The sequence below is a fragment of the Molothrus aeneus genome, chromosome 12, assembly GCF_037042795.1.
Source record: "Molothrus aeneus isolate 106 chromosome 12, BPBGC_Maene_1.0, whole genome shotgun sequence".
NCBI lineage: Eukaryota > Metazoa > Chordata > Aves > Passeriformes > Icteridae > Molothrus > Molothrus aeneus.
Window position 1 is genome coordinate 3,715,435 of NC_089657.1, and position 70,636 is coordinate 3,786,070.

The window sequence follows — 70,636 nt, forward strand, 5'->3', positions numbered from 1 at the left end:
GATAATAATCAATAAGACCCATTAGGGAGACAAGTACAGACATCACTAAACTTTGACCTCTGCTCTCCAGATCAGTCCCAAGATGCCTCTTCATATGCTGGTGACATCCAGATTGTGCTGTTGCAAAAGCCTCTTTGCTTGGGAAGGGATTACAGATTTAAATTGCACAGCCTTTGCTATCTGTAGAGTACAGCATGCAGGATGCTTAGCTAGAGCCTCTAGTTTTTGTTGGCTTTCTTTACTACTCAGCCGAGTTTTATATTTAACGCTGTTGCATGCAGAGTGTTTTATGCCTCTCTACCTTTCAGGCTGTTTTTCACTCCAGTCTGTCTGGCATTTTAAGGGTTTACAGACCCTGGAGATTCCTGGCACTGGCTGCTGCTTGCATATTGCTCCTCATCTTTCAGATCCTTTTTCTCCTACGTTGCTCTTCGGCAGGCTGTTTCTGATAGAAAGTTTTTGGCTTGCTGTTTGAAGTTCCTGATAGTCGGCATTTGATCACTTGCTAATTCAGTTCTACAGCTTTTTTCCAAAGAAACCATGCAAGACTATCTAAAAATAGATTTAAAAAAAAGAAAGAAAACTTTAAAAATACCCTTATTTTGCTGAATACAGGAAGTTTTAAGTTTTCTGGGAGGAAAAAAACCCACATACCAAATTTAGAAGCAAATCAGAGATCCCAGGATGTTTGAGAAACCCATTTCTAGGCACAAAAGCTGGATGAAGAGTTTTCTTCTCCCTGTTTGTCTTCCCTTCCCTTGAGAGACCATCTACTGAAATCTGTTGGCTGGGAACAAGCCAGATGAGATCCTTTGGTGTGGATGGGGGAGAAGGGAGAGACAGGACTCTGGTGACAGCATCAGGGTCTGACCTCAGCAGGGTCCCAGGGACTGGGAGCTGCTCCACTGGGTGATTCCTTATGCGAGTGATCAAGGTCCATCTTTGCATTGAGTGCCTCTGCTCCTCCCACTGCAAAGCTGTTTCTGTTCCGTGTTCCTCTGAAGGTTAGAAACAGATGTCTAGTTTCCATCCCACATGTCCAGCATGGATCTTCATTCTTGTGCTCTTCGTTCTTGTCTAAGAGCTCTTTCATTGCTGCAATGTGCTGCCTCCTTCCCCACTGTATTTTACAGTGGTCATACCTACTCCTTTGTTTCCCCAGGCTGAGAAAGTTGAGTTTGTAGAGACTCCTTTCATAAAAAAGGTTTTCCATTCCCCTGACCATCCTAGAAACTCTTCTCCATGCTTGTCTCTGCTTGAATGTATTTTTTCTTCAGCTGGAGAATTCCAACAAGATCTTGCCTGTGCACTGTTCAATGGTGTTAAATGCTTCCCTGTCTCTATTCATTGGTACTTCTGATGCCCCTGCTTGGCATTGTCTTTTCCAGGAGCTAAGTCACACCAGCGGCACTCAAACACCTGAGGCAGCTCTTCTCCCTCCTGCGTGCCAGACCAATGAGCTTGTGCTGCAGGTGAGAAAGGCTGATTACAAGCAGCCAGCAGTCAGTCAGTAACAGCGTATTTCACCCCATTTCCATTTTGCTCTCTCAAAGTTGCTCTCTTTTTCCAGTGTGACATTCTCATCTTCAGGTTATAAGCACAGTCCCTCCTTTTCCTAATGGAATCACTAAAGGAAATATCAAGTAGTGTTCAATCCACAGGCAGTTTAATGAGGACCTCTACCAATTATCTCTCCAGCTCCTTCTTGCTTCATCCCTTGCCCACTTTGCTATGCTTGTGCTCCCGGCACAAGTAAAAATATCCCATGTGACCTGGCATCCAACTCATTCCTGAAGTTGGAAAATGGAACATTCTGTTTATCATTTCCCCCCCCCCCCCCCCCAGTTATAAGTAAAGTCTCTGAGTGCCCCTGTATTAAGCCAAAATGATTGTTAATTCAGTAAGTTTTGCTGGAGCGTGCATAGATCTCTGTGTTGCACCAGGGCCATCCATCAGCCAGCTCTGTGTTTACACAATCCCTAGCACAACACTTTTCCCAAAAAGCTTATGAACTCAGCCTGGGCCATATATTCAAAGATGTTGTCAAGTGCTACGTGAGATTTCCAAGAGTAGTTTCCTCCTGACTTCTCTCTGGCATCAGCACCCAAACCCCGTAGCAGTTAATGCTGTGCTTTGAAAGCAAGAGAGGGTGCAGTATGTTGGCACCAGTGCCTCTGGGCAATGCTTGTTTTCTGGTTTGGTATTTTATTTTGTGGTAAAGACTTCCAGGCTCTGAGCACAGGCTCTTGCCTGCCTTGCCAAGGATGCTCTTATGCATGGCAAACATTATGCTGCTTTGTGTGAAGTCTGCCGGCCTTCACACAGCTTCTTTTTCTTCCACTCCTGGACAGTTTCTCCTCATGCTGGAAACCTGTGGAGGTTAAACATATTTAACCCTCTTCAGGAGGACACAGCAAAATGAATGCTGGTTGTCAGGGCGCTCTTGTGTAGCTGGTTCACCATTTCTACCCTCAATTGCTAATTTCCCTTTCTACCCACTTCTACTAAAAGGTGCTAATTGTGTGGTGATACACAACTTCCCTGCCCCAGAGAGCGGCAGCATCACTTCTGATCCTTCTAGGTCTGGCCAAACTAATAGAGAGATCTGTGTCCTGAGCCTGATTCCAACTCCTATATAACAAATTCCTTATTAAATCCACAGCAAAGTCATTTACTAGTGGTTAGACTTTGGGCTGTTCAGAGCAGGAGTCACTTCTGAGAGGTTACGTATGTCTGATGCAAAATTAAAAAAATGTGTATTTACCACAGTGACCAAGGGGGCAGAGAAGCTCAAGTTAATATTTATATTTGGCATTGAACCCTATGCAAAAATAGTGACTTTGGCTGGGTGCAGCATCCCTGTTTATTTTTAAATCCTTTTTATACCAATGGTCCAGGTGCAGGGAATTACCCCTGCGCTCTTGGCACCCCAGGTTTTGGAGGTCTCACTGTGCTGAAGAAGCTGCTAACAGGGTGTTTATCTCGGGAGTGCATCTCAGAGCATCTCTGGCCAGTTGCTCTGGGGAGGGGTATGGACTGCCACACTGTGGGTTTGGACTGTGGCCTCTTTTCAGGGCTGAAGCAGGAGTAGCTGGAATGCTGTTGGGGTGAGGGGGATGCTGAGCTGCAGAGGGGGAATGAAGCTCCATCTGTTTCATCCCAACATCTGTGTACAGATATGAAGGATGTACTGAAGTTTGCTCTGGACCTCCCAGCACAGGCTGTGGCTGCCAGGTCGGCCCAAGAGGTTTGTGGCCTGTGTGTGAACCTGCCCTCCCCACTGCCGTGTCTCTTGTGCCCTGGAAACACCTGCAGCCAGCATCTCTTTACAAGGATTTTGTCATTAAAAATCCACGTGGTGAGGGAAAGGGTGGGAAGAAGTGGATTAACAGGACCCTCTCGCAGATGAGAGCACTCTCAAACACACATTTGGCATCAATGAGAAAGTGGCATCTTCTGTAGGCAAGAGTGGGAATTCCTTCAGGCAGATTTAGGACCTGCTGAACATCACTGTGAAGTTCAAACCATTTAGCTGGAATGAGTTTGAAAACTTGTGCCATGTGGGAGCCTAGAAAATTCATTCCTTACAGTTCTGAAATCCAGACTACTGGAGTTAAGGAGAAATGTTAAATAACTTGCCCAAGGCTGCCTTGTGAGGACATGAGAGCCCAAACTCCATTAAAAAGCCTCAGATGCTCAGAAGGGTGCACTACCTGTGCCACCTCAGTGAATTTTGAGGCTGGCAGGATGACTCACTATGCTAATACCAGAGTGTAAAAGAAATACCCCCACCAAGGCACTTGGCCTTTAGTTTGACTGTATTTTCAGCCCTGACTTTTGGCAGTGGTTCCTGTCTTGATGTGTTGGTGTCTGGAGATGTCAGCAGGCAAGTGCTGCTTGCAGGACACAGCATCCCAAAAGCTCTGGCTGGATCAGCCCACCAGTGACCATGGCACTCCTCTGGAACCCTCCATGAAGGAAGAGACCCCAAACTGTGGCTTGAAGGGTGTTTAACAAACTGGGAATGATCACCTCCTGATGGATGTACGGGATTGAATGAAGTCATGCTGTGCTTGGCTTGCCAAGTTTTTAACACGTGACATTGGAAGGGTTATTTGTCAAGGAAGGAAGGTTTCCAGGGGAATTGATAACGAAGGACGTAGCAGGTTTTTGGAAAGAAAACAACTTTTGCTATGAAAACAGCAACCCTGAAACTTTTTTGAGGAGATAAACTGCTTTCTAAAAATGGGCCACAGCTCCCTGCTGCTTCCACACAAACTTACTTTATGCCTGTGGTGGCTGTCACTCTGCTTAACACAACACTATGGAGCTAAGGGAAACACCTGTGGCAGAAAATGGGAGCTGGACCGTGCCTAAGTCGAAATTTCAGCGCTTTCTGCCTTTCTGTGCTTCTCAGGTTCTCCACCGACCTTGTCCCCAAGAATGGTGCTGTTCTTGTCCCCACACTCTCCATTGTCACAAAGGTCTGGAAGTGATTGCACACCAGGTCTCTGCTTACCATACCCCACAAGCACTGCTGAGTTCCTGTTCCCACACAGATTCCCAAAGCAAACGTTACAGCTATAATCTAAAAGAGCAAAAATGTTTGGAAAACAGCAGATGCAATGGGAAAATGACACTTCCTACATGTGATAATTGTGCAACCTTAACTGTGCCCTTGGAGTATGTCTGCATCTTGCTGTATTGTTCAGGAACTTGTGTGGTGAAGAAAAGAGTCGGTGGAAGTCTGTCTGGAAATGAAAGTGGTTGGTGGAGGGTTAAATTACCTGGGTGGGCATGGGGGGGCTGGGTAGAGTAAATGGATTACAGGAAGCTCTTAAATATGGGAGGTGACTCTGCCAGCATGATTTGACTGTTAAAATGGGCATTGCTGGAGGCAAAACCCTCTGTGGCTTGTGAGTCCAGATTCCTAAAGCTTTAATGCACAGGACATGGTTATGTTGCCTCCTGCCATGTAGGTGCCTATCCTGTTTTAAGCCACTTACACTGGTTTGCTTTCAAGCAATAATTTTATTTTTCCCCCTTGTACTCAGCCATGGATTAACTCTATTCAGACTGTCTCCACGCTCTCCCTGCAGCCCCACTCACCACTCTCTCAGGTACAGCCCCGTGCTGCCCACATCCCTCCTGTCTGCCCTGCGCCTTGCCTGGGGATGAAATTTGCTGTTCACTGATGGGAGATGTTTGCCTGGCTTAGTCACCACTGAGAAGGTGGGAAAGCACAGTGAAAAGCACAGTGGAAGAGCACAGTGAAAGAACGCCTGCACTGCAAGCCGTGTGTGGCTGTACCAACTTTTTAGCCTTCACTCATCGCCCCTTGCGCCATCCTTGCTCAGCTGCTCACGGCCCCCATCCCCTCTGGCTGCCGCAGAGGAAGCAGCCCCATGCGAAAGGGGCTCAGCAAAGGCACTGACAGCTCATGCCTGGCATGTCACCATCCCAGCCCGCCCTGCCAGCGCTTCCACAGGCCCCGGGGGGCCTGGGGGATCTCAGGGCAGGACTGCTGCTTTTCGGGAAACGCCACTTTTTGAGAATGCCACTTTTTAGGAAGGACACGTTTTGCCACCTCAGGAGTTTTGCAGAAGCACAGCTCGTGCTTGGTGGAGTCGATAGATCACTGAGGGACTGATGGGAACATTTCTGGAAGCAGCACCACAGCAGCGCTGTCGAAACACCTTGGCCTCTGGGCGGGCCGCTGCCCTGACCCCGAGCCCGAAGCGAGCTCACGGAGGTGGCAGCCGAGGCATCCGTGAGGGCACCGGGAGCCCGTCCCCGAGGTCAGGGCACGCCGCAGGAGTTGTCTCCCTCTGCCCGGCCGCTCCGGCACTCCCAGCGCAGCCACCGGGCGGGCGAGCCGGCTCTGGCCGCCCTTCCCCTCACGGAGCGGGCCTGCCGACCCCCGTGCGCCGCCGTCCCGCCCGCGGCAGCCCCGCTCCCCAGGGGACAGGCGGGCGGCGAACCCTCGAACCCTCCGAGGGGGCAGGGACGGGAAGGGGCCACCCGCAGGCTGCGCGGAGCCCGAGCCCTCCCGGCGCGGAGGGGCCGCGGCGCGGGAGGGGCGGCCCGCAGGGGCTCCGTGCGGGCGGGGGTGGGACCCGGCGGGGCGGCGCAGGGGGCGCTCCCGGGGCGCTCCCGGCTCCCCCCTCGCTCCCTCCCCGGCAGGGCCGGCGGCGGGGCCGCCCCCATTGGCCGCGGCGCGGCAGCAGCTCCGCCCGCCGGAGCGGCGCGGCGCGGGGAGGGAGAGAGGGAGGAGGAGGAGGAGGGAGGGCGCCGGGCTGCGCTGCGCTGCTAGTCCGGAGCGGAGCCTGGCAGCGGCAGGATCGGCGGCGCGGGGTGCGCAGCAGCCGGAGCCTGCTGGACGGAGGCAGCCCCGTCCCCCCGCCCTCCCTCCCCTCGCCTCTTTCTTTGTGCGCAGGGCAGGGGCGGCCCCGATCCATGGTCATGGGCGACAAGAAGAGCCCGACCAGGTGAGCGGGGGCGCGGGGGCGCGGGGGGAGAGGCGTTAAGATGGAGGGAGCGCGGCGCGGCCGCCTCTGCCCCGGCCCCGGCCGAGGGGATGGCGGCGGGTAGGCCCTGGCTGGCAGCCGCCGGCGTGTGCTCGGCCCCGGCGGGGGGAGGCGGCGAGGGGCGCCTAAGATGGAGGGAGCGAACGGGGAGGGGGCGGCGAGCCCGCGCCGCCCCGCCAGGTACGCGGGGGGCCGGGGCGGAGGGGGGGCCGCGGGCGGGGAGAGAGTGAGGGAGGCTCCTAAGATGGAGGGAGCGTGGAAGGGCAGCAGGAGGAGGAGTGCCGGTGTCTCCCAGCCTGCCGCCGGTGCCAGGGCTGGTGCGGTGCGAGCGCAGCCATGGCGGCTCCGCTCGCTCGCACTCCCCGCTCCGCGCACTCGCCGCTCCCAGACAAAGGGAGGTTTAACAAGGTGGAGGAGGGAACGCGCCTCCCAGCCCGCAAACTCGCCCACCCACCCTCCCACCCTCCCGCCGCGGGCGGGGGGACGCGGGCGGCCCGGCCCGGCGGGTTCGGCCCGGCGGGGCCGGGGCGGAGCTCGGCGCCCCCCGCACCTCTCCGGGCCCGGCCCCGGTCGGGGTTTGTCGGCTGCTCCCGGCCCCGCGGGAGAGCGGCGGTGCGAGCAGGCGCTGGGTTTCGGGGCTCTGTAACATGGTTTCTCATGTGTGTGTTTTCTTTCTCTCCTCCTCCTCCTCCTCCTCCTCTCTCTCTCCTCCTCCTGCCGCCTCTCTCCTCCTCCCCAAACACACACGTACACACACACGCTTCCCCTCTCCCTCCCCCTCCTCAAGGCCGAAAAGGCAAGCCAAACCTGCAGCCGACGAAGGCTTTTGGGATTGTAGCGTGTGCACCTTCAGGAACAGCGCCGAAGCCTTCAAATGCAGCATCTGCGATGTCAGGAAAGGCACCTCCACAAGGTACGTCCGCACCTTTGAACGCGGCTCGTGCTCCGCGCTGGGCTGCGCCGACTTGTTGATTTTTTTTCTCTGTTGCCTGGATATCGGCTGGTTGCATCCCCTCTCTCCCCCGATGCGGTCCCTTCTGTCCCTGTTCAAAACCTTGCGGATTTTAAAAATTCTCTTTCAAGCGTTTAATTGGAGCTGGAAGACATGTTTCGTGGATGTGGCAGCAACCTGAATCTTTTTGTTCTGTGCTTTTTTTTTTTTGTTGTTGTTGTTGTTGTTGTTGTTGCTGGTGTACAGATATCCTTTTGGAGATGCATAGCCAGCCAGAAATGCTCTGACTCGGTTTGGCTTTTTGTGGTTTGGGTGGAGGTTTACCTGTGTCTCTAAAGGAGTGGAAATGATTTAGGATTAGGGAGCGAGAAAGGAAACGGCTGAAACTAAAGATGCCGTGAGAACTACTCTCTCCCTGAGATGTTGATCTCTCGGTGATTTGTCATCAGAAAGGAATCGGCTTTGTGCTTAGTGTGGGAATGGTGCGGGTTTTTGAAAGCTTTAGCTGTCAGGTCTCTCTGATTGCCTTGCTCTGAGAAACTGTGGAGGTCTTTGTGAGGTGGTGAGTCTGACATGCAGTAGTTAATTTAATCCCAAACTTGCTATTTCTCAGTTAGAGGGTTCGGAAAGTTTGTCCTGGCAGTATCAGTTGTCGCTAAAGCAGGCATGTGGTGCTGTGCTTTTCCTTTCTTTTTGTGATTTGTTCTACCATGTTGATTTCTGATTTTGTTCATGTTGTACCTTCCAAATTGGAGTTCCCATTGCAGCGCTCTGCCAAAGAAATAGTCTGTGAGGTTTCCATTGTGAGAGGCGTCGTTTTCCTTGAGTGTAGCTGTGTATTGAGGTGCTCTCATCAGCAGGCTGTTTGCATGACTTGGCTGTCTCGGCTTGATTGACAAAGGAGGTGAAAGCGTGTTGGATTGTTATTGTTCGCACTGTGCTTTAGACAATGTGAAGTGCCTACATTTTTAATGGGGAGCATGTTTTCGGGCCGTTGAAACTCTCTGAGTTACAGTAACAGAGCGCTGAAGTGCTTCACTCTGCGTTTTGTGATGCACATCAGCTACAAGTATCTGTGCTTTTTACAAAATGTACAGGGGTGTTGAACTTAAACCACTAAATAGCGTGGTTAGAGCGTTGAGTTAGGTGGAGCTTTGGGACAGCAGTGTTCTGTGCGCACCTGGAGCTGACTCTTGACTCGTTCAGTGTTATTTAGTCGTGCAGCTGAGCCTTCCCAGCACGTTTGATTCCTGTGGGTTTCTGCTCCTTGCCTTCCCGGCAGGCTCAGGTGGAACGTGTTGCTCCTGCACTTGCCTGGTCCTGAGCTGCTTCTCCGGAGTGTGGCCATGCAGTCCCCACACGCCCCCAGTGTCACACCAGTGCCTGGGTGTCGGTGGTAGCAGAGCCCTGATGAAATTTAGGAGCCCAGATGGGATCTATCCTGTATCAGACGCTGTTATTTTCATTGGCCACCATGCTGCTGTTCATTTGGAGAGCAGCAGCCTGCTCGCACAAGCCTTTGCATTTTTACTTTTTTAGGAGATAATTTTCAAACTGTTTGTTGCAGTAGTAGGATGGTTTGTCTTTTAAAGGGCCATTAAGAGCAATAGCAGTCGATGATTTCAGGTTAAGAGCTGTAGCCTTACTTGCAGATGTGATCCTCGGGTCTAGAACATTGTAATTCTGTTTAGCTTTTAATGGACCCTTATGAATGGCTTCTAATTTTAATTCATTTAATTCATCAGCTTTCTATTCATTTTTGCTGCTTTTAAAATGGCTTTTGTTTGTAGAATTTGAGAAAGTATTTAAAATATTCAATGGCCCATCATGTCTTCTTGCATATTTGTATAATTTATGAATAAATATAACAGAAAGCAGGAGTGATTGAGTGTTGTGAGCATTGTGTACTGGGAAGTTCTGGGAGGTCAGAGCTATTTGTGGTGTTACTTTGAATTTTATAGTATGTGACGTACGAGTCAGTGCTTGGAAATTATTCAGAATTTTTTAAATAAATGACTGATGTAAAGATACTTAATGAGTTATGATTGATAATTTATTACTTGAAATATAAGGTGTCTGATGAGCTTGACTTTTAAGTTGCAATTTGACAAGTTGATGACACTTTTCCACAGTTAAAACTGCCTTGCTTCATTGTGACTTCCTTCAGTAACACTTACGGAAATTTATCAAACTCACTTTAAAAAAAAACTCAACCAAGTAGTGAAAGACATGGTGAGGCAACTGTTTTTCATCAAATTATTGTGTGCAATCACAGCATGCCCAGGGATTTTTTTAAGATCTGGCATGACCTACTTCCCCCCTCCCTCTGCTGTGAAGCCAGTTATTTGTTGTGGAATTTACTTGGGCTGATAAATATTCTCTTATTTAAGAACTGGTGAGGCCCTGAGCTAATTCTCACCGTGTGTATATTTTTTCAGACTCAATATAATCTGTTGGTGTGTGGGAGGGGTGGCTGGCAGCAGATAGAAGTTTTATCTTCTCAGATCCAACTATCTCCTTTCCCTAGGATCTCGTAAAAGGAGCTTCCATCAACAGTGAGTTTTAGAGCTGACCTGCCAAGTCAAAATCGTTGTAGAGGCTAAACAGTTAAATTGCACTCGACTGTTTTTTCAAGGAGCTGTTTATAAATATTTCAGGTGCACTTTTAAATAAAAATTAGGTCAAATCCATCTCTGAAGAATTGTTGTGCAAAGATTATACTAAACCTGTAGCACTTGAATACTGTATTTGTTACAGTATGCCACTAACTTCCTTTTCTCACCTGGATTCTTGCTATTTTATGGTTAAACTTTTATTACTTTCTATTTAGGCAAGTATGATGAGGTTTTTTACTGTTTCCCTTCTGTGAGGATGATGGCAAAGACACCAGCTCTGTTCAGCACAGAGCTCAGCTGGGTGAGATGATGCTTGAGCTGGCTGCAGAGTGAGCAGTGGGGAGCTGTTTGCTGGAGCTTACAGTGCCTTATTCCTTTCCTGGAGATTTTTATTGGTGTCACAGCACAGGGAGCTGCTGCTGGTCACCACTTTCACTTGTGTCCTGTGGCTCTTTGTTGGTTTGCTCTGGTGTAGCAACACCAGCTCCTGCACTCCGGAGAAGACTGGAACTGCCAGGAAGTTTGCTCCACAGATGCAGGTTCCTTTCCAATATCTATTACTCCTTCAAACACAGAAGGAAAGTTTACTTTGGATTTCCTAAGAATGTGAGGGCAGGATTTGGCCTCGTATTTCCTGTGAGTTCCTATTTGGGGGTAGGTGATGGCTTCTGTTTCTATTTGTTTTTTTTAGTGGCATTCTTGCTCCTCTTCTCCTTTGGTTCTCTGATAGTTTACATATATTGTGTTCCTGTACACCTCTTGTAGCTTCCTCTCTCCTCCCAGGCAGGGCTGGAAGTGTTTCTACATGGGATTGTTTTCAGACTTCATTGTGAAGTGAATATTTGCTCCCCTCCTTATTTTAGGGGGAGATTTTAGGGAAACCGGTTTTTGAAACTTTCTTTTTGGATGAATAGGCAAGTGGCGTGATGTGGTGGAGCTTCTCTGATGTTAATTGTTCTCTAAATTTGGGATGAATGCTTTTCTTCTCCAAACTCCACATCCTCTTATCATGAATGTGCCTTGAGTACAGAGAAATGCACTTAAAGTCAGTGGAAAATGTGAAAGCAACAAATGGATGTCTGATATGCAAATTAACAGAACAATGGGAGCTTTTACTACAAAATTGAGTTGAAATGTGTGTGTCCTCTGCAAGTATAAATTGAGCAAGCATTTCTGTTTTATTTGTTGCTAATACCTGCATGCTGGAAGTGCAAGGTTTGGAGTTTGCATTTAGTGATGTGAATGTACACTTCATTGTGGAGTGCCCAAGGACTGATGACAGTAGTGCTTCACCTTCTTGCCATCCTTATTTTTGAGGGGTGGCTGAGCTAAAACTGTTTATATTTATAACTGGAATTCTCTTGTATGGAACAGATGTGTCAGATACTGACCTTTGTTTCCCTTTAGTTTTGCAGAAAATTTTCATGTTTGCAGGATCTGAACTACCTTGAAGGATGCAGACTACTGTCCATGCCTCCATGGAAAAGTATTCTCTTCTGCATCCAAGCTGGGCTGACCAGAATAGGCACCAGATAGTTCTGCTATTCCTGGAATGAGGAATCAGGCTTATGATCCTGACCTTCATACAAATAATGTGTGCCCTGCTTATTTGCCATGTGTTTGCAGGACTGTTCTGTAGACTCATGCAGTGATGTGTGGCTGTGGTGTAGGTTTGCAGCCAAGTGGTTTAATTTGGTTCTCTCAAGTTAGTTAGCTTTCACTTGCATAAAGGTGGGTTTTATTTAGCATCATAGCTGGCCTTAAGGTGGCCTAATTTCTATAAAAATGGAATGTGTAACTTGTCTAAAAAAAGCTGTTGTGGCAGCAGTGTTGGTGCTTTTACTCTGGAATATTTGTTTTACTATTTGGCTGTTTAAATCTATTGTTAAATCATCCCTGTTTTTCCTGTTGATGGCTGAATTTAAATGGCTGTTGGATTAGCAGGAGTGAGGCATTGGCTGTACCAGCCTGGAGTTGTGGCAGTGTTCCACTGGAGCAGCCACATCCTGGGGATGTGTCCCTTCAGGGACTGCTGTTGGGGTAGGGGAGGGTGAAGTGTAACTCTGCCTGGGTGCTGCTGAGAGCTGCAATGCACAGTACCTATTTGCAAAATGTTTGCCCACGTGCCAGGAATTCTCGAGATCCTTTTTGTGTCATCCCTTATTCACCAGCACTGCCTAAAAGTGAGTGGCTGTTACTTATTGGATTTGGGGAGTGCTGCTGCTAGGTCTGGCAAACCCACCAGGGCAGAGGAGCCAGGGGCAGGAGCAAACACCATCTGACAAGCAGACAATGCTGATGGTTCACAGCAAACCCTGAATTCTGGGGCTGTGGTTTGACAGCACACCAAGTTTGAATCTGTGACTTGTATTGCAGAACCACATGTGTCTCAGCCACATGGCTTGGAGTATTGACCCACTGTGAACTGACTTCTGGTGCAGATTCATGCCACACTTATTTTTTAAACTAGCTTGGAGTCAGTCTGTGAGTCTTCAACTGAGCAGATGAAGCTGTTCAGCTTCAGATCAGCTATTATCTGTCAGCCTGGTGCAAGCATAACCCTGGCATAAGATCTGTGTCTTGTACTTTGGCTGTTTGAAAGAAGTGAGAGTTGTGTCCTGATTTGCTCTTTGCGGCGTTTGGCTCTGATTAATGATCTCATTACCATCACCCCAGGATTTCTCTTAGATCTCAGCACCTCTGGGAAATCATTCTCAGCAGGGAGAGTCCTCAGTGTTGATGTGCAGCACCAAGGCAATACCCCTTTGCTATGGTTGTCAGATTTGGGTACCTGAGAAGCTGTGAGTGGCAAATTCAATAGGGAGTATGGCGGTTCCTGTGACTCACTTTGCTTCTACCACTTTTTTTCTGAATGTCCTACTAAGTAACAATAGCTATACCTGGTTGTTTTGCCTTCTTTTATTAGGATAAAAAGATCTTTTGGTTAAGATAAATAATAAAATCTTCAGCATGAAAAAGGGGTGTTGATAATATTTATGTAGAGTACGTTTAGGTTAATTGTGGGTGGTAGGGTTTAATCTCTGATTTCTTGTGGAGCCTCTCTGAAGATCTAATGGATAAACTGCGACACTGAGAGTGTTAATACATCACTGATAATATGCAGTGTGGATATTATTCATTTTTCCCTTCCTCCATAGGCTGCTTTTCTGGGAGATGGGAATCTAAATCAAAGTGTGTATGTGCGTGTAGGAGGAGAGGGCATGCAGCTCTCTTTTATTGCTGTGAACAGACGTGGAGTCCACTGGGATGCTGACCCCTGGCTCCCAACAGGTCCTTGTGGGGAACTGGTAGGCAGAGGAATGCAGAGCAACTTTCTCTGCATGCCTTTCTTAATTGCCCTGATTGTTTCATGTTGCCATCAGCTGCTGCTGCCTTTGCAGCGCTGGTGGGTGTGTTTGCACCCTGATGTGGGGTTTGTCTGCTAAGAGGAATTGGTTGAACTGGAAATAAGACAGTGTGCAGTGTTGCCCAGAGTGATAGTTGAGAGGAGGGAAGTGGTGGATGCAAAGTGTGGTTCCCTGTGGCCATCCTCTGCTCCTGTGGCATCCTGGCTGAGTGTCTTGTGCTCCTTCCTGGTGTTCCCCAGCAGCATGCAGCGCTCTGGGACTCTGTTTTGGCTGAATTTTTAGGGCCCTGAAGAAAATGCATGAGACCCAAGACCCTCATGAAGGGGTGAGAGGAGACAAGGAATGTGCTGTGGGCTGGATGGGTTGTTTTGGCTGGCTACACCTGGCTTTTGAGCTGTAACTTGGGCACCCCTGCCATAACTCCAGGCCAGTTCACTGCCGATCTTGAATCGGGTGCCACTTGCACTCCAGTTGCTTTGCATTATTGGTAGGCTTACTGTTCCTTGCTGTGGCACTGCTCCTTTTCTTCCTGTTCCACTGGTCTTGAACAGACAGGTCCTTCCAGGGTCCCTTGGTGAGGGACACAGAAGTTCACAGCACTTCTGGGGAGTCCTGCTGTCTGCAGGAATATGGCAGCAGAGTGAGACACACAGCTCCTGCATCAGGCAGAGCATGTACTCTGCTTGTCCTTTATTTCATGTGCATCTCTCCTTGTCTGGGGAATTCTTCTTTGGAGGAAACCCACTGACCTATTTTGTGGGATTTCAGGTGGTTCTGTAGGTTAGTGGGTTCCAGCCCTGCAATGTAGGTCACTGGCAAGGTGTGCTGGAGTTTTGTAATGCATAGCTCTGACCTGAAACAGGATTCATACAAACTCTCTCTGTGGCTGTGTCTTGCAGCTGTACTTTGTCTCTTTGCACTGGGCTATTTCTTCACAAGGTAAAATGAGAAAATTGGCCATTTCCAGAGGGAAGGTGTCTTACAGGAGGGTTTATGAGTGTTTATTTAAAGTTGTTTCAGACAGGTAAGGGCAAATTTCCCTTATTGCCACTTTACGTTAAGGGCACAGCAAAAAAAGGCAAGGAACACTGAGTAGCCTATCCATGCTACTCTAAGCAGATGTCCAGGATTACAGGATACACCAGAAATAATGTGGAAATGCCTCCATTACATTTATGTAAGTTCCTTTTACAGCTGACATATGCTAAATACATTGATTGTCTCTTTGTGCAGACAGATTTCCTTTACATCAAGCAGAGCTCCTTTTTGCACTTTTTTGTTGCATCTGGAGGTACAACCAGATCCTTAACATTGCTCTTCCCATAAACCAGCTATTAATTAGGAGCATGTTCTTTGTAGCAGAGTGCTAATTGGTACACCAGCAAAATCACTGCCTGTTAAACATGGGAAAGATAGTAATTCTGACTGGCTCAAAAATAAGTGAGAGAGAAAGCATCACTTCTCTTTGCTGGCCCACTGGATTTTGTTTGACTGTTCACTAACTCATTGTATTCCAAATTACGTGAATCTCAAGTTCTCCCAAAATTAATTGCTTAAAACTGGATGTTGCTTTGATAATATTTTATTCCTGAAGTTTTTTCTGTGTTTCTGAAAGTTCAAAGTACACCCACAGCCAATCTTCTGTTAAATAATAGTAAAAATTCACAAGGAAAAGGGCTTGTAGGGATCTAAAATATGGATCATGGAACCAGGAGACCTGATTTGAACTGTATGTGGTCTTTTATAAGGCACTGGTCTGGGATTGTGGAGCACACCCTTATGCCACAAGGATCAAGGTACTGAAAATTTGGAGAGGGACTTTTTGCAGGGGTGTGAAGGGACAGGACAAGGGGAATGGCTTCAAACTGGACAGAGGGCAGGGTTAGATTAGGTATTAGGAAGAAATTCTTCATAGTGAAGGTGGTGAGGTCCTGGCACAGGCTGCCCAGAGAAGCTGTGGCTGCCCCATCCCTGGAACTGTTCCAGACCAGGCTGGATGGGGCTTGGGGCACCCTGGGATAGTGGAAGTGTGGTTGGAACAAGGTGATCTTCAGAATCCCTTCAAACCCAGGCCCTTCTATAATTCTCTGTTCAGAAGTTCCAAAAACTTTAGTTTTAGGATCTTACCAGATTGGTCGTCTTTAAATAAAATGGAAGCAAAACAAGTCAGTTTTGGATTTTGTTTAGGGCTAAACAAGGAATAAATGTTTAGACATGTTTTCTCGAGCAGATTGTTTATGGGGATTTCAGAGTTATAATGAATTGTTTGTAACATGCAGAGGTGCTAAGTGAGACGAAATATCTTGCCTGAGATAAAGCTGTCTTCTTCAGATTTATAGTTTTGAGTAAACAGAAGTGAGACTGATCATAATCTAAAATGTTTTATCTGAACTAAATTATTTTTGTGCATGTGGAACTGTGTCTGGGTAATTCATGTGCAGCTTCACGTGGTCGATTTGGGGAGGTGGACAGGGGATGCAGAACTACTGGGATTTGGTGGCTTCGGTGGTGTAAGGTTGATCAGAAAACTGCCCCCAATGAGTAGAGAGTGTGGGTTACTCCCTGCACCCCAGTCTCATATGTGCAGTGTTTTATAAATTATAGAGGTATTTATTAATGGAATAGAATAATAGAATGGCTTGTTTGGGTTTTTTTGGGGGGGGGATTTGGATTTTTTTGTTATCTATGTAGTAAATAAATACATAGAAGGATTTATATTTTTTTTCATTTCTGTTTGCAGGTGGCAGTGGGGCTTGTATGATGGTAATGTGATTTCAGCCTGTGTAAGAGATGCTGGAATTCACCCTTTAGCAAGTCAGTGAGCTAAATATCCTCAGGATGCCATTTTTAATCTGTATGATTATATTCACTGTCTGTGTTATAATTTCATCAAGAAATTTATGTGTATGGGACGTGTTTCGTTCCCTTTGTTTAATTAAAAAGAAAAAAGATCTAGTTTAGCAGAAGAACATAAATCTTACTTGTCCTGGGTGGACAAAGCATGCTGATCTGTTCAGATTGCTGGAAATGTGTGTCTCTGCTGAAATATTTGGCTCTCATTATATATCTTGGAGCTCTTATTCTGAAAGTGCTTTCACTGTTTTTTTCGGAAGTGGCACAGAGCACTTTCTCTTCCTGAGATGAGATTTCAATAAGAGAGGCAATACATTGATGGATGATGGCCCTGTGATGGAGTCAATCAGCCAGTGCAGTCATTTGTCTCCTGGGGATACAGGGTAGAGCACATCATTAGCAGCAGAAGGGGAGGCTTTCCTCTGTAATGCTAATAGGGCCAGGGAGCTGGTTGGTGCCTGTTTGCTGCCATTGCTCCGTTATTACAGGTGCCTTGAGGAGAAATAAAACAATTTTCATTTGTTATCCATGGGTGTGGATCAATTTAACAGAAATATTTAATAAGCTTTAGGAAATGTTTGTGATTCAGCATAGTCTTAGCAATTTGTAAACCTTCATCATGTAAAAATGGTGACTTATTCTTTGGGAATTGTGTGTGTCTTATTGGTTTTACACACAAGTAGCTTGAGTGGTGGAGAAGAGACAGGCAGCTGGCTGATTTGAAGGGCAGTGGGTCTTAGTTGGAGGAGAGGTGTTGAAAGGGAAGCCCTTGGGTAGCAGAAGTTAGTGCAGCAGTCTGGTGGCGCTGGGTTTCTGTCAGAGCACGAGGCAGTGAGGGAGGGTGGCTTGTCCAGGGACAGCTGGGGCTGTGCTGGTGAGTGGCAGCAGCACGGGGCTCGGGGTAGCTTGGTGTGCTGGGCATCACCCAGCTTTGCCCAGGGAGGGTGAGTTCACCTGCACACTGCTCTTCCTCCATGGCTGCTGTGCTCCTTCCTGGGCTCCTGGGAGCCACAGCAGTGATCCCATCAGCAGCAAGCGTGGACTTCCCTCAAGGTGGGCAGGAGTGCTCCTGTTATGGGATACAGGGCTGCAAGCCTTGTGTAAGCAGAATGTGTGTCCAGAGATGGTCAGCTCCAGCAGGGCACACACAGAAGCTGGAAATGTTGGGAGGACAGGGTTGTTCTGAGTGGCTGGTGGGTGTTTCTGTACCCTCCAGCACTGTGAGCAGGGGCCTGGCAGCTTGGACATAGCTTTTTTTCCCCCAAAAAAATCTTAACTTACTGTGAATCTGGACATTTAGGTAACTCACCTGCATACATTTACCTGTCTGTAAAGTAAATGTACTATGAAGTCCACATACAGATTGTAGAAGGTAAAGTTCATTTTTGGGAAGCACTTTAGGTTCTGAAATGTCTTCTCAAAAACTGCATGTGAAGTCAGACTTAACAAACAGTGTTTATCTTCTTTTCTCTGAACTGTATAGATAATGGTTAAAAAAAGCAAGGGCAGCCAGAAAGCAAGTGAAGTTGAGCTGCTGGAATGGTGTGGTGGGCACTTTTTGTACACTTCTTTTCTCTCGTGTACAGTGATGTCTTTGCTCCTGGAGAGGAATGGCTCAGCTAAAGGCATGGGATGTCAGAGTTGTGCAGTTTTACATAGGGGTTAGCAGAGCATGCTTTGTCATGGGTGTGGGAATACAGGGCTCTGGCAGCAATTAAGAGTCATTAATTAAGAGTGCTTATTGCCGGATGTGAGTCAAGTTAGTTGTGAGTTGCTTAACTTCTGAGGTCAAGAAGATGTGATGCATCTGAGACATGCATCCATGGGGCTGCAGGGCTGTCCACAGGGATGGGCTGGAATAGCAGAGCTCAAACTGAAATGTTGAGCTTCATTAGATGATTTATTGACAGTGACAGTTTGGCAGCACCTCTGCCAGCTGGGAGCACACATTTGCATTCAGAACCTCTGAAGGGTTCCTTGAGGTTCCTGGCTTCCATCAGCTGGGAACCTATAAATGCACACCAGGAGTTTGCACTGCTGGGCTGAGACTCCTGAATCAGCATTCAAAAAAGCAACAGTGAAACTTTCTGGTGAGGAAAAACTGTTCTGTCTCTATGAAGGGGATGAATTTTTTTCCAATTACAAGTTAACAAATTGATAGAAAAATCAATGACAAGCAGAACATGGGCAGAATATCATGTGTGCTCTGTGCTGCATACCTGCTCTGTGAGTGCATGGGAGATCACACCTTCACGTTCAGCCTGTGTGCTTACAAAGATGTAAAACATGAGGACAATCTCACTTGTGCCTGAAAGAGGTATTTGTGCTGCCAGTGGCCCAGCATGTCAAGCAAGTAATGGGAAAAGATCTGTAATAATGTACCTGTTATAGTTCTCAGGGTTTCCCCTAATGTGCAGGGACAGTGAAGGATAGCACTGAGCAGTAGTTTGGTTTTATTTCCATCTCTCTAGTTTTTCCTGTCTTGCCATTTTTTTTGAGTTTTAAGCCAGACTAACTTTCCCACTGGCACTCTGAATACAAAACTCTGAAGCTGTACAGCTGTGTACTGCACTTACTTGTTTATAAAAGCTGTCACAAGCATGAGTGGTTTATTTTTTTTCCCCCACAAAGGTGTAGTGTGAGGAGCAGGTTTATTTAGTCACGGGTGTGGGAATACAGACATTGTGCTTGGAAATGAGTTTAATAACAATTGGTCGCTTCATTTCCGAGCGTGCTGGCATCTGCAAGTCTGCCTTGGTTCAACAGGTAGTTGATGCTTGGGGAGAATGTGACCTTTTGCTCCTTGCATTGATTTTTTTGAGTCATTTCCAGAGGCTGCAGAAGCACAGCACTTTGCTGTCAGCTGCAAGGGCTGGATCAGGCCTCTGGGATTGAGGCACTGAGAAGAAAGGGAATAAGTTGACATGAAACTTAACATGGTTGTCTTTTGTGATCTTGCTTTTTTTCTTTTTTCCCAAGACTGTTTGTTCAAGTAGATGTTTTTAATAGATAAAAAAGATTTGAGAAATGTGTTGAATAAAGCTCTAAACAAAGACTTCAGGAAACAGTGTTTTCTGTGTCCATGTAAGCAGAAAACTTCTCACACTATTCTTTGCTCTTGGTCTTCCTGGAGCCTCTAAAGTCTGAACAGACTGAGACTGCTACAATTCTGGATCTGGTTCTTTTCTGTTTGTTTTGGGTTTTTTTATTTTTGTTTGCTTGTTTAAAGAGAGCACCTCTGTGACCAAACATTTTCTTGTTTTCAAGCAGAATGTAACAAAATTCCCAGAAAAACCCAAGAGATTCACCAAATTTTGCAGAGCTACAATTTTCAATGAGCCTGATCTACGTGCTCACTTGTATCAAAAAGATTACATTCCCTCTCCCTGGAGTTGTAGCCATGTCTTTGCTTGTACAGCCAGCAGATTATTAGTAGGTAAGACAGGTTGATTATTGTGACTTGCTGCTTTCCCTGCTTGTTGCAGTTCAGGGTATTATTGTTAACAGCTTTTAAAGTCAAGTTCCTCCTGGAAGAATTGCTGGCTCCAGGCAGAAAAAGTTTTCCAACCAGTTCTGAACTACCGGGACAGTTGAATTTTTTGAAATGCTGTTAACTGCTGCAAGTACACCTTGAATCATGCATAGCCTGAAGAGCATCCTGGGGGTAGGGAGACATAAATAATTGTTTAATTGCTCTGCTGTGTAGCTTACATCATGTTGAGTATATAGAAAAAATGATTCTAAACAGTGGGTTTTGGTAAGAATTCTCTGAGTCTGAAGATGAGCATTTATCCCAGTGAAGTTTAATGTGGTGGTAAGCAAGACAGGCAAATGTGTCTTGACTTGAGTTTAAGTTTGTTAATAAAAATGTTGCCAATCTCTCAGCTTTCAGATGTTTGGTAATTATGCTAACTGGAGTCTTGAAGAGTTTTAAAAGGAAAACATCATTCTATTAGAAGCAAAAACTTTGTCATTAACATGTACAAATTGTTAATAACTATTTTCAAATTTCATTAGATTAATGAATAAACATGTCTTCTGTGGTTGTTAGCAGATACAGCAGAAATCAAATAATATACTAACATTGTTTTAATTAAGAATACATTGATAAGTCTAAAAATTCACTTTTGACATCCAGCTCTTAGGCTTGAAATGAATCAAACTTAGGCTTTTTTATACTCCAGGAAAATATGCTCTTTTCTCAAAGAATGCAGCAAAAGCAAGCTCATGAAAATCAGTATAACAGAGTACAGCCACTGCAAAATATCATTATAATAGTTAAGTAATTATCCCACTGCATGACTTAGCAGGAGGGATAAATAATGCATGTGGAATTGTGCTGGAGCTTGCAGGGAAGGTCCTGGCTGGCAGTGGGAACAGCACAGGCAGAGCCCATGTCCAAGGAGGGTGTCTGCTGGGTCCAGGAGCTGATGGCTGAAACCTTTCAATGCCTCTGAGGAAATGCAAACCAGATCCAATTTTCTCTTTTCCCTATAAATTTGAAAATGGCCATTGGGAAGAAATCCTTTGCTGTGTTAGCAGAGCTTGGCTCCTGCTGCTGCCCAGAGCTGTCCCGTGGACAGCGTGTCCCAGCCCCTGATGGAACTGTGGATCTGGTCAGCAGGAATATTGGCTCCTTTTGCAGCAGACAGATGAGGGGTTTGATTTGTCTTCCTTTCAGCTAGAACTGAATATTCTGAATGTGTCAGTTGCTGTCAAGAGGATTGTACTTTGGATTAGTGAGCTCCTGGAAGCAGTTTGAATCATTGCAGTTAAAAGCACGCCGAACAGCGGTGTAATTAATAGTTATATAATGTACCCAACAAGCTTAGGAAGCCAGGATGTAACTTGGAAAGAAACACAGCCCTGTGCAATCCCTGTATTGCCTGAGGACCACTGTGCATTTCAAGGGTGATGCTTTTTGTCCCAGGACCATTATGGTCAGGGCAGGTTTGTTGCTGATGTGTCAGTTCCCTCACCAGACTTACAGAGCTATCTTTCTGCACCTTTCTCTTCTCTTCCCTTTCTCTGATGCCCTTCTCATCAGGCCCTGGTCAACCCAAGAACATTGCTCATGTTAGGCTTGTTGGAACTATTCTTTGCTTCTGTGTCTGCAGAAATCTTTGGCTGCTGTGTAATTATGGATGCCACATGAAAAACTCCCCAGCTGCTGAGAATAATGCGCATTTCTGTTGTGGAGTTTTTGAATAGACATTTCAGGGCAATTATGCAATACCTCTCTGCTATGCAGTACCTGTCAGCCCTTAACCACTTGTGTTTTTAGGGGAGCTGAAATGGCTATCGAGCCTTCCAGAGTAATTTCTGCTTTGTGACAAGCTCAAACCTGTCAGGCAAAGCTGTGTATTTCAGCAAGGCAGCAGGTGAGTCTGTGCACTTCAGACCTCCTGTCTTGTAGGGATTGGATTGGAGGTGTAATGCTTTCAGGTTTTTTATATTAAAGTCTGTAAATAGCTTATGCACAGAGATGGTTATCAAAATTTTGAGGTGTTGCTCTAATTCTGGGTGAATTTGATAAAAAATTAATGTAATTTTCTTCCTGACTGCTGAACACTTCAGTTGTCTTAAACCTTTGCACTCCAACATCTAAAAATGTTTTTTTCTTAGCTGATGTGTAGGTGTGATGTTTGGAGACATGGTTTAGAGGTGGACCTGGCACTGCAGGGTTGGACTCTGTCTTAAAGGTCTATATCAACTTATGTGATTGTGTGAAAAAGAGAGAATTTTTCTGGTACAGAACTTAGTATTTCTGTTTCTAAAAAGGTACCTTACCAAATGTGATTGGTGATTGGTTGGTTGGTGATTATTTAGAAAGTAATTCTCATCTCTAAAAAAGAGCTACTACTTTATTTTAAAATGGAATGCTAATGTGCCTGCCCTCCTGGTTTCTATCTACATTGTTTCCCCAAGTCAGTTTGCTCAGTATTCACTGCCACTGACCTTGGATAATTAAGAAAAAAGCCTGCTGTTCTGAGATGATAAATGCAGCTTCTCTTTGGAATGAGGCTGATTAGCTCAGTTGTGAAAGTGTCATTTAATGTCTGTAGTTTCTGGTGGGATAGGTGCTGCCTCTGCTAGGCTTGATGTCCCTCTTCTGCTCCCTGATACCCAGCTGAAGCTGTTGCTGAAAACCCCCTGGGCTTCCAAGATCTGAAACTTGCAGGGGACCTCTGCAGTTTTCAATGAAAATGAATTTAAGGCTTCTTTTCCTTTCTGGATCACTGACACTTCCAGCATATTCCCAGTGCATCTCCAAGGCTGCAGCTGTGCCCTGGGTGGGGGTTTGGGATTCCTGCTTGGAGCAGCAGCTGGAGCAGGGCTTGGTGCACGAGGCTGTTCCTGTTCCACAGCACTGCCAGCCCTGTGCACTGGGGGCTGAGTGGAGAGAAAAGGCCAAGTCATAAAAACAACAAAGAAAAGTTAAGGAGAAGAAAAATTTTTTTCTGACCTGCGAAAATATTTGTCAAAATTTCTGTTGGACAAGTCCCTTGCTTTCTTATTTTCCTCTGTGCTGCTGCTTGGGCTTCATTATTTACTTTTGTTTTTGTTCTCTGAGTTACTTGGATTGTTTGTGACTTAAAATACCTGCTTGTTTACAGTGTGAAGGCTGTTTGTTTTTTAAACATCTTCATGTTGATCATTCAGTTGCATGGTATTTTAGTGGCTTTTTTCTTAGTCTAGGCTTTCCACATGAGACAGTCATTACTTTTTTTTTTTCTGGCAAAGTACTCCAGGCTGAAGATGGTTCACAAAGTTGTGTTTTATTGATCTTTTTTTGGTTTTGTTTTTCTTTAGCTGGTGTCAGCCTCTTCTTGAGAGACTATACTCTGGTGCTAAATTGTGTATTTTGTCAGGGTGTCTTTTGTTATTACACAGTGGGGGACTGTTCCTGATGGGATCTTTGGGTGCTGATGTGGTGGCAATAATTATCAGTAAGATTTTGAATGGCATGTGGACTCTTAGCTTTTGAAGCCAAATCTGCAGCCTTGAAAATCTTCAAGTGATCATAATCTTCCCCCCCTACAAAGGTAAAAATTTATTTAGGATATTGCATAAGACTTGTTATGCAAGCAGTCTCTTTTTAGCCTCTGTGTAAAGTGTATTATAGAAAAAGGTGTTATTTTTTTTTTTTCAAATTCAGGCAGCAAGTGGCACAAAAATCTCACAACTGAAATGTTTTAATGAAGAGAGGTTTTAATGAGGGTTGAGTTGTGTTTGGAACAGAGGTGATGCAGAACTGCACACAGCTCCAACAAATGCTCACACCTGTTCCCACAAAGAGATTCAATTCCCACCATGCATCCAGTTCCAAGGAACACTGATTGAGTGGACAGGCTGTAGATAAAATCACCAGAGGTCTGTTAATTGAAGTACATTTTTCCTGGAATGTTGCTAGTAAACAACTACTTAAATGAAATCTATCCATACCTTGCTTTACATCTCATTTAAGGATTTGCTGCTTACACTAAGTTCTAGGTCATTTTTCACATGTCTCTGCATGTCCTGAAGCAACTAATTTTGTAGACATCTCTCCCTTTCCTCTGCAGGTGTTGTTTTTGATTCTCCCTGAGAACCTGGTTTTAAATAGAATGAATTGGTACAGTGAGGTATTGCTGGGGTTGTAGGAGGCCACTGGACCCCTGGTCCCCTTTACACCTTTAACTCCACAGCATTAAAACACGGTGTGGCTGCTTCCCAACACCAAGGGCCTTATGGGTTTTACATTCAGGTTGTAGCTGTGTGCCTTGAATAAATCTGTTTAGTTGAGGAAGGGTTGTTTCATGTAATATGTCTGAGTGGAAGAGTTACTTGAACAAAAGAGACTTAAAATGAAGCTGTTAATTGTCACAGCCGGTGACTTTTTTTCTATGCATTGCTGCCAGCTGAGAGCACTTTAAACTCCCATCTGAGGTATGAGAAGGCCCATGCCTCTTATCTGCACCTCCCTGAGTAAGGAAAGCAGTTGTTCAATTATTCTCTATAATTAGTGTGCTTCAGTGGGTAGGCAGGTATTAGTTATTCACAGCCTCTTTCACTCCTGCTTTTCCAGGAGTGTTTGCCTTCCAGTCTTCTCCCTTCTCTGTCCTGAGGCATCTGGATGTCCCTTACCTGGGTAGTGGGTGGGCTGTTCCTAATAGCTGTGAAAAGGGGAAAGTTCAGATCACTACAAAAATCAGTCCAGCTGATATAAGAATGTCTTACCTAGGTTGAAAGACTTTGAGAGATGCTGTGGTTGCAATAATGAATGAAATATTTAGAAGAATTTTTCCAGTTCTCTGTGGGTCCCTTGAAAGGAGGCTCGTCCACTGCCTGTGTAAGGCAAAGAAGTTTGCTTGAACCTGGTGGAATTGGTGTCACTGAGCTTTAACTTCATTGTAGGATGTATTGTCTGAAACACCACCGAAGTGCATTTGTCTGTGAGCAGGGAAGCCAGATGCTTCCCAAGCCTTTGGTATCTGTACCAGCATCTCTGGGAAGTGCCTGCAGCCTCCAGGGAAGCAGCAAAGGATTCTGTTCCAATTCACACAGGTAGTTTTTTAACCACCGTGTGAGTGGCATTTAAGCTGCATCAAGCTTTGACTGTGTAACTTGTTGGCTTTCCCTCTTCACCTCCACCACCTTCTTTGAGCTTAATGTGACACTTGGGCTCAAACATAGGAATTCTTTTCAAGGGAGCTCTGAGGCGATTTGCTGCCTTTCCCTTTAGAGGAGACTTGAAGCTTTTTCCAGGTTCACAAGGACACTGGCTATCTGTGTTTAGAGCACATGGAGTGGCTGTCAGGATCAAGGGCTGCTTGTTGATTTTGGATGGAGCTTCCTGCCCGTGCTGCCCTGGCTGCCACCGGGAGAGGGAAGAAGCTGAATAAACAGGGAAACTGTGAAATAAACAGAAACAAAACCAAACCAAGCCCCTGCCTCGGGGCGTGGGCTCAAGTCAGTCAAGCAGACTTTCTTTTGTTAAAAGGAGGCACATAAAAGCTTTTCTGCTTTTGTTTTTGTGCCATAATGATAATTTCCATGTGTTTTTCTGTGATGTTTGATTGCTTTCAATTTCTTCTGAGGAAACTTAGTGGAAAAGCAAAAATTTGTGTTACTGCAGATGAAGGGGTTGATTCAACCTTTCCTGCCGCACATACCCCAGTGTTTTTAGTAGAAGTGATCAATTTCAAGCAGTCAGCTTAAGCTGCATGTTTTTCCAAGCTGCTACTCAGCTTTTAAAGATGTTATTAGACGTTTTAGATTCCAGGTCAGGCTGTAAATACTCATTCTGGGGCTTCAGTACTCAGAACCTTCCTCACTGTTTACCGTGAATGACAAAGCTGCCAATGCACTGGTGCCAACCCCTGTGGCTTTGTGGGTTCATCAAGGGGGAATAGGTGGGTTTGGGAAGCAGGAATGGCAGGAACAGGCAGGGCTGTCTCATGTAGGCAGTGCAGACAGATGGGGGAGGTTTGTTTGGTTTGAATCCTGGCACTTGCTGCTGCTCCAAGTGACTTCAGGCATTATGAAAAGAGATGGTGATGAAAAATATTTTCTTGTTTTTCCTCTAGATCGTTCATATGTGTGTAATTGCTGCTCACAAAGTTATGCTAATCCCAAAGCTTGTGCTCTTTTGCTCCCCAGTTTTGGTGCAGAGTGCGGGTAGGAGCTCCTTAGGAAGTGGTTGCTCAACTCTGTTTTCCGCAATGCGTTCGAGTAAAAACAAGGTTCTGTTTTTAGCTTGCTTTAACTTGGAAATTCTAATGATAAGCATTTAGCTGCACAAATCCAGTAAGAAACTAGAGGAAGAAGCAGCATAACATAGTAGAATCTCACTGAGTCATTTTTGCAAATCTCCAGAAGCGAGTAATTTCTCTAATCTGGTAGATGTGTATCACCAGTGGGGTGTAGTCCCAGAGCTCAAAAAACCTTCCCCTGTAGTTAAATGGAAATAAACCCTAACCAAGGGGTATCTTAATAAGTACACCTGAGATTGAAGTGCCTGGGTATTGTGATGCTGGGAGCTGGATGATTCACTTGAACCAGAACCCAACCCAATGTAGCTTAGGAGTGTCAATTATTTTAGATTAGCAAACACGGTAACAAAGTTGCTTTGTTAAGAAAACAAGCTTTTTGTTACCATGTTTGCTAGTCTAAAACAATTGGTATTTGTTTATTAGCACAAAAAAAAAAAATTGTAATATGTTGTCTAAAAATCCCTGTATTTAGTTACATAGTTGGTAGTTTTATCTTTCCCTGCTCATATAATTCACAAAATCTCTGTAACATGACATCAGATATAAAGTAGAAAGTGTTGGTGTGTCAGGGCAGTGTGTGTTGTCTGAGGAGATTGTAGAGGATGTGCCATGTGCTCTTCTTGAGCTTTCTGTTCTCTTTTGTTGTACAGAGGAAATGAAACTTCATCTGTGTTCTGAGTATTCTTTTCTTCAGTTTCCAAGTAAGATCTCTGACGGCTTCTGTATTTCATTCATCTACAAACCAGTTTCACTTTTCGTTACACTTCTTAGTTACACATGATGGTAAATTTGCATTTATTTGCTATTTGCACGTTGCATGGTATTTCCTGTTGTATATTCATCCTGTCAGAATTTACAGTGGGATTTACAGGGCTGATGCATTGTCTCACACCTAAAAATACCTCAGTATATCTTTTCTACAGAAAAATGCCCAAGCCTCATTTCTTTCTGTCCTGACTAATTGGCAGGCTTAGGGACAGTTTAACAACAAAACTTTAAACTTAATTAGTGGCAAGTGAATTGGTCACAAATAATTTTTGAGTCTGTGGCTTTGAATTTTCACTGTCATTATTTAGTTTAACAGAAGATAGGTCATATAAAAAGAAATTACTCAGATCTGTATTCTTGATGTGCAGATTTTGAGTCATTGCAAGACAACAGTCAAGCAAGGACAGATGTTTTGTACGAGAAAGCCTCGTGTTGACTCTCCAGCCTTTGGGTAAAGGTTTGTGCTGGATGCTGCTGCTCTTACCCCACAGAAATCAAACGGTGGCAAACACCCAGACACTCATTTCTGTACCTCTTTTCCCACCAGGGCTGGGAAGTGAAGTAGCTGGAAGTGTTGGGAGCCGTGGGGCCTGCTTCGCCCCGAGCCTGTGCAGATGCCAGAGTGCATTAGGCTGACAAACCCACACGTGTTGCGGGTCAGGCAGGCTGCCAAGAGCTCCGTGCTCGGCCGGCGGGGAGAGAAGCATTAGGAATCCCAATAATCCACACATCAGTCTCTGTGTGCTGCCTGGTCAGTGGAGACCGAGCGAGTGAGCTGTGGAGAGATTGTGGGTATTAAGTGGGATGGGTAATGAAAGGCTGTGCTGGCGCTGATGTGAGAGTCTTTAAATGGAAAATGACTTTAAATGATGGTGCCAGGGCAGTTGGAGTGATTTGCCGTTGGCGCAGGATCACAGTGTAACCGGTAGTTTTCAGTGAGACTTAACCACTTCTCCAGGGTGGAACACCAGAGTTGTTTGAAGAATTAAGAAGTGGGGGGAAAAGAGCTCTTCACTGAATTTGCCTGCTTTCCCTCCTTGGGACTTGTACCAGACTGACGGCGATTCAGGATTTTGGTTGGGTGTGTTCATGTGCGTACAGATAAACACAAGCTGTGTGACTGAATGCAAAACTGCAAAGTAGGAGTCATCAGGGTGAAAACAGTGGTAGGAAATAAAATCAGCACTTAGCCTCAAGATTATCTTATCTGAGAACTTTCTTGAAAAATTATGGTTTGTCTGGACAAGTAGTTATCATTGTTATCCACAGATCAGAAGTTGGCTTGCAGAGAGCTCGGAAATGTTTCTGTTGTTGTAATTAGTTATTCCTGGCTTTTTGTTGTGTAGGAGAGCACTCTCTACTAGTCTTATTTACAAAGGTAGTTGTACCTATGTCATGCTAGACACATACAGGTAACTCACACTGGTACTCCAAGTGGGAACCAAAGTTTACTAAGTAGCTTCTTCTAAGGTTTTCTAGCCTAGTGGGAGGAAGAGCTTTCAAACTGAGTATTGTAATATTGTTTCCTGGCAAATTTTGAAACCATCTGGGTCAATTCCTCACGCCCAGGAGTAATAATTGTGAAAGCAAAAGTTTCAGTGCTCTGGGGCTGTGCTGTTCCCACGGTGCCTGCACAGCAGCTATCGACGGCAGCCTGGTTTTCCCTGTGGCTTTCCCGGGCAGCGGCAGCGTGTGCAGGATTGCTGGAGCTGGACACCCCCAAATGTCACTGGTACATCTGTGTTCACTTATCACATTGTGTTCAGAGAACACAATGGAGAAAAAGAGCTCCTCTGAGCACATGGTGGCCTTTTGAAAACGCATGTCTGCCTGCCCTGTCCTTCAGAGCAGCTTTTATTTCTTGGCGTGTTTAGAAAAGCAAGCTGGGTTATTGAGCAGTGGGGTTTTCTCTAAACCACTGGCAATGACCTTTTGATTGCTGATGGTGCTGGGACAGAGGTGTGAAGGGGTAGGTGGGGTACCACTCACTGGGACCAGCTCCCTCCACCTTGGAGCAGCCCTGATGTCTCTCTCAAAGTGCACGGCTGCTGCAGGCTGGGGCTTTGTCATGAAGCTGCATTCCTGGCTGTTCAAGGGCTCTTGAAATGCTGCTTTCATATGAAAGGAAATCCTATCATTGGTGTTCTTTTAATAAAAAGGAGGTTTGGCTTGCTGGAAAAGCTCAAGTTTTGCTCATTTAGGTAAAGCCTGCAATGTCTGATGTAGCTGAGTTAAAATTACTGCCTTGCTCAATTGATGTGCTTTTTATTTTTTATGGCATCCCATGAGATTTAGGGCCTATTAAGTTTATTCAGAATCTGTGGTAGAAATGGTAGTTTGTCATTTTGCTTCTATCTGGACTTACTCTGGTTGGTAAATGATAGAGAAGTCTTCATTTTTAAGTGTACAGTATTCCAGTGTCATGCAAGTGTAGCAGAATTTTGCTCTGATAAACCAGCCCACGTATTTTGAGGGCACTTTGCAAAAGTTGCTTAGTAGAAATTCTTCCATTGATTTTAAGAAAAGCCTCTCTATCCACTGGTTGCGTATTCAAGTGATTTGCATTTTTCACACAGTAAATATTATGTGCATTTAAGCACTATTCTCCAAATCCCAGACTGGTGATAGGGGATCAGCTTGAGAATTTAACTGACATATCTTTTTTTTCAGTAGGGAGGATATTTTCTCTGCATCTCTCCTTTTTTGTTCCTTGTTTTCCAAGTTTGGTCTCTCTTCTGGTGTGATTTTGAAGTGTGAGACTTGAGTATCCCAAAACCTGGAGGCAGATGCTCACAGATGGGACATGTCAAGATGGATTATAGTGACAATTTCTATTATTGGTCAGGATTTCAGTGTCTGAAACAGAAAAACACACATTGGCTCCAGTGATAAGGTACTTTTGTAACACCAAGCCTGGTATTCCTAGTTTCTAGCTTTAGTGCTAAAAACTATTATTTTCCTCATATTTTTGTTATTTGAATTTATTATGCAATAACCATGAGCAGTTGCTTTGAGGAATCTACATGTTAAATTTTTATCAGATCAATTTATCTCCTCATGCTGCCCAAATGCACTTTGTTACTCACCAGGAAGTTTTGAGCCAGTGTGCTTTTCTCAGGATTGCATGTAACTTAATAAACAGTTAAATAAGAAGTATTTTAAGTAATTGTTTTTGTTGTAAATCCATGTATTTTATTATACACATCTTGGTTGCTGCCAGCTTTATGAAGTGTTTTCAAATTTTTGCTAGTGAGAGCAGCTTATTTTTGTCAAGCAAGTAAAATGGCCTTAGTTTTATCATCATTCTGGTGCTTGTAGGCAAGTAAATTTTGTGCTGAGATCAGTGATTTTTGCATAACAACTTTGTAAGTCCCTGTAAATCATGGAACATTTGGTATTTTGCAGTAAGGTATGGCCATAGATGAAAACACCAGAAGCAGCTGCATGATAAATTCTCCTCTTTGGGAGTGCGAAGCAGCGATTGGAATTTTCAGTGATGGATTAAACTGAAGCTCCAAGTGGATCTGGGATGGGTCAATAGCATGAGCAGGGCAGTTGCAATAAGTTTCCAGAAATTAAGCTTGTGCAGCACTTACAACATAGAACTAAAATTATTGGTGACCAAGGAAATGGGCATACCTAAGTGGAATGGTTTTGGAATCTCAAGGCCATCTTTTCAAGTTTGGGCTTGGGATGATCTTTACATTTCCAGCTGCATCTCATTTCAGTTGTGGTTTTTGTGTGTATTCACACAATTTTTCTGTTGCTGTAGAACTTCTTCCCTGTTAATGCAATAAATGGTTAGGAAGCAATGCTCTTTCTGGAGTGCATAGGCCTGGAGCAAACCACTGCTGGTGGTAGAGGGCAAGAAAGGGAGTTGTAAAATTGTTTTTATTCAGCTGGAATTTAGGGTGATATTGCAATTGGGAGTTGATGCCATTTTAATCTATTACATATGGTGAGTTTTGTTTTAAGCAGAAGAGATGTATTGTGCTGGGTTTTTTAATTTATGATTTTTTTTAATGGACCATTAAAAAATCTTAATAGAAACCTTTTTTTTAAAAAAAAGTAAAATAATGGAGCAAGGAATCATCTGAAAAAACTGTATTTCTGGCTATGTACTTTAGTCTTACAGAGTCAGAAAATCCTGGAATGGTTTGAGTGGGAAAGTACTTAAAGGTCATCTTGTTCCACCCCCCTGCCATGGGCAGGGACACCTTTCACTAGGCCAGGTTGCTTAAAGCCTCATCTAACTTGTTTTGAACACTCCCAGGGAGGGAATATTTTGTATATAGCCATGAATCAGAAGTAGTAATTTTATAGTATTTGTAAGCATAATGAAGTTGTGATCACTTGGACAGTTCTGCTTCCCTATCAAATGAGACAAAAATGGTCTTAAAACATGGTAAATTTGGTGTTTGGCCAATTCTTTACTAATTTTATACTCATTTAATTAAGGGTGTTGAACCCCTTATTTAAGGAAATGTTACTTTTTTAATGAAAGCAGAAAAAGCAATTTCACACATTTCCCCACTCTAGTCCTTAAAAGATGTTCCTATTGGAAGCTAATTCCAGCAGATGAGCACAGAACAATCCTTAGTTAGAGTACACAGCTCTTCAGCACTGTCCTGCTGGCTGTGGTGTGTGAATATATTTATTTATATTTGTTTATACACACCCAGAGCTCCTGCACTGCCCACTGACAGGGAGCTGTGGGGATGCAGCTCCAGGGATGAGCTGGGACAGGCTGGGGGCATCCAAGGAAGTGTTTTCCAGGGATTTGGATTGTCAGAGACAGCAGCTGTGGGATGAGCCTCTGCTGGGCAGCCTCGGGGCTTTCGCTGGCACTCATTAGTACAGATCAGATATGAAAAGATCTGCTTAGATGGGTGCCACAGGTGAGCAGGCAGGTGAGGCTGCCAGCACTGCCTGTGCTTCCAGGCAGGCTTTTCCTGTGAAAGGAGGAACAGCAGCCTTTCTTCCAGAACTTCAGCCTGACTTTTGTTTTGCCTCCTGCAGACACAGTAAGTTAAATTTCACGGTATTAGCGCTTAAGTAAACGTCAGGCTCTGTTCCAATAACTGATACTCAGCGTTGTTACTCATCATCACTGCTATTTTCAATCCTCACTCTGGTAGCAAAGAAGCATGAAGAACTTCTGTTTAACTCTTGCTCTTGGCTCTCTGTCCTCCAGAGTGTACAGAAGCTGCTGCTCGCTGATGTCTGGAAACTTGTTGGTATCAGGAACCCTCCACAGAGGATTTAACACCGGGTTAACCCTCCACAGGATAAAACCTGTGGTCCAAAGCACATGCACCATTCAGTGTTAGATATCTCTTTTGGAATGATTTTATAGAGTGTTGTGTGATAGGCATGGACAAGGTGCAGAGCCCATGGGATCTGGTAGAACAGCCCCAGGTTTGTGGTCACTCAGGTTCAGCCCTTTTTAACCAGAAAACCCACTCTGTGATTTATCAATTTCCCAGTGGGAAAAAACCCTCAAAACAAACCAAAAGAGAGGCCAAATGCTTGCAAAAATGCAAACAGTGATGCTTCTCTGCTGAAGATTATCCAACAAAATCCCAAATAGCCCCATTTTCTGGCTCAGGGCTCCTTTCTTGCTGGCTGCCCACCAGGTCCTAAGTCCAGCTGTGCAAGAAGCACCATATAAGATGTTTCTTAATTTGATAGGAGGTGAATGCTCCAGATTTACTTTCATGTATGCATTTCATTTGCAGTTTCTAGTTCTGTACTGTATTAGAATGGGTGTTTTGAGGACTACTGTGACTACTTTGTTTTCAGGGGCAAAACTCTGGTCAAACTGCTTCCAAAAACATCTTATGGCCCTGACTTCAGATTTTTGTAATGGCATTGTATGGAACGATGTATATTTAAAAAGAACTGGACAAGTTCTTTTATTACAAAACCTATTACACTGTGCTGTTGGGCAGTCATAGTGGAGTAGTTTATAGAGCAGTGCTGGGACTCTCTTAGAACTGTTTTTGCATGTTTTCACCAAAAAAAAAAAACAAACCCAGAAACATGAGCTGCAGAATATGTGCAGTGACAACTCTGGGAATAAACCTCTTTTATTTATACACTTTGATTTGTAAACATGTCCAAATATTTTTTAAAAAAGTAGTGCTGAGGCTCCTGTAACAAGCAAGAATGGAGGATTTTTTTACAGGCATCATTCAGAATCTCAATTCTCCTCTGGTGGCACTGACCAGACACTTCCCAGCAGCCAGGAATGCCTGTCCTGTTCTGCATATGCCAGTGACAGCTCTCATTTCATTTAATAACGTTCTCATTCTTATTTGATTCAAAAGAAAATTGGGAAAAACAGAAGAAAAGCAGGTTTTCATCCAAAAAGGCCAAGAACTGGCAGCTTTGTGTGAGCCCAGTAAATATTAACTACTGCAAATAATTTTAGTTTACTTCTTAAAGTAAACAAACATAAGTATGTGATGGTGTGGGGGTGGGGGAAGATTCTCAATCTGTGAGAAGTGACCTGAAATCTAAAAACTTCTGGTGGAGAAACAAAAAGTTTAAAACACTCTTCAGCTCAAGGTTTGTAGTCATGGCCAGGAATGGTTATCAGCAAAGCTGAGGCTTCTTTATCTCTGTTGCCTGTTCTTGACTCTTCCAAAGAGGTGGAACACGGGCTGGATGGTCAAGGAGAACTGAACAGCTGAACAGTTTTTGGAGGTTGCTTTCTTTGTGTGAACCTGTTCTTTTCTTTCAAGTTTTTTCTAAAACATTCAGACTTACTTAGACTCAGAGTCTTTCAAACTTGTTGCTGTGCTCAACACCTGGGGCCCACAAGTGGGTGTTCCTTAGATGGACTCCTGTATTTTTAAATGTCTGTCTTCTAAATAAAACCAGTGCTAGCACATCAGTGTTAAAGGAAAAATCTGTTCTTCCACCAAAATATTGCTCAGTCACATATTTCTTGCAGTTTGTCCTTCTAATCTTCTTTTACTGTTGTTATTGTTGCTTTGTTTCCTGGATCACATGGGGAACTGGAGATAAATGTATACAGCTTCCATACTGCTTTGCAGTTCTACTCTAAGGACAATGTGTCTGTTCATCCTTGTTCTTGTTGCTAAAAAGGACCCTGTGGTCATCACAAATGAGCTGGAAAATATTCATGTAAGAATGGGGGCTCACCCCATCATGTTTACAGCTTAATTTCTCCAAAGCTTTGGTTCTTCTGGATGTAAAATTCTTTTGAGGAGACGTTAATTTCGTTTGTGCTCGTGGGTTAGTTTCTAATCCTGCTTCATGCTCAGAAGGATGCTTGTTTTATAAGTGTTTTGGCACTAACTGTTTTATAAACGCTGTAAATACTTTTAGTCTTGTTTTCTTGTTTTTCTTTGAGCAAAGATATATTCATGTGTGACTGGGGTTATTAAAATAATCATGTACTTCTCACTGCACAGTGCATGAAACACATTTTCTGAAAGCACCGCGGAGCCGCGCAGAGGTCGGCTGGTATCACCGCGTGCATCAAAGGCAGAACAGCATGAAATTATCCAAATCCTCCCTACTTCACGTTTCATGAGGCTTTTGACTCTGAAATCCCACTCGATGCCACTTTCATTCTTCTGATAACATAGTTGTACGGAAGTCAGAGCAGTTGTAATTGGATCCATGTTCCTGGGGATTGCCGGGGTCCCTCCGGGTCTGTGGTGCTGCAGGGACAGAGCCCAGCCACTTCCCTATTCCCTGGTGCTTGCAGGAGACAGGTGCCTTCCCTTTTCTCAAGGCAGCAGGGCCAGAGAAATCCCAGACAGATACAGAACTTAGTCACATGAAAAATGAGGTGCAGTTTATCCTCCTGTATCCCTCTTGAAATCCAGAGTAACTCCCGGGTTGGATGTGTGGTGATTTGTGCTGCTGCACTCCTAAGCCTGCTTGCAGGGGTTGTGAGTGGAGCAGCAGAATTCCTTGGTGTCCATGCTCTTGGATTTGGTTCTGAGGCATGATTTTAAGGGAAATCTTTGAGATACAGAAGGAAATGCAATAGTGAAACACTACTTGCCAGAACCTTAAACTCACACTTTGCTTTTTAATTTTTACTTTATTAAAAGAGCACAGCAGTGTAGGTAGTGAGCCCTTCAAAAAAGTGCATTTATTCCACTTCCCATGAGTGAAACATCCCAGTGTCACTTCACATGGCAGTCTGAGAGTACAATATTTGCATATAGTGTGTGTATATATATGTGTGTATATTTGCATATAGTTTATATTTGCAGGCACAGTGTTTCTGTGAAATGTGTTACCAAAAGGTAGTAAAGATCATTTACGGGAGTTGATCATTTATGGTGAAGAGACCCAGGTGCCACAGCCATTCTTAGAGCAGACAAATATATTTCAGCTTTTTCATGCAGCAGTGTGTCCTTGCTGCAGAAGTCATGAGTTGTTGTGCAGATGTCTGCTCCTGGGATGTAAACTACCTTTCAGTTAATGTGAAACAATTTATTTGTCTGTACATAACTTTGAAAGCACAGTTTAATTTCATTTAATTTCTCTTAGTTTTAAAGGGGGAGAAGACAATCCTCTTCATGTTGTAAAAAGAAAAATGATGTGCATTTGTTTGTCACATCAGTGTTGGATCTTTACTCAGGTTGTCACCTAAATTAAGGGAAAATTACCCAAGCAAAGCATAACTTTACTATCATAAAGTTCAGGTAGGAGAGAGCACACCTATTTCAGATACTTGCATTGAAAATTCAAGAACTAAATTAACACTATTGCATCTCTTCAGATAATTTTTGGGAAGTTGAGGCTTTTTAGCTGTGAGTTGTGAGTGCTGTTGATACTTCAAACCTAGTAGGTTAAAACATAGTTGTTCCTTAAGCATGAGTGCTGGTTAGAAAGCCTGAAGAGGCTGAGTTTGGGTTTGGTTTTTGTCACTTAGATGTATTCTCTGTGTACCTGAATACTTGGATGTTGCAGAAAGTAAACCAATGAGAAGATTTTGGGATAAAAATGATTAATACTTGTTTCTGTAGCTGTTTATTCTTAAAAATAAAGTTTAGAAGTAGTTGCAACTTCCTGTTCAGATTGTTCTGCTTAAGTGATAACTACTTTAATATAATAGTGGTGTATCTGGGTTGAAGCATTCGCTTTGGAGGTGGCCAAATAAATCCTTTTTGGTAGGCAGGGAAACTTGGAGTAAGTTTGGATGTTGCAGCTGCTTTATTCAATTGTGGTTCCTAAGGTTATAGTTTGCTGTGGTTAAAAATGTGCTGCTTGACTTGCTTTGCTTGGCTTTTTAGTAAAGGGCTTTTAACCAGTGTGTCCTGGCTATAGTGGCAGTGTGGGCCTTACTTGAAGGATTTTATTACTCCTATTATTATTACTCTTACTCTGCCAGTTACTTAAATTACCTAGCTTTTACCCTCTTCCTAAACTTGCTGCTGGCATGGGTGAAACAGTCAGATTAGGAACTGGAAAGTTGCTGGGTTATTTGCATTATTAAAAAAAAAAAAAATCTGTTCTAGTAGTGCAGCAGACCTTGAAAGATGCTCAGTGTTGACCAAAGTCTCAGCAGCTTTGTGCTCCCTCCCTCATGGCAGGAGCAAACCCATGGGCAGGGCTGGTTCTCCTTCCCACAGGTCCCTGGCTGCTTCCTGCTCTCTTCCCTTCCACCTTTGGCTTTGCCCTCACCAGCAAACCATCCTGGTGGGTAAGAGGGAATATGCAAACAGGGATTTTGGAGAAGCTGTGCTGGTTAGGTCAGTGACTGGCCAGAAAATGATCAAACTTAATAAGTGCAGTGTGCTGTCACAGGTACAGATAAGGAGCAGAAGAGCATGGGGCAGTGTCTCCACAGGAGTGCTTTAAGGCTGGTCCTTTTGCCATTCCAGCCTTCTCTATGGAAATACAGTGGGACATATTTATGCAAGTTTGGGTTTTATTTTAGTTTGCATTTTAATATTTGTGTCTCTGTTCAAGCAGTGCAGCGCTCCTGCAATGGGAAGGGCAGCTGCACAGGTTGGGCACAAGGCTTGGAAATCACATCACAAGTAGCACATCAGAGTTGTGCAAAGTGGGAAAACCTCTCAGAGTCACGAACTGGGATTTCCCATGAATGGTTCACGTTTCTGACTTAGCTGGTTGTGTAAACAGCAAATAACTGTAAGTCTGGGCAGAAGTGGCAGCTTCAAGCAGTGAGTTAATCATGTATAATCATGCAGGGAGATGGTATCTGCCCTGTCTTTGATGATTTCTTGACATTTTATCTTTTTTTTAGTAGGTGGTGAGCAGGTTGCTTGACAGAAGTTAATGTTGTCAGCTTTTAGTGTGGTTGCATCAATCTGAAAATCTTTTCCATGTAACCAAACCACTTCTTTTTACATGTTCCTTCTCAGTCATACAGACAGAAATTGCTGTATACTGGATTTCAAGGATGCTAAATATCTTCACTGTTCTGTGGAACAGGTAACTGCTTGATCTGATCTGCAAAACGTTTCAGTATCACAGTTATTTAAGGCTGAAGACCAGATCTTTGTTCACTCAGATGTGTATGCAGATTGTAGCATCAACTGAGTTACAGTTTCTATGTTGGGGGAAAAGTCTGATTGCCAGAGGTGTTGAGATGGGTCACGGGCCTGATTTCAACTTGTTGCATAGACTTTATAATAATCTGTGGTAGAGAAATTAAATACTTGGGTATATCTGGCTTTAGTAAAAATATCTTGGTACCATTTTACAGGAAACCAGTACCAAGAGAGGCTTAGCAGATACTTGGATTTTCCCATGACAGGGAGTAGAAATTCTCTGGGTGTTCCCTTGTGTGTATAATCTCTCAATGCAAATGTTATGTGTGAGCAACTAATGTTTTAGACTTTTTTTCAACACATCACACCACTAAGTAGGTGCTTGAAACCTCTCTGGATGTTTGTAGTAAAAGCTGGGTACAGGTACAGAGCTCTGCAGCACAAAGCCCTGGGGTTCACCAGCTGTAGAGCTGATTGCCAGTGAAAGCTGCACCCAAGTGCAATCTGTTGTAGTCTGATCTGTGTGCAAATTTGATTTGTATTTATGAACAATTTAACAGCTCTGGACAAGCCTGGGCAACTGTTGCAATTAGCATTTGGTTTATTATGGACGACTAAGGGAGTTGATTACCTGGTTTTGTTCCTCTCCCACGAGCTGTGTGGTCACAGGGAGTACAGATCTTTCTGGAGTGTTGAAGGAATTGAATTGATCATGAATAGCTGAAGTATTCAGAGTATAAATTGCTTTGTGATGTGCCAGGGGGAAAAGTTTTTGAGTTGTCAAGAGAGAACATGAGAGTTTGGATGAGGAATGCAGGAGAGACAAAGGTACCAATTCCTGTGGGATGTGAGAGGATCAATAACCAAGATACTGGTTACATGCAAAGCTCCTCTCTGTGTAAGCCACAATTTGCAGTGGAAGCAGCCTTTGAAAGGCAGCTTGCTGGTGTTTTCTGTGTGAGCACACTGGGGACAATGGTGTGAGGCCAGTGTGTCGGAGGCTGGCACGGCTGTTCCCAGTGCCACTGTGAATGCCCACTTGTCTGCTGTGCCCCTGCCAGCCCAGCCCTCGGGACAAAGTCATCTCAGTTACCTTCTCTTGTTCTTTGTTACTTGTGCAAGGTTTGCTGCTGCTGAACCAGAAGATTATTTGGGAAATTAAACTGAAGGATATGAAGGAGGCTGATGTTTATCAGGAAACTTTTCTTTTTGTCACATTCTGTTCCTTTTCTTCAAGTGTAGCCACAGTGTATTGCTGGCAGCTTCTGGAAAGCTGATTTTTCACTGCTGTTTCCCCCAAAACTGGCTGTGATTTCATGACATAGATGAAGAAAGGGAGCATTATACTTCATAATGTTAGATACTAAAACCTGATGAAACAGCAGTTCAGAATATTTCTTTCTTTTAACGTTTCTGTCTTGTTTGGTAACAGCAGTAGTACTTCACATCAAATAAGGACATCCATTTGGTTCTTTAAGTGGAGTGTTCTTCCCTGGTTGCTGAAATAAATCTTCATACTGCTCTCAGCATAGTTATTTTTACTGCGTAAGACTGACTATAGGTCTCTCTTTTCATTGTCATTGTAGAAAACCTAGAATAAACTCTCAGTTGGTGGCACAACAAGTTGCCCAGCAATATGCAACCCCACCACCACCTAAGAAGGAGAAGAAGGAGAAAGTGGAAAAACAAGACAAGGAAAAACCTGACAAAGAGAAGGAAATTAGTCCAAGTGTTACAAAGAAGAACACTAACAAAAAGACTAAGTAAGTTTGAAGGATGCAGTATTAAATGTGATGTGATTTCAGTAGCACTGTGCATTGGTCAATTGTGCATTTAAACCAACATTGTAATCTCCCTCTTCCATCCAATTCTCACAGACCAAAGTCGGATATTGTGAAAGATCCTCCTAGTGAAGCAAACAGCATACAGTCTGGGAATACTACAACAAAGACCAGCGACTCAAATCACACTTCAAGGTAACTCTAGACTAAAGTTAAGCCTGTGGTACCTGAGAACTGTGTTAAAAAGCAAACACTTCTTTTTTTGATGTACAAGCACTTGAACACTCCACTAGTGAGGACAGATTCAGGCTTTGGAAATATTAATTCTGTTGTCCATTCCATTTTCATTTCTCTGCTAAAATAATTGTATTGTCAGTTGGGTAGTAATGCTTTTGACTGTAGACACAGTGGAGGAAAAACATTAACCAGCAATCGTATCAAATTCTTATCATCACTTGATAGCAGTAACAAAGGTTACTTTTTTACTTCCTTATCTGTAATTCAGTCGCTGTAATTGTCAAGATAATTTTCCAAGTATAAATGAACATGAACAGTATAAGTATACATGAACAGATTTGCTGGGATCTTGCTATCAACAAAAAGTACAAATGGCTGGTTTGATATTTGGCTAAGTTTGAAATGAGTGTATGGAGAGAGGTTTATTCCTAGTCTTGCCTATATTGTTCTTCCATTTTTTAAAATCAAAAATTCAGCATCTCAGAACAGTTTTTGTATTATTGAACTTGAGAGCTACAGGAGGCAGAACTGAACTGGGTGCTTTGCCTGTGTGGGCTGTATAAGAATTGCATCTCTTTTTAAAATGTGCTGTAATAGGTGTTTTATAGTGAAACCACATGAACTGAGGCAGTATCAGCTGCAAAAACTGATAAAGCACATGGGAAATGTGGTTGGCACTGCTGTTGGCATTCAAATTGGCAAGGTGTGACTACAGAAAACTCTTGTCTTGGAAGTTTTTAAATAATAGCATGAAAATCTTTAAAAAGAGGGAATATCCTTTGCATAGTAACCCAGTGGAATGTAATGAGGGCACTGTGAAATCTGCTGTGCTACAAGACTGAGCTGTTTGCAGGGACTGCTGTTAACTCTTCCTCAGCCCCTAAAGAAAGAAGTGTCCATTCCTGATTTGATTACAGAGAGGCAGCTTTATTGCAGTGACTCTTTTCTCGTCCTGTTCTTCTTTAAATGGTACTTATTTTGAGACTTAGGATGCAGGAGACTTGATGTACTTGACTAATGACATAATATTAAATTGAGAGATTGCATCAAATAATTGTTTTTACTCATTTAAGGAGTCACTCTGTCTACTGCAAAGTCTTTTAGTCCATGTTTTGTGGCAAGCTTTTGCCAGGCCTAATTAAGCCTTAATAGTACCAGGTCTAGCTGGCTATTTTTAAAGGGTACCTCATCTCCTTTACTTCTTAAACTGTCTTTTGAAGTGTTTTATTTAGTAGAACTTTTCTTGCAATTCTCAGGAGTGCTGTCAAGAGTCTTTTTTGATTTTTACAGAATGATAAGTTTTTTTCATGCCCAGATTGCTTAACAGTTTTTCTGGGTTTTTTTGTAAATTGTCTTTTAGGGCTCTCTGGATTTTTAAGAAATCCTGTTTAAATTTCTTGGATACCATGCCTGTTTCTGACAATATGTCTTGGTTTATACCATGCCTTTCTGTGTACTTTCAGATTGAATGTTTTGAAACACTTGACTTATTTGGCCATAAAACCCTTTTGCTATAAACCTGAAGCATCAGGGTGTTTAATTTTGCAAAATAACATGAGTGGGCCAATCCCTTTCTTCTGTAAGAAGCAAAAATTGTATGCATGTGCTGAAGAGATTGGTGGTTTCCATCTGTGCTTAATCAACTCTTTGTACAGGGGAAACCCTGAAAACCTCCCAGAGAAATGGTTGGGAGGCTCAGTTCTAGAAGTGATAAGGTGAATGTTTGTGAGTGGGACTGTGGGGAAATCCTGTACCTCAGCCCTGCTTCCCACAGCCCTTCCATGTTACTTTGTCCTGGCATTTAAAGATGCATGGGCAGCTCCATTTTTTCTTTTTTTTTAAGCTAATTGCACCTCTCAGAGCTACCTTTTAACGAGCAATAGCCGCAGTTCATGACCAGCCCTGTAGGAAGGCGGAGGCAGCGGGCTCTGTTCCGGTATCTGGGCCAGCATTTTGGCTCTTTCTGAGTACAAGAGGAAACAAATGACCGAGGCAAATTACAGGAAGGACTGGGTTTCCTAGAGGAACTCGGGGCTCGGGGAGGAAAATACGTCCTCGTGCTTTGCTTCCGGGAACAGCGAGAGCCGTGCGGGGGATCTGCCGGGACGGTACCGCAGCGCCGGCGGAAACCTCAAACCCTGCTCAGCCAGCCGGCCTTTCTTGGAAGCCACAAACGAGGTGGCATCATTTCACCTCCCCGTGGTTGCCTGTGCAGCTTGGCAGCTCCTGTGAGTGTGTCTGTGCAGCGTGGGTGCATCTCCCTGCTCCGGGAATCCAGAGCGCGGCCCCGAGCTTGGAAAGGCCGGTCCTGGAGCGAAGGGGCTGCTGCAAGGAGGAGTTTGACTGAGCACAATGCAGCAGTGTTTTGGGGTTTTGTTTGTATTTTCTGTCTATTAAAAATGCTCTTCCTGTGGTACTTGTTAAAAATTGCAGCAGCCTCCTAGGTTAGATAAGAAAATACTATTTTTGGTGCGGTAATTTTATTTTTGGTGAGGAAGTTTGCAGAAATACAATTGTTCTATTTTGGAAGCCGTACATCTGTCCTCAGTGCATTTTTCTGTTCTGATTCTGGAATACCACTTGGATAACTGCTGCTTAAGGACTTTCTCCTTGTTAACTTACCACTGCAAGCCATTGAGTATTCATGGCGGGTAGAAAATGAGCTTAATTCCCTCTTTTTCTGTTTTACTGCACTTGCCTTGTGTGCTGCAAGTGAGGAGGAGAAAAGGCAGAGTGGTTTAAAAGCTGAAGCTTGATCCCAAAGTAAATTAACCTTCCCTCCATCCCTCTCAATAAGGCAGCTCTCAGCAAGCTACTTTTCACTGATGTATAAAGACTCTCCTTTTTAATTTCCCTATTGGGAATATTCTGCTGCTTAAGTCTGACCCTTAATTAGGAGCAAAAGCTGTAAATTACAGCGGTCTCTGCAGCTGACTTGGAATTTGCTGGTAGCTGGAGGAATGTCCAAGGCTTGTTGAAGCAGAGCTTTGGACCAACCCGTGAAATGCGCTTGAATGTCAGCTTCCTAGAGCTTCGACCCTTATTAGCTACATTACTAATTGAATTGATAGCACAGCATGCAAATTACTGAGATAATCCTGAGCAATAAATACCAGTGGGTTCTTTTCAGGTGATTTGTGTTTTTTTCTTTCCCCTTTTCTTTTTCCCCTAACCAAAAGCTCTGGCTGCAAAAAATACCGTTGTACATTTTGGATTTTATTTACAATAGCCTCAATTCCAGAGGGAACATTATGAGCTATTTTATCCATAGGCTGATTGGGCATCTGATTTGTATAAGCTCAAAGCAGCTGAAAGAGAAGCCAAGTTGTCCCAGTGCCTGTGTTGTTTGCAGCTGCAGAGTTCCAACATGGGGAATGAAAGAGCCATGGCCGAATGCTTTCATGTGGTTTTGTATTGCAGAGTCACAGCCTTGTCTCATAACATCAGGGCACATGATGAGATGGTGAATTTAGATAAGAGAAGTCTTTCATCTGCCCCTTGGGGAGGAGATCCTTTGCTCTGTCTGGCTCCTGTCCGCTTGGCTCTGCTGTGGTGTCCTCCTTTCTGGCAGGGTTGGATGGAGAGAAGCCTGCAGGAGCCTCCCTGTGCAGAGCTCTGTGAGCCAGGTTGTTCTCTGGGGCTGAGTGTGCCCCGCAGCCCTGAGAGGCACAGGGAGCCTGGCTGGCACAGGGAGCAGGGCACACCTTCATCCTGTGCTCTGCAGCACTCTGCCTGCCTGGCTTCTCCTCCCAGCCACTGCCAACTGTGCAGGCAAGGGAACACAAGTCACACCGAGTTTGTTTTCAAATGCTTCTCCTAATAAACTTTCCCTTTCTCCTTTATTTTTATCCTTTTAATAAATGTCTTCTCATTTGTTTTAGACCCAGACTGAAAAATGTGGACAGAAGTACCGCACAGCAGCTGGCAGTCACAGTGGGAAATGTCACAGTAATTATCACAGACTTTAAAGAAAAGACTCGCTCTTCATCCACGTCGTCTTCTACAGTGACCTCCAGTGCAGGATCAGAACAACAGAATCAGAGCAGCTCGGGCTCTGAGAGCACAGACAAGGGCTCGTCCCGTTCCTCCACGCCCAAGGGGGACATGTCGGCAGTCAACGACGAATCTTTCTGAAAAATTGCACATGGAGTTGTGGAAACTATGAATCAGGGTATGAAATTCAAACACTCCACCTGCCCACGCTGTTCAAATCCTGGAGAGCCTCTTCTGTGCTTGAACACACTTTCTCGGACATCGACCTCTTACTGATGCAACCAGGATAATTTCTGCTTGCCGTGGGCATCTGGCCACCAAGGAATTTCTCACCCTAGCGATTACTCTTGACACTTTTATGTATTCCATTGTTTTATATGATTTTCCTAACAATCATTTATAATTGGATGTGCTCCTGAATCTACTTTTTTATAATATCTGCTGTGCACAATTTTCCATGAACATGACAACTTTTTGTTTTGGGGTAGGGAGTGGGTGGGGTGGGAAGGGGGCTTTATTTATTGCATTCACAAACTCCATCCTCTTTCAACATATCCTTTTTAAGTTCAGTTCTTCTTCCAGTTATACTGTGTACTATCAGTTTTGATATAAATTATATATAAATATATATATAAATAAATATATATAAAGGGTTATTTGAAACCAATACATGGAAACGCTGGTGCTTGAAACACTGTGAAGTGATAAAACAAAATAATTGAACCGTTCAAGATCTGGGACAGTCCCCTTCTGTGAAAGTACTGAAACTGAAATGGAACTGGTCTTAGGTGAAAAGTGTTCCTGAAGGTTTGAACCTGGATGGGACCTGTTCTCTCTATTGTTCCTTCCCCGTTTCTTCCCTAAGCAATGGCTAAAGTGTACTGGACCACAGTTTTAATTGTTACAGCTTGGGATCTGAGATGAGAGAGGATTGCTCCAGGTAGCTGGTGCTTCCCCTAGGGTCACTCAGGTTGGTGATGTGCAGGTCCATGCCCAGCTGGAGCAGAAGCATTCCCAACCAGACTGCTGGTGTTACACCCCAGATCCGTGTGTTTGGTAACATGAGCGTGGCTGTGTCCTGCACAGCCAGTCCCACACGTGTTGGTGTTGTTAATGAATTGCAGCCAGCAGCCTCAGTGCCCCAGGTTACCAGAACTGGAGTGGTTGCTGTGGGTTGAAGGCAGCAGGGAGCCTGGGAGCAATCCCAAGCTCAGGAACGGAGCTGGTGCTCGCTCCAGCCGCGTGTGGGTCGGTGCTTGTCAGCCCTGTCCCATCTGTCCCATCCATGCTGTGGGGCTGGCTCTTACCCTTGGCATCCATCTGTGTCCCAAGAGTGCTTTCTGAACAGCATCTTGTCCAGTGATGGGCTTGTCAGCGTTCAGACACTTCTGAGTCTCCTGCTGTGGGAGCAAAAGTAGGGAAAAGTTTTCTTGCTGGCAAGTGAGCGATGTGTGGCTCATGCTCATGAGCAGCATCTCCTTCATTCTTACTCTAAAGCTATCCAGACTATAATTTCTTTTCCTGGCCTGTTAGTGTTGCTTTACAGTTTACCTTCCATGCATTATCCTGCTAAAACACTCAGCTGAAGAGGTGAAACAAACTTTTGTTAAAAAGCAAAACAACCTTTTGTTAAGAAAGAAAACAAACCCCAAACCTCTTTGGCTTTTCATCTTTATTTAGTGGCCCCAGGGTGCTTTGCAGTAATTTCAGGCACAGAGGCTGTGGCTTCATCTGACATCAAATGCATAACTTTTAGACATGATGAAAGAGGGCCACATTTTGACAACTTTGTGCCTGCTTGTTATATTGTGAATTATTTGCTTGGCAAGAGAAATTTCTCTTTGTGAAGGCAACTGATTTAAGATTTTTTTTAAAATCTGTGTGGTTTTGAGTAGCAGATGTAGGTTCCTTTCACACTGGTGACAGAAATGTGTGAGTAAGGGATCTGGTAGGGCCCCTGCTTGAAGGCATGTGCAGTGGCAGTGCCTTGGCAGCAGTGGTTTTATTCGGAACATTAGCATGGGCACCCCAACTTAATTCTGCTTATATTCACAGTATAGGCTGTCTTTTGTACGCATTTTTAAAAGTATTAAAGAACCAAAGGAAAACAGATGCTTCCTATGAGCATCAAGACAATTTATTATACATAGTTTTAAATACTATGAATATCTCAATCCACATTTTAACATTAGTGGGATATTGCAAAGACATTCCTTTTCCAGTTTTTACTATTCCTTTAAGGGTCTCAGGGAGGGTAAACTGGTCAGCCATATTTATTTATTTTACTGAAATGTATTGGAATAATTTTTTAAGAGAGATTTTTTGAAGATGCCCCTGAACTTGTATATTTTGCACTGCTTTATAAATGATCCATTATCAATTAGGCTTGCGTGCATCTCGGCCGTGATCCAGCCAAGAGCGTGAGCGAGTGGCAGGTCCCGCTGGCCTCAGCAGGGCTCATTCTGGTGCTTCAAGTCAAACCACGTGCTCACCTTCTTTGTTGGATCTGGGAATTTGTGCAAAAAAAAAGAAAAAAAATAGCATTGTGTGTACCAGGAAATTGCTTCTTTTTCAAGTGAAACTAGACCTGTAGATCAGTTGAAAAGCTTTAACGCCGTACCCAGCTACTCGTGGTAAAGTCGGTAACATCTGTCCCTTTGGCGTGCCTCCTCGATGAAGTAGCTTGCTACAAACAGATGGGAAAATTTCTTTGGAACGAGTGACCTGTAATTCTGCAATCAGTTAGGAAGTGCTAGCTAAGCATTGAAGCCCCAGCCTCACCCGTAGCTGTTGTGTTGTGGTTTGAAGGACAGCGTTTGCTTTCACCATTTCGGGAGTTGGCGTTCCTGCGGCGCTGCAGGCGCGGTTCCCTCCGCGCCGTGGCCGTGGGCTGGCCCGCCCTGGGTGGGGAAGGTGTTCCAGAAGCAAACCAAGCAAACACTAGTGTAGGGAAGGACCAGATTCACGGTGTTCAGTGGCACAGAACGCAGGTAAGTGAAGCACAGTGTTACGATGGCAAAGTTTGGACTCTTACACAGACACACACACACAGACACCGACACAGCTTGCCTGACTCGCTCAGTTGACGTAGTTCTGCAAAGGAAAGGTGACAGCGTTTTACACCACCAGGCTATTTATTTCAATTGGAACTTTGCTTCAAATTGGACAGACCCAAAATTTGGCAGCAGCTTCTGTGAGTTTATTTCCACTGAGATGTTTTCACCTGCCTTACCAAGATCATTCTCAGTCTACTTTTTTAAGCTCTACCATAAACTTAAATTATTGAAAATTTATTAATTGCTGACTATATAATAACCTTTGCTTGTATGTAACCGAATGGTTTTAAGAGCCAACATTTAGAGTATGACAATGGAGCTGAACAGTTTTTAATGCGCAAGCAGTTCTGTTCTTGTGTATGACTTGTAACCTTAATTTACTGTGTAAAGATGGTTACATTATTTCCTTAGCTTTGTTTGTTGGAGACAAATATAGATTGCTTGTTTAAGTATGTCAAAACATAATCTTATCTTGTGGATTTTTATGTTAATGTATTATACGAGCTCTATTTTTCATTTGCCCAGAAAGACAGCTTGTATAACGCTTCTGAAAGTTTTTCCGCTCTGTAAAGTCTTTAGAGCTGACAGTCCTGTTAGGTTTGTTTTAATCTTCATGCTAAAGTGTCAATGGTGGTTTTGTGAACTGGTCAGAAATTCACAGGTCTTAAATGTTTTTGGGAAATTTATATTGGACACTGCTCTTTGTCTAGCAAATAAAAGATGTTAATATATTCCTGTTACTGGCATGTGCACGACTGTTATTAGAAGCCACTTTATCATTTTCCTGCTTTAAATAGAAATGTCTATTTATGAATTCTGCTTGTAGTTTTTTCACAAATAAAATAGTAAAATTTAATTAAATCTGCAAGCTCTCTTTTTTGGGAGATGCCAGCATTCAGAAAAGGTGGAGAGTCCTCTTGTTGGAGTAGCTCCTCAGTGTCTTGCTTGTTCCTGAGCTACCGCTCGAGCACCCACTTCTGCAAACACAGGTTGTGCCCATGGAAAACCTCAGTCAAGTGAGTAAATCCAGTTTGTTCCCTGGGACTCACAACTTAGGGGAGACTTTGTGGCAGATGTGTCTGCAGAATTTGGGTTTCTGGTCCCTGGAAACAATATTTTTTCCCCTTTCTGTAGCTGCAGGAGTGGCAAGGCTTACTGCGGAGGATTGAGTGAGAGCCTTTGAGAGTTCCTTTGCCTGTCTTGCACTAACAAAGTCCCAGGAGTAAATTTAATAAAATGTAATTGAGAGTCTAATTGTATTTTTGTAGCATAAAAATACTGATATTTTGCAAGCAGTGTTTTGGTCTCTGCCTAGGAAACAAGGTGATGTGAATTACTGTGCTCTTTCTAGCTCGTGTTTCCCTTCCACCACCGAGATGGGAGATGTGTGATGTAACTGTTCAAATATGAAGTTGAAATTTGAAAACAAAGCAATGGATAAAATGCCAAGGGAACGGAATCTTTTTCCTGGGAATAGGAAGGCAGTTCCTAAAGGAAAAGGCATTTGGATACTTTTAGGTATGCTGAGGGAAGTGTGTGTTACAAAGAGAGGTCGCTTTAGAAAACCCCATGAGCAAACAGACGCTTGAATGCTTTTAACCTCACTTGGAAGCGATTCAGGTGCCTTTGTGCCAAGAATGAGAAGAAGCAGGAAAGGTAGTGGTTGTTCTACAGCCCTGAAAAGCACTTGTTTGGCATGCTAAGGACTGAGGAGAGGAACAGTCCTTGCCTTGAAGAGTCTACAGTCCCTGTCCTCAACCTGTGACCAGCCAAAGCTGCCAGAGGGGCAAAGCATAAGAGCAGCAGGGAGAGGAGGAGGCGGCTGCATCTTCATCACCTTGATGCTTGAATATGAAGGTAAAAGTTTGAATGGAGCCAGCAAAGGACTTCCATGGCAGTGTTGTCTCCCTCAGAGCCTGCCCAGTCACCTTTGTTGGGATTTCAGGTGACTGGTCTGGAAATTCCTTGCCTTGGAGCCACATGAGCCGAGGGCCACCTCCAGTGCTGGAGCTGCAGTTGTCCCTGCCACTGGCTGTCACTATGAAGGAGATGCAGTGCCACACTCATGGATTTGTGGATCCCTCCAGGATGTACATGTTCAGGCTCAGGCTGGTGGCTTGCCTGGCAGCAGGCTGGATGGATTCCTACAGCCCCACTTGGTTATTTAAAGGTAAACCTGAGTCTATAATGCTTTAACAGAGCAGAGCTGTGAAACTTCACTTGTGATTCACAAACTGATCAGATTAAAGGGAAACCAGGGCAAACTGATCTGGAGAACCAGCAGGATCTGGAAGGAAGAGGGAGACTGTCTGCATTTTATAACACCTGGATGCCCTCGTGTCTTTTGTAGTTGTAACAAGGAGAGGGAAATGTCAGGTCTTTCTGCCTGCCTTTTCTCCTGGCTGTTCCTTGAATATTTACGTGCCCAAGTCTTGCTTGCCTTTGCTCCTGCTGTCAGCAGACACAGCAAGGCTTGTTCACTATTTTCCCTTATGATGATGGATTGCTTGATATTTGTGTGGAGCCTTTTTCCAGACAGGGTTGGGGCTGATGCTGATTCCAGCTGAACACATCTAATAGGAAGACACTGGAAACTTCAGCTGTGTTTTCTCATTGTTTATTCTCACCAGAGAAAAACCTGCATGCAGAGATCACCAATAACATCAAAAGCTGTTTCAGAATTTCCTAATCAAAGCACTTCACACCACTGCAATTATCCCTCTTCCAAAACTTCCCCGTGGCAGAGCAGGGAAGCCTGTGACAGTGAAGAGCACTGTGTGCCTAGCTCTGGTCTGCAGTTAGTATTGACAGCAAAGGTAAAAATGCTGTCTTCCTGCAGCCAGTGCTGCACAGCTCAGCACAGGGCTGCAGTCCCCTGGTGCTCCTCAGACAGGGATCACTCCTCACTCAGCAGGAACTGATCTGGCAGCCCCGGCTGTGCAGGAAGCACGGAAGGCACGAGCCAGTTGTGCTTCCTAGATGAGGAATCAAGAAACAAATACTCCCTTGTTCTCCTCTGTCTCCATACAAAAAAAAAAAGAAGGAAAAAGAAAAGAGAGAGGCATTGCTCTCTACCATGACTATTTATTATTCCCAGGATACTGGAATTTCATTACTTTCTAACATTCTTAATTTTTTCCAACCTCTTTTCCTTCATTGTTAGGAGTTGTCAAAAGTGCTCTGACATCCTTTAGAGACTGTTCCGCTTCCCCCCTTCTCCAAAACCACTCTGAGAAGGACTGAAAATGGCACAGTGGCAAGCAGAGAGTCCCAGTGTGAGAATCCCTGCTGCTCCACATCCCTGCCTTGGCAATCCTCCCTTCCTCCTGCCAGCAGGTGAGGCAGAGGCATCCAAAGCTGATATTCCCTTAAATGCTGTGAAATTCCCAGTGTATACACACTTGATTAACAGCACATCAAAAGCTTTTTAGGCAGCTTTTAAATTGGCCACAGCTACTGGAGCTGGACAGAGTTTGAGGGGGGAGATCTGAAGTGTTGGAAAAAAACAAGTTTGGGAGCTGAATTTGGGTACAGAATGTCCCTGTGAGCAGGGGGAGGCTGGAATGCTGTAGGAAAAGCACACAGTGGCCCAGGTAAGTAGAATGGGAATGGATAAAGCTGATTTTTGTTCCTCCCCATGCTGTGCTGTCTGATTCATGTTGCCCAGGAGGTTTGGTGTGGACTTGGCAGGAGGAGTCTTCCATGTTTGTGTTTCCTTTCCATTTTAGGAGGGATTAAAGCTCACAGTAGAGAAGCAGAACCATTGAAATTTTAATTCTGCCTTCACCCAGGAACTGATACCTATCTAATACATACAAGCTATAATCTTAAATATAGATGGTATATTTTTACATAGGTTGTAGAGATATTCTATGGGATAAGCTAAAGGTGCAGTGAAGTTTAAAAGCACAACTTGTCAAAAGTTGTCTCTGATAGAGATTTACTCTTTTTCTGACTCTCTTGAGGAATCATCTGCATAAGCCAAGAGAAAATAGGGCCAACAATCCCTCCCACCCCTTTTGGGTGGTTATTACTGTCTTGCTCTGCAAATTGGCTTCCACACCAAGTAGGCTGTCTCTGTTCATATGCTTTACTTCCCTATGGGGTTTATAAAAATAAGATGAAGAAAGGGCAGGAAAAAAGTAGCTTTTCATTAAATTAATTTCTTTCTGATCCAAGACAGACAAAATCATGGAGCAGCAGAAGGAACTGGTTAGGGCTCAAGGCTGATGCTACTCTCTGGGTGGGTTAATTTATTTATACATCCAGATTTTTTTCAAAGGTTTGAAGAGACATCCATCAGCCTTGAGCCTCCCAATGGCTTCGGAAGAGGCTTCACAGAGCCTGGATGGAGGAGCTTTCCCACAGCCTGCTCCTGCCTCTGTCCAGGAGCAAACACCTCGTGCTTTCAAACTTTCTCACATGCACGGTCCCTCCTCTTCATTCCCAGCAAGGAGAAGCCTCTGAAATCTCAAAATGTCCCTGCTCAGCCCTTGGGAGAGGCTGAGGCTTTGGCCGAGGGTTAGGGCAGCACCCAGGCTCTGACAGAATCGGCAGCAGAGCCGGTGGAAGCCTGGCAGCATCCCTGCGTGCCCAGGAGCTGTGCTTGCTACCAGGAGACAGGGGATGGGAATGGATTCAGCCGCTCCCATTGTTCTCCTTATTCAAGGCAAGTTTTGTTGGTGTGAAGTTAAGGCAGGGAAATGCGGACTGGAGCTCGGGGAGCTCCCTGGCAAAGGAATGCGGTGGTTCCCGGATTGTTGCGGGATGTGCCAGCGCAGTGACAGGGACCGACCTGTGCGACAATGGCACGGGGAGAATGAGTGACGGGAACCTCCCCTGCGGGCAGAGCAATCCCGAGCTGTGATGGCACTCACAGCGGGAGAGGCTGACGGGGGTGCCAGCTTTTGGGAATTGCTGCAGGCTGCTGTCTCTGACTCAGCCCTGGCTGCTCTCTGGGTTGGCTGCCTCCACCTTCTCACTCACCCTGGGAGGGTCTGCCGTCCCCCTGCCATCCCCCTGCCATCCCCCTGATGTCCCCCTGCCGTCCCCCTGCCATCCCCCCGGCCTTGGCAGGGTTTGCCATCCCCCTGCCATCCCCCTGCCATCCCCCTGCCATCCCCCTGATGTCCCCCTGCCGTCCCCCTGCCATCCCCCTGCCATCCCCCTGCCATCCCCCTGATGTCCCCCTGCCGTCCCCCTGCCATCCCCCTGCCATCCTCCTGGCTTTTGCAGGGTCTGCCGTCCCCCTGCCATCCCCCTGATGTCCCCCTGCCATCCCTCTGCCATCCCCCTGCCCTCCCCCTGCCATCCCCCTGGCCTTGGCAGGGTTTGCCATCCCCCTGCCATCCCCCTGCCATCCCCCTGCCATCGCCCTGATGTCCCCCTGCCATTCCCCTGCCATCCCCCTGCCATCCCCCTGGCTTTTGCAGGGTCTGCCATCCCCCTGCCATCCCCCTGGCCTTGGCAGGAGGAGCCAGGCTGCAGCAGCAGCAGCAGCAGCAGCAGCAGAGCAGCCTGTGTTCTGTTTCTCAGTGCTGCTGTGCTGCAGTCCTGGAGCAGGCTTGGGGAGATGGTCCCACTGGACACCCCTCACCCACAGCTTTGTCAAGCCTTCCTCTCGTTTCCTGCACCAGTTTATCTTGGCATGCAGGACCAGCTCTGCTTTTGGGTCCTCATGAACCTCTCTGCAAGTCCCATTAGAGATGGCAATTGTCATTTTCCTTCTGTGCCAAGTTATAAATCCCACAGATTTATATTTTCAAAGCCTTCATCAATCAAGAGATTAGACCAAAGGCAATGAGTTAAAACAAGGGGGAGGTGACTCCACTGAGAACAGTGAGGAGCACTGTGGAGCTCCCTCCTGGTGATTCCCCTGAGCTGGGTGTTGTGGCTCACTCTGCCCTCTCTGCCAGCCAGACATTTTATCTAAAGGATTTCTTCAGAGTGGTCCCTTTCCTCCCCACATCCATACACTGTCTGAGGAGCAGGAGCTGGATGGAGCAGAATGTGAAGCTCTCAGACTCCTGGCTGGAACCAGAAGGCAGACCACCATCCCTCCTTGTCCTGGGGAGGAGCCTGCCCTGAGCCACTGGAGTTATTCCTGCTGATGTGGTGAGTGCTGTATTTTACACAAGGCTGGGAGTGACTCTCCATGCAGGAAGGGGGCTGGTGCCTTGTCCTGCTGGACACTGGGAGATGTTTTCCCCAAGAGCAGATCAGAAGTTTATTTGTAGTGGGTTAATGACTCTCCTGGTGCTCAACAGGTTCTGCTTCACACTGGGTTTGCCAGAAGGGGGTTGGCGTTCCCGAAAGCTGAGATGGTGGAGTGGATCTCAAACAGCACCAAAATCCAGTGATGTTTTTCTCTTTTCTCACCTTTATCTACCATTAACAATACTCTTGACATCTGGACTAGGGTAAATAGAGATTTTTTAACTGTATCACTGCATCTGGATTATTTCCAAGTTGCTGGCAAAGCTGGAGGTAATCTGTTCCTGCAGGGATCTGGGATCTGGTCACAGACCTGGTAACACACAGAAGCAGAGGGTGAGCAGGGAAAGCTGCGTCTGCTCCAGTCATCCCTGGCTTGTCCTGCGTGTTTGGACCCTGAGATGCTCCTGATGAAGCTTTCACAAGCTCTCTCTTGGGATTTTGGCCAGTGCAAGTAATTCCACTCGGGAGTCTTAAAACTGCTGCCCAGGGAGGCAGAGCTCAGCCTGCAGCTCTGAGTGCATATATCCTTGCTATTCCATGGATTAAAAAAAAAAAAAAATAAAATAAACAGTGGTGCTCTTACCTCAGGCTATCCATTAGGACTGTGATTTAGTGCAGGGAGGGCTATAAAGGCAGTTGATAAATCTTCTGTGCAGCACAAATAAAATCTCTTGCGGGAGGAGGAAGCGCCCTGGATAACGGAGCGGGGAGGGAACAGCCCTTTCTCCCTTGTCTAATTAGGCTGTCCAGGAGGAGTTAATATAAAATAATAGATCTGGAAAGCCCAAATCTTCACAGCCTCAGGAAGGACTTCATCCCCTTAAATTACGAGGCTAAGACCTCATTCAACAATGCTTTGAAGGAGATCAGCTATTCACGGCGGCTGCGGGCGCGGGCGCTGTGTGATTGCAGCATCTTCTGAAGAGAAGAGCTCGCTCCTGTTCCCATTGAATGCTACTATTTTTATCCTCCTTAATTTCTAGAAGGTATTTCCAAGTGGGAAGCAGAGCAGAGAATAGCAGATCTTAACTCTGCCCCGTGTAACAATTGCTGTAAAAAGGAGGCAGAGATGTTTGAAATAGCTTGCGTCTATTTTTGGTACCACCAATGTGGTAGCAAAGCTCCTGGAGGTGTTTGCAGCCCTTGGCACCCTGAGGATGAAGGGGAATGGGGTGAAGGGGTCACTGCTGGCCCTGTCTCCCAGGGGGTTCACAGGCTCCTGACTCTGGAGCCAGGAGGAGTCCTGGCCGTCCCTGGGGATGTCTCAGAGGGGCCACAGGGAGGACGATGCTGGCAGGGAAAAGGGGGTGTCTCTGCTTGGCTGCATCCCCCTCCCAGATCAGCAGACCCCTCCTGTCTCACCCCTCCTGGGCCCCCCTTGCCTTTGGAGAGCTTTGATCCTTTTCCATCTGGGAGGCAGAAGAGCAGAGGGACTTAATTAGGTGCAGTTACCTCACCCACCACAGAGCAGCCAGGCCTGCTGGCATGAGGTCAAAGAGGAAATCCTGGGCCCACCAGGGCCAAAGTGGAGCAGTTCTGGGGAATGCCTTGGACCTTGTGCTCTCTCCTGCTGAGCTGTAAAAAGCTCAAAGTCTTCCAGCATCATGGAAATGCTGGAGAGCTCAGGAATGACCATCACTGACCCCTGGATCACTGTTGGAGCAGTGGGGTGAGGGGAGTGCTTTGGGAAGAGGATAAAATAGGATGGATCCTGGCTGGAAAATTGAGCATTGTGCAAGGGGGCAAATAGGGACAGTGATTTGTGAGTCCCCATTTCAGTTTGTGACCCTGGCCACGCAGTTTTGGATGTGTAACAGGGCTTTTATCTTGTGATTATCCCTTCTGCAGCCACAGTCTTTGCTTCTCTCCATGCCCAGGTTCTCTGAAGCTGCTGAGCACAATGTTGGCACACACAGCCCTTGTGCTGGACAGAAGTGTCCTGCTTCACTTGAACATGAAATATAAATCAGAGATCAAGTGAATTACTGTGCCATGCTGCTGCTCAGGCAATAGGGAGTCTTTAAATCAATCAGGCCCCAAATAAATAAATAAACGTGCAGCAGACATGCTGGAGTGCATGTCTGATTCCTATCAGAGCAGTAATTCACGGCAGATGCTTGCAGTTCTCTGCTTCCCGCTCTGTTACCTGGGCTGCTGGACTCACAGGAGACAGAAAGCAGATTTTTTTTTTTTCCTCTAAGCTTTCATTATTGTTGCCAAAGAAACCATTTCATTTGCTTGCCACGTGTGCAGCAAATCTGGTTCAATCCATCTGGATGCCGAGGGATGAAGGAGAAGGGCTCTGGGGAGGGAAGGCTGCAGAGTGCAGCCACCACAATGCCCATGATGTGCTGTGAGCCTGGGGATGGGGCTGGGAGCTGCAGCAGGGACAGTGCTGCTGCTGCTGCTGCCTGGGGAGGCTGCAAGGGCCCCACTTCAAGGGTTTGACCTGCACAAGCATCTCCACAGCAGCTTGGAGAGCTGGGTGAGCTGGGGCTGGAGGGCTCATCCCTCAGAGAGCCTCCAGACACCAGCCCAGGGAGCAGCACCAGCCCTGTGAGTGCCTGCCTGGGAGATCCTCCCACCCTCAGGCACTGAGACTTCCCTGGTTTTCCTTTCAGCTCACACTGGCACTCGGCAGAGAAGCATTTGAAGTGTTTGATCTTTCTGGGCTGCTCTCTCCCCCCCGCAGGTGCCAGGCTCAGGAGCAGAGATCCCGGGGGTTCTGAATCTGCCTGGCACCATCCTGCTCTCCCCGTGGCTGGCACCACCCTATTCCCTCCTGGCTGGCACCATCCTGCTCTCCCCATAACCAGCACCATCCTATTCCCTCCTGGCTGGCACCATCCTGCTCTCCCCATAACCAGCACCATCCTATTCCCTCCTGGCTGGCACCATCCTGCTCTCCCCATAACCAGCACCACCCTATTCCCTCCTGGCTGGCACCATCCTGCTCTCCCCATAACCAGCACCATCCTGCTCTCCCCATAACCAGCACCATCCTATTCCCTCCTGGCTGGCACCATCCTGCTCCCCCCATAACCAGCACCACCCTATTCCCTCCTGGCTGGCACCACCCTGCTCCCTCCTGGCTGCAGCCTGGGCAGGAGCACAGAGGATGCTCTGGGTGCCTCTCCCCATCCCTGCCCGGTCCTGGGGATGGTTCCAACACCAGCAGTGAATGTGGGCAGCCAAGCCTGGGCTGGAGAGGGCTGGGGTGGCACAGGCTGTGCCAGCCAGGCAGAGCAGAGGCTGTGAGGTGGGTGTGCTGCCCCAGGAAGGTGGCACTGGGGGCTTAGTCCCTTTTCCAGGACAGTTTTTGTCACTTGCAAACGGTCCTGGGCCCCTGTCACCAGCCCCTGAGGCTGGAGGTGTGTATCTGGATTTCACAGGAGCTTTGCCTGCAGCTGCAGCCTCTGTCCTTGTGTGCCCAAGTGCTTTATAAAGGCAAATGAGCCCTGATGCTGGTGGGAGGCTGCTGGCACAGCAGGGTGCTCCCTCACACCCTTTCATCTGTCCTGAGCAACATCAGTCCAAGGTGATGATATTTCACCAAGTCAGGGCCTCTTCTCCCTTGAGTTCCCCCAGGAGAGAGTGTTGAAAGTGAACCTTGGACCAGTGGAGCTGACACTTTGTGATAAAAGATAAAGTGATTGCAACACTGGGGATTCAGCCTGGATTTCTGAAGATTTATCCCCAGGGGAGAGCTGAGCTGATGCATGGGTAAGGTTTTTCCTCCTAAAACTCCACTTGTAAACCCAAAAGAATAAAGGTCAATCAGTTAAACCCACTCAGCACATAATCCTGTGCCCTTCTGAGTTAGCACAAGCTGTGTAAAGCAAGGCAGGCTGACACACACAGTCGTGCTGGATTTATCCCACAGCAGGTTCACCCCTCAGCTCTGAGTGCCATTCCTGGTGTGTTCCTCTTCCAGCAGCTCATCCCAGCCCTGGACAGCAGTGTAAATCCTTCTTTGCAAATCATTGACCCAATAGGTCATAAAAGTTCCTTTATGGCCTGTCAGGACAAGCGAGGTTCTTTACATGCACCCTAAGTCAGCACAGTAAAACTTTTATGGTGTTTTCAATAACAAGAGCTACTGCACATGAGCAGCAACTAATTTTTAAAGCCTTGGTATTTCAGCTGAGATGAGGTTTTTTCTTCTCTTCTGTTGGAAAAACGCTGAGATTAGTGTGCTCAGCAGTCAGTGCCTGGAGCTGACCTCTCTGCCAGACATGGTGCTCCAGCTTCCACAATTACTGAGCACCCCTGGAAAGGAGCTCCTGCAAACCAGACTGCTTGTCTGGCAACATCTGTACAAGTGGAGAGGCTGAGCTTCAGGTTCCCAGGTGCCTTTGGGAAGCAGGAACCCCCAATCCCAGCCACTGCTGCACCCAAGGGTTGAGTGTGGAGATACCCAAAGGGAGAGGGCAAGGGGCCCAGGGGGCACACACCATCCTGGACAGCTTCATCAGTGAATTAACGGGGTTTATTCAGAGTGCTCTGCCTGTTACAGTCATGATTTCAGTCCTCTGAGGTGCTGCTGTGGCCAGGAGTGCCTGCTCCACCCCAGGGTCCAGTCTGGGCAGAGATGATGGGGTTTGCTGACCTGGACAAAGGAGTTGCTTTTTTGTGGTGGTGTTGCTGTGTTTTGTTTGTTGGGGTTTTTTTATAAGAGAATGACATTATTTTCTGAGCTCTGCCAGGCCTCAGCTGTCCTGGCTCTGCAGCTGACCTGAGATGTTCTCAGACAAGGTGTGATGGATGCTGTCCCTGTGCCCTTTAATTACCTGGTGGGAATGACTGTGCCCTAAACCCACACTGCAGCAGCCAGGGGTTTAACTTCTCCCTTCCCCACTGGAGCCTCAGCCACCTCATTGCTTCTCTTGCCCCCCTTGCCCCAGTTACAGCCTTTGTCTCTTTGGACTCAGGCTTGCTCGAAGCTGTGCTGCCCCATGACCCCAAAGTGGGGATCCCCACATTCCCCTGACCCCAGTGGGTTACAGGATTGGGGTCTGTGGTCCCATACCAGCAGTGGGGTCCCTCAGTGCTGCTCATGCAGGATGAGCAGGTGAGCTCCAGGCACTGGGGTGGGAATCAATGCTGGGACAGTCAGCACTGATTGCCCAACCCTGACAGGAGCAGGGAGCAGAAGGTGAGAGAGATCCTCCTGCTGGGGTTTGGTTTGGGTTGATTCTACCACATTTTCACATATTAACTCCCTGGGTTTCCTTTCTTTTCTCTTTTTAAAAAATCCTCCTTTTAAGAAACATGCAAACCTGTGGGAGCCCTTCCTCTCTCAGGCCTGTCCCTGGACAAAGGACGTGGCACAGTTTGGGGGCTGTGGGTGCTGGGGGCTGTGCTCTGGGGTGGAGGGGATGTTCCTGGTGCTGTTCCCAGCTGTGGATTTGCTTCTGATCTCTCAGCTGGGTTCAGCTGTGCCTCCAGCAGGGCTGGAGCCAGGGCAGCCCCTCCATCTGGGTGCAGAATTTGGTTTTTTTCCCCGTGTCAAGAACAACAGCGCTGCTGGAGCAGCAGCACAGCAAAGGCTGGGAATGCTCAGGGGAGCTCCAGGGAGGAACTGTTGCTGTCGATCTGTTAATTAAGATTAATGTGCTAGCTGATAAGGATGACTCTGTGCCAATTGCTGTTAGAGCCAGGATCCTGCAAGGCAGGAGCAGCGCATTCCTGCTTCCTCAGCAGCTGCAGCCTCTGCAGCCTGAGCTTTGGGGCACAAGGGGGATCTGCACAGCTCCCCAGGCTCCTCAGGGCCCCTGGGCTCCCTTGCTCGGCTGGTGGGATCCCTGAGACTTGGTCTGGTGCTCTCTTGGCAAAGGAGCAGTTTCAGCTTTCCAGAGGGTGTTAAGGCAGAGCTCTGCATCCTCTCCTCCTAGGACTGGTGTTGAAATTTCTCCACCCAAAAAGTGCCTGAAATGAGGGGCATCGTTGAACAATATCAGTGTGCATGTGTTTGTTTTGCCCTCTCAGGTGGGATCTCTGAGGAAGCTGGATGTGCCTGCTACAGTGATGAATGTGATGATGTGATGAATTAGGGCTTGGTTTGCCTTTGCCACAGCTGCCAGTGCAGGATTTTGGAGCAGAGGCTGCTTGCTGAGCACCACAGCACCCTGCCCCACCTTGGGAAGAACCTGCTGAATCAACATCTCCACAGGCCCTGGGGGAACCCAAAATGCCAGCAGAGCCACTGAAACTGGGACAGCTGCAGGTGACAGGACAGCTCTGTGCTCGAAGCTTCAGAGCATCACAGATTGTTGAGGAGCTCATTTTAATGTTCTATACCCACTTTGCTTTAACAGCCTCCTCATTCCCTTGGTTTCTGTGTCTGGTACCAGCTGCACTTAAGCTGCAGGATTTGTGTAACCAGCCTCATTAAAGCAAACAGGTTTGCCAAAGCCTCGAAGTTCACCTTTTTGGATGGCATCATTTTATCAGTAAAAGGTAGCAGTGGAAGGAGAGCTCCCTGAGTCCCAGATGGATTTCCCCCTCTCAGTCCCCTCCTGCCCTGCCTGCTCCTGCAGCTGCTTTCATTTCCCTGCTGTTCCCCTCAAAGGCACCAGCCCTAATGAGCAAGTGTAATTAACCTGTGGCACATGCAGTGCCTGCCAGCAGCGTGGGGACAGGGACAGTGGCCATCCTGCCCTGCTGCCATGAGATGGACCAGCCTGAGCTGTTTGGGGCATCACCTCAGGCCATGGGCAGTGGCTGCTGGCATGCAGAACAAAGATATTGCTGAAATTACTGCCCTGGGGGAGGAAATGCCATTTTCCCTGCCATAAAAGCAATTCACCTTACATCAAAAGGGGAAGATATTTTTTATTTTTTTTTTAACTTTGGAGTGGGATATGATTGTGAAGCCTCTGCTGTCCCACAATTTGTTTTTCATTACAGGCACTGCTCAATGGCCTCACCAGCATCCCCTTCCCACCCTGTTCCTGAGCTCCATCAGTTCCAAAGCTGAGCCAAAGTCTTCATGCCCTGAGGGTCTGGAGCGTGCACAAAGATGCCCAAGTCACATTTGCAGAAGGAGACAACCTTACCACAGCAGCCTGCACCCATCAGTGCCTCCTGTGCCTGTCAGCTCCTTGCAGACAGAGCAATCTCCTAGCAACCTTGCACTGGCTCTTTGGATGCAGCCTAATTCAGTTTCTGGTCATCCAGAACAAAACCTCATGAAGGCATCTGGCAACCAGAGTGACAGACAGGCTGTGGTGGAGTGCTGGAGCATCTGGCATGGTGATTATTTCAGCAAAATCCCTGCTTGGGGCTGATTTTGAGGTTTTATAGTGAGTCTGAGTGTAACATTCAGGTGAGGGCTCTGCAGCATCCTGCTGAGTGCTGGGTCCCACACACCTGAGCTGAGTGCTCCAAGAATGACCCTTGTGCTGCTAAGGATGCTCCTGCTTCTCCTTCTTCCATCCTGTTTCCTGGCAAAAAGGAGTGAGAGAATGTGCTGATGGTTGTGATGGCAGCAAAAAAAGAGGAAAGAGAGGAGGAGTGAGGAAAAGAGTGACATTTCTCTAGCCTAGGGGAACAACACATCCAGCTCAAAAAATCTGAAAAATTTGGCAGCCTTCCACTGCCAGTAGATTTGTTTGTGAATTGCAGCAGTGGAAGGATTTTAGCCACATCTGCTCTCGTGTCTGTAGGTGACTCACTGTGATGCCCAGTAACATGCTGGGCCCTGGGAGCTGCTTCAGTGGAAAGTTTGAGCACTGCTGTCTTACAGTGCCAAGTTCTGACTTGGCAGGATGGGTTATGGAGCCCAAATTTCCAGCATTTGCTGACTGGTGAGCATTTGGCTCTGGGATCTGAGTGCTGGGCTTTACCCGTGCTGCCCATGCAGGATCCATCCAGGCAAAGCAGTAAGTCTTGCTGAAATAAATTAAATGCTGATGCTCATTTAGAAAGGATTTATAGGAGGCAGTGTGTGGCTCCAGCTGGCAGTGCAGGGATGGAGAGTGGAGCACGAGGCAGGGATGGGGGCTCGGGGTCACCCCGTACCCCACAGGGCTGGAGGGGGCTCTGTGTCTGTACCCTGTGGGGACACAGCTGTCCCATCCCACAGGTCCTGTTAGCAATGCCCAGCATTGCCCAGGTGCCTGGGAACTGCCTGGAGTGAGTGTGGTCAGTAGTGCTCAGTCTGGGGATGTTAAAATTTAAGTGTGAGCCATTTCCTGTGAGAGCCCTTTACTGCTGCCATTGAGCTCAGTGACTCCCACCAGGGATGGCTCCTGCCACTGCTTTTACTCCTGATCTGGAATCTCTCCAGAGGTGTCCAAATCCCAGCCCTCTGACCCAGCACCAGCTGAAGATCCAAATTTAAATCCACACACAACACTGGGGGGATGCAGGGACCGAGGGGTTTCCTATGGGCTCATCCCAAACCGAAACCTTCAACCAGGGTTTCACCAGCCAGTGCTGGATGTCTGGAGAGCTTTGTGCCCCTCTGCCCCAGCTCTCCCACCCCTCCATGAAGTGGCCCCGGGTACAATCCTGCACTCACAGAAACCCCTGGAGCTCTGCAGGGGAGGGTTCTGCTCACACCGTGCTGTGCTCTGGGGCAGTTTATTCCCTGGTTCTACCCTGCCCTGGCTGCTCACAGAGGGTTTCAGAGAGCAGGGGGCCGGTTTCAGATCTTGCTATTACAACCTCACATTCAAGAATTACTACTACTATTATTTCCAAGGAAACAGGGACTCACACTCGTATCTTTTATGTGATTTCTCACATCCGGAGGTTCTCACGTGACTTTGCTGCCTATTTTTAGCTCCTCAAACATCTCTGCCAGGATGAAAGCTTTAAAGAAAACCCACCCTTGAAAGGGATGAAACAGGCATTTGCTTTAATGGTAAATTTGTGAGTGTGACCCCCCGAATCCCTGCATTTCAGCAGCCTGGGGAGAGCAGGCAGGAGCACCAGGCTGCAGTTAACTGTTTCTGTGTTTGCTGTTACACCCTCCTTCTTCAAACAGCAAAGGCTTGTTGTAAAACAGAGCTGTTTCTAGAACCAGATCCACCTACAAGTCATTTAAAAGCCTCCTACCTCAATTTTGCAGGTAAAATGTTAGTCTAGCAGGAATTGAGAGGAGGGATTTTCCCCTCCATCTGCTTCTTGGCTGGTTTGGGGGAGGGAGAAAGCCACCCTGGCTGATTTCACCTGCAGCACCCACCTTGGGGTGGGATGGGTGAGGATGGGACCCCTCTGTCCTCGTGGGCTTGGGGTGGCTGTGGGAACCCACCTGGTCCTGCCCATTCCAGCACATTGGATGCAAAGCTTGGCATTTCCTTTGGATGCCTCACAGGAAGCATCCTATTTAAAAACCCCAGCCATAAATAACACACAGTTGTACCCAGCTATTAGAGCGAGAGGAAAATTGTTTGCATTGTCACAAACTTTCATTTCCATTTTTGTCTCCATTTCAGCTTCATTAACACGCGCTGACCTGCCTTATCAATTATAGCTATTTCTAGTGTGGGCATTTTGGTAATTGGCATCAAAATGTCAGGACAGCCAGTTGGAGCTCTCTGGGTGCAGAAACCTCAGCAGTGCCTCTTGCTGATTACAAGCTCCAGTAATTAGTGATCAGCAGAGTCCCACCCTCACTGCCACAGCAGCAGAGTCCCCGTGGTACCACAGGGGAAGCAAAGCCCCAGTGCTCCCTTTGGGGGTCACTGGGCACAGATCAGGGTGGCAATCAGCCCCTCCCTGGCACCCCAGAGCCACACAGAGCTGTGCACCCCAAAAAGCTCTGCTGGAGGCGGCAAATTTACCCTGGATGAGCCAGGGCTGAACCTGCTCTCCTTCCCCAGCTTGCTCTGCTCTGCCCGCTCCCGTCCCTTTCCTCCTCTGGATTTAGGGTCAGAACCCTGGAGCTGTCTGAGCTGTTGGGGTATGGCAGAGGAGGAGGCAGGAGGGGTTCAGCATCCCCAGGGACTGGCAGCTTGGGGCTGCTGGGCTGTAGGAGGGATGAGCTGGGAGCTGGAGCTGCCAGACAAATAATGGAGGCTGCTCAAGCAGTGGGAGGTGGAGATTTTATAGGGCCTCTTGGTGTTTGGTTTCCTTTTAACTACTGGTCTCCAGGGCAGAGGCTCTCACAGCAGAATGAGAGGAGGGAGGTTTGGACCTGCCTGTCTGCAGCAGGGCTGAGGTTCAGGGCTGCCATCAGATGTGCTCCAGGCTGAGCATTGCCTCTGCCAAATTTTCCTTTCCTTCGGTTAGCTGGGATGAGGAGAGGCCTCTGCCTCCCCCTGAGGGGTTCACTGCTCCATGCCCCTGCTCCTGCAGGGAAGGGGCAGCTCTGAGCACTGCTGGGCACTGCAGATGCATTTACCCTCCCAGATGTATTTACCTTTCCCTGCTGGAACTACAAAGCTGTGGAGACCTGGTGACCCCGTGTCACACGCTGCCCTGCCAGAGGGACAGGGCTAATTGAGACGTGACAGCCTGTGAAAACAAACTTCTCCTCAGAGGTCAGGGAGGCAGAGCCCATGAACAGATGCAAAACCTGACACTTTGAGGAGCTCCTGGAAGAGCATCACAAACAAGGGAAGGTGCATCCCAGCCGTGGCTTCACTGGGCTGGGTGCTTCTCTGTGCAGACAGGGAGTTTGGGCAAATGCCTGGCAAAGCCTTGGAGTTTTTGGGATGGCTGGTTCCTGGGAGAAGCCTCCAAGGGCACAGAAGGGCTGCAGGGGCACTGGCTGAAGCAGGCAGGTAACACAGAACATCAGGTGATTTGGGAGGGAAAGATGAGTGAGTGATGGGAGAGCAATCCTGACCACCCAGAGAAACCCTGAACTCCTCTGCTCTGAGGTAAATTAAAATGGAATGAGAAGAGGTGCCTGGCTGAGGTGGATTAAGTGTGCGTGCCTGCATTTCCCTACAGGAGCAATAAAGCATAAACAAACTCGAGCTAACAAAAAGCTGCCAACACTTTGAAACGAGGCAAGGCTATAATTCTCAAAAACAACCCAGACCACGGGGTGCAGGGGCATCTGTGCCAGCTGCCCTCTCCCTTCAGCAGCATCAGCAGCCCGAGCACAGCCGGCACCCAGCAGCCCGTTATCAGGGTGACATCGCAGAGATAAACGACTCCCATTATTGCCTCCATTCCCGGGCAGTCCCTGAGGCACAGCCCGGTGACCGAGGTGCTCAGGGCTCTTCCCAGCACATCCTCCCGGCTCTGCCTCTTCCTGCAGGCGGGGATTGCAAGGGCTCTGAAATTCTGAGCCACGCTCTGGGAGAGAGCTGAGGCTGCTGCAGCGCTTTACCAAGAGCGAGCCTGCTGCCAAGATCCCCTGGACTGGGAGAGAGCAGCTGTGCCTGGCCCTTCTGGAGGGGTTTTTTGTGGCTCAGGTTCCACAGCTGGGACAAGGGCGGTGAGATGCCTGGCATGATGTGGTGCTGTGCACTGCAGCCCTCAGAAACACGCCTGCTGCTCTGTCTTAATCTTGTCCCGTTATTTGCCTCCGTTTCCCACCTTGTATTTCTGTTTGCTGTGCCCCTCGAGCACCTTTCTCACCCCCTGGGGCAGGAGAGCAGGTAAAACTGGCCCCACTGCAAAAGGCACAGCAGAGTTTGGGCTTGTTACCATCAGCACGGGTGGAAAACGGCTTTGGGGTTAAATCATCCTCACAATGATCAGGTTTCACAAATTGTTTCACATTGTGTCTGGAACTGGTGTGAATTTATTTGTGCAAAGAAGTCCTTTATGGAGGTAGGTGCTCTAATTCTGGAAATAGAGATGCTTCCTGCACAAACATGGGTGCAGAGATGCTGAGTTTCTGATCTCCCCTCTGCCTCAAGACACCCCACAAGAGCCTGTACATGAGCAGGCTGGGCCCAGAACCAGCACCCAGTTCTGCTGTCAGCCGGGGATGCAGGCTTGGCTCCCCACCCCAGGGGTTGGCCCCACATCTGGGGGATGCTGAGAGTTCAGAGATGTGATCTGAGTGGTTTAATTCTATTACTCATGAGCTCTGAATAGCTGCTTTAGACACCCTTGACCTTCTGCTGCAGAACAGATCAAAGCAAATCTGTCTGTAGTGATATACTTTATCTGATTCAAAGGGGAAGCATCCAATGAAGCGCTTGTTTTGAAAACATTATTTTACGTTGTGCCCCATTAAATTGTTGACATGTTGCCCTCTGGCTATTTGGCATTAGTTATACTCAAATGCTATCTACAGCCTTAATCTAATTTTGCCTTTCCTCATCTTTATTCCTTGATCTTCATATTACACTGCTTAACAAATCTGTTCAAGGACAAAATTGTTTCAAGACAGGGTTTGATAAGCTGGGGGAAAGGGCTGCAGAGCCAGGCAGGAATTGTGTCTCAGTCCCAGGCACTGGAATTCAGAGCAGCCAGAAGGAGCCTGGTTTATCTAAACTTTGCTCCTCCCCTGCAGGAGCTCAGATTTGTGCTGGTCACGAGCTCTGCCAGGAGGGGTCTGTGGCTTGTGCCATTGATGGATCTCTGACTTTGGGGTGGTTTTTGTGCCCTTCCCTCTGAGGAGCTGCAGAGCTGCGTGGGTGCTGTGGGACAGGCTCTGTGCCCTGTCCCCGTGGGTGGCACTGCTCCAGGGAGCCTTGGTTTGTTCTTTTTCACAGCTTTTTCTACAGCTCTTCAGGCTGGATCACCCACACATTCCAACAATTCCCTGCTGGTCCAGGGCTGTTGGTGGTGCTCTGTTCCCACCCCGAGCCCTGCCAGTCCTGTGCTTTGGTGACATTTTGCTGGGCTGCTGCTGCTGAAGGAATCATTTCCTCAGCAGGGCTGGACCCCAATTGCCATCATTTTTTCGGGTGCAAATCCACTCAGAAATCAGCAGGGAGAAAGAGGATACAGAGCCTTCCAGCCACTGAGCCACCAGTCTGGAGGGAGGGCTTCTGCTACCACCCCTCCAAGCTGCTCCATGCCTCCGAGGGTTTATTCTGGGTATTGAGTCATATTTATTCTGTGCTCCTTTGTGATAAGCCAGGGGATTTGGTGGGGAATTTGGGAAAAGTGAGCCCTGCTGTGCTGGAAGTGTGCTGGATGCTCTCACTCTTTGCGTTGCAAGCCTAGATTGGAACCAGGTGAAAAAACGTGCTCGAAAAGCAGCCAGTGGGAAAAAATAGCTTGATTTTAAAAGTGTTTCATTTTGAAAAAGGGAAGAAAAGCTAAACAATCAGTGCTGTTAAAATTTTCCATCACTATCCTTTTCATGCAATAGGACTTTTCCCCTGTTCCAAAGCTCCAGCTCCTGAGAAACAGCTTTCATTAGAGGAGCATGGAAAAGGTCCTCAGAAGTGGACCAGGGGTTTAAAAAATGGAAACAAGAGTTTTCATTAAATCCTTTTCCACCTTTTTAGTCCTTTCTGGGGGGTTAGAGTGGATCCTCTTTGTGCTGGCCAAATCATCATCCCCAAAATGTACAACAGCGGGCAGCTGTGTGTGGAATTCTCCAAATAACAGCCTGGCAACCCTGTCAGTCCCTTCAAAAGCTTCAGACAGGGATCCTAGCAATTTTCCTAGGAGTAAAACATAAATTTATACTTTCTGTTTCTAGTAAACTGTCATGGGAATAAAAAAATAATAGCCCCTGACAAGATAAGAAGACCCAAGATGTTGAAAAATCCTTCAGCAATACAAAGAGCTGAATGAAATCCCAACAAACTGGACATGTTTAGCACCAGCTCATCTCTTTCTGACACCCAAGCAGTTGGAAATATAGATATAATTAAAAGGATTTGCAAAGCCAGCATAACACTAAGAAGACTATTTTACATTTTTTTTATAATGAACTTTAGTATTTACACTATTGCAGCAGGAATCCAAATAAATGTTCGTGATTTATCTCTTTTCTGCCTCCAGTACATTGACTTTGGTTAAACAGCTATATTTATCAGTGCAATGCTGGCTATAAAAATGAAAGAAACAAACTATAAAATGTCCAATGAAGCTGTGTTTTTCTTCAGGTGGGTGGGTACATGGGCAGTTCATAATTCTGGAGGTGGTAGCCACCTTTACTGCACATGAACAATGCCATCTACAGTGATGGTCTACATTTACCAAGGTTTTTAAGACTCAAAAGCAATAGATATGTGTTTATCAGGATCATAAAACTGCTGGGGCTGGAAGGGACCTTAAAGGTCTTTTGGTTGCAATCCCCTGTCATGGTCAGGGATGTCACCCACTGCACCACAGCTGCTTGGGAAGCCCTGTCCTCCCTGTGTGGAGAGGACAAATATTGGGAGGTACATTTGGGTACCTGCCGGGTGACCCTGCCTTCCCAATGGGGATGCATAACCTGAGACTGACCATAACTCTGCTTTTTTAAAGATTGAATCCTTCACCTGATGTAAAGGGGACAATGGTGCTGCAGAGACAAGAATGAAGATCAGCTCCAGATCTAACAAATGAGCAAAAAGGCCCCAGAAGAAGGAGTAAGGAGCCAGATCCCAAATGGACACAGTGGTTTAGATGGCCTCTAGCTCCACAGGTTTCTCCATGCAGTAAAATGCCAGAAAATGAAAGATAAAGATAATTCTTCACTCCTTACGCTCTGCCTCATTCTGTAATGGTCCATGGTGAATGGTCCACAGCTCTGCTCTTGAAGTGATGGTTCTGCTTGGGGTTGAACATCCTTTGCTCTCATCCAGGAATTTCTCTTGGAGGGTCCCTGTTATGGGCTTTGCAGGAGCCTGTCCCCACACCAGGAGCAGAACAGAGTCCAGGCTCTTACAGGGCTGGGCAAGCAGACAAATATGTGGAGGTTTTTTGGAAAGGGAAAAAAAAAAAGGAAAAAAAAAATAATTGTTGTAGAGTGCCTGGTTGAGTTACAGTAAATCTTAGGAAGCAAGAGCAGAGGGCAGCTCCTTACATCTGGGTTAAAACTAATTGATCACTTTCCCCCAGCACACAGACCTGTCTTTATACTGAGCCTGTAAAGAAAAGTTCCCTGAAAGTCACTGGAGACAAATAATCCTTCAGGAGTCAGTGCTGACACAGAATTACATTTTCAGTCATTTTTCAGTTGTATGCGTCTCCATCCTGTCACATTAGTTTGCTAACACTTCCAATGCAACAATGAGACAAACAGAGCATTGTGCTGGTCCAAGCCAAACATTCATCTCTGCTTGGCACTGGTTCAACAGGCCTGTCAAAACTGCTGGTGAGCTGGCCAAAGCTCATTAAGTGGTTGGATGCATATTTAGCATGGAAAAGAGCTTTACCCAGGGCTCTGAGTAATGTGTGCAGCGAGTGGGCAGGAACGAGGAGGGACGGTGGGAAGGAGAGAGCAGGATGTATTCCTTGTGGATTGTACCTAAGCTGGAATAAAAGAATAATGTAAATATCTATTGAGGGAACATATTTCAAGGCAGAACAGGAGTGAATTGCAAAATCCCCGGGCCCAATGCCAACTTTAAATGTGTCTCAGAAGAGACATCGATGTTACTGCTCCTTGATGTGCACAAAGTTATGGGCATGGTTTCCTTGGGATGGGAGCTGATCTGCTGGCCTGAGCTTTCCTTCCCAGCCTCAGCTTGCTGGGTTTGGAGAGGTTCTAACCTTGCACACTGACTTCACCAAAGTGCAGGGAAGAATCTGGATTTTGGGAATCCAGCACGAGCCAGAGTAAAGCATCCCGAGGATGGCAGGAGCCTGGCTCAGCCCCCCGAGCTCTGACACAGCTGTTAACAGCTGGTGAAGCATTTCCTCAGGAGGAGACAAATTAAGAGAGAGATTTAATTGCAGAGCCTGAATGTTTGTGTTGCCTTCTGGTGTTAAGCTGATGTCAAGGAAAGAATGATCAGGGTACAAGTGGCACTTCCCAACTCGCCCACGTTCCCGTGCCTTTGCTCTCTGGACTGCTCAGTTTCAGTACAACTCTGCAGCAGACTCTGCAACCTGCAGCAATGCTGCTGATTTTCACAGGCAAATGGTCAAATATTAAAGAAATTTACCTCCAAACATGTATACACATGACAGAAAAATTCCTTGCCTTCTTCATGTATCTATGTTCATATATCAGTGTCCACATAAATCTGGATTTCCTAAATTCATGCCTAAAACTCCCAGCAGCGTTCCATCAAGTGTTCACCCTTGGACAAGGAACAATGAAAAACAAAAAACCCTACATGTTTCAGGGGGGGAAGAGAGAGAAAAACTTACTACTTAAGAAATAATTTTTCTGTGTGCACTAAGATGATCCAATATGAAGGCAAATAATTAAGATGCTGGAATTGAGAAATCCTTTATTACAGATGAAGAAAGAAGCCTTTCGTGGACTAATTAACAGAATGCTTCAAGCAAATGTTAATGATTAACCAATGGAGTATTTAAAGGTGTGGTTTGTTTTAAACCTAGCACCTCTGATTACTTGCTTGCTTACACACTTGCAAACAATTGCTCTTTCATTCAGCTTGTCTTCTTCCCCCACCTTTTTTTCTCTAACTATAAATTCTTGCAGGGCCTTAGAAGGGATCCTTTAGTTTACACTGATGCCCACTCTGATCTGTGCAAGAAATTCATCATCATCCAGGACTGAGATCTCTGTGCCAGGATGCATTCTTGCCAAGGTGAGCATCTCCTGAGATCTCTTTGGAAGGTGCTCAGAGGTTTTTGGTGCTGGATTTTATTGTAGCTGTCAATCAACTATGAATTGTTGAGCTTCAGTGTCTGTGATTCTAAAATGGAAGTTAATTGTGTTTAAAAGTGTACAGAACTACCAGAACTGATTTAAAGTCTGTGAAAGGGGGAGGAGTTCAGTCTTCCTTATCTAAGTAAAGAGCTTAATGAGCATATCTAGGAGCAAGGTAATTTCCTGGATATCTGTGATGACTTCTGGTGCACGGGAGGTGAAGCTGGGTCTGGCTGTAAGAGAGGATGAGGAGCTCATGTTACCCTGGTTGGTACCAATCCCTTCTGTCTCTGAGGGTACCCAGGGTGGGTAGACTGGGCTCATTGCTTCGAGTCTGGCTGGAAATGGCTTTGTGAGCATGGGCAGGTGAAGATGGGCTATTTTTCTCCTCATGGAATCACAGCAGGATGGAGGGTGGCAGAGATGTGCTGGAGTCTGATTAGTTCACCCACTCCTCCAGGCAGAGCTTCAACCTCACAGCAGATATTCCTGTAATCTGCCTCTTGTAAAACCCCTTTTTGGCTGAGGGACAGGATCCCATCCCTCTCCAGACTTTGGGGAGTTAACAGGCAGCAATGTTTCATTTCCACAAACCGGAGACATGAGCCCTGAGAAGACATCCAGAGCAGGATTTGCTTTATCTCTCTGGCCTTTGGGTGACTTTTCCTCTCACTATGGTGAGCATTGTTCCCTCTGCATGCAGTTACCTGACACACTCACCTGACACTTAATCACTGCTGCCTGGGGTTGCTGTTCTGCTGGCTGTGCTCAGCCAAAGAGAGCCTCCCTCGGAGGCAGGAATCTTTGGCAGGGGTAAAAACCCCCTCAGAGCTCGGCTTTGGGAAATTCTTTTTTGCCCCAACTTCTCAAGGGCTTGTTATTGAGGGACTCCAGGCTCAATTAGACCATGAAAGCTGCCTGACACTGTGATTTATGAGATCTTAAAAGTGAGTGCTGCTTATCAGAGTACAGCGAGGGCCCCATGCCTGAGCTGCTCCTGCAGGATGGAGCACGGCTCTGCAGTGGGGGAGACTTGGAATTCTGCTGGGAGGAAGGTCCACAGCCCACCTGGAGGGCTGCACCACGGTGAACAAGAGGGGATGACCAGGGTGCAGCCACTGATGGATGGCACAGGCGCTGCTGCTGCCTGGGCAGCCACAGGAAGGATGCCAGCCCTGCCCAGCTCCAGAGCTGAGGATGTGCTTCTCAACAGTGCTCTTGTTTTTGCAGCATTTGGGAGTTCCTGCATTTCTAAAGGCTCTGCATTGTCTGGAGTGACTGGGAAAGCACAGCTCCACCACAAAAATACTAATTCTGATGTGTTTTAGGTTTTCTACAGCTGACAGAATGGCCAGCTGTGAG

The 70,636-nt window shown here is 46.2% G+C and overlaps 1 protein-coding gene across 2 annotated transcripts; it reads left to right on the forward strand.

The window, feature by feature from the left end:
* Window positions 1-6,269: 6,269 nt before the first annotated feature.
* On the forward strand, window positions 6,270-47,274 carry RYBP (RING1 and YY1 binding protein). Of its 2 annotated transcripts, XM_066558115.1 has the most exons (5): window positions 6,270-6,488; window positions 7,315-7,440; window positions 38,933-39,109; window positions 39,224-39,322; window positions 43,246-47,274. In XM_066558115.1, the coding sequence occupies exons 1-5, from the start codon at window positions 6,457-6,459 to the stop codon at window positions 43,496-43,498; spliced, it is 687 nt and encodes a 228-aa protein (XP_066414212.1). In that variant the 5' UTR covers window positions 6,270-6,456; the 3' UTR covers window positions 43,499-47,274. The 2 variants fall into 2 exon arrangements, with proteins under 2 accessions (XP_066414212.1, XP_066414211.1); XM_066558114.1 differs by lacking the exon at window positions 6,270-6,488 and having other exon boundaries at window positions 7,175-7,440.
* Window positions 47,275-70,636: the final 23,362 nt, after the last annotated feature.

What these genes read in the sequence shown, in the direction of transcription:
- RYBP (XM_066558114.1), top strand. Translation starts at nt 7,175, where the DNA reads ATGGTTTCTCATGTGTGTGTTTTCTTTCTCTCCTCCTCCTCCTCCTCC. An exon ending in AGGAAAGGCACCTCCACAAG is followed by an intron (nt 7,441 to 38,932) that starts GTACGTCCGCAC and finishes TTGTCATTGTAG; the next exon opens with AAAACCTAGAATAAACTCTC. An exon ending in GACTCAAATCACACTTCAAG is followed by an intron (nt 39,323 to 43,245) that starts GTAACTCTAGAC and finishes CATTTGTTTTAG; the next exon opens with ACCCAGACTGAAAAATGTGG.